Here is a 72089-nt window from a genome sequence, read left to right as displayed (position 1 = left end):
TCTTTATCTCCTTCAGTTCTGCTCTGATCTTAGTTATTTCTTGCTTTCTGCAAGCTTTTGAATGTGTTTGCTCTTACTTCTCTAATTATTTTACTTGTGATGTTAGGGTGTCAATTTTAGATCTTTCCTGCTTTCTCTTGTGGACATTTAGTGCTATAAATTTCCCTACACACTGCTTTAAATGTGTCCCAGAGATTCTGGTATGTTGTATCTTTGTTCTCATTGGTTTCAAAGAACATCTTTATTTCTGCTTTAATTTTGTTATGTACCCAGTAGTCATTCAGGAGCAGGTTGGTCAGTTTCCATGTAGTTGAGCGGTTTTGAGTGAGTTTCTTAATCCTGAGTTCTAGTTTGATTGCACTGTAATCTGAGAGAAAGTTTGTTATCATTTCTTTCATTTTACATTTGCTGAGGAGTGCTTTAATTCCAACTATGTGGTCAATTTTGGAATAAGTGTGATGTGGTGCTGCAAAGAATGTATATTCTGTTGATTTGGGGTGAATAGTTTTGTAGATATCTATTAGGTCCTCTTGGTATAGAGCTGAGTTCAATCCCTAGATATCCTTGTTAAGTTTCTGTCTCTTTGATCTGTCTAATGTTGACAGTGGAGTGTTAAAGTCTCCCGTTATTGTTGTGTGGGAGTCTAAGTCTCTTTGTAAGTCTCTAAGGACTTGCTTTATGAATCTGTGTGCTCCTGTATTGGGTGCATGTATATTTAGGATAATTAGCTCTTCTTGTTGAATTGATCACTTTACCATTATATAATGGCCTTCTTTGTCTGTTTTGATCTTTGATGGTTTAAAGTCTGTTTTATCAGAGACTAGGATTGCAACCCCTGTCTTCTTTTGTTTTCCATTTGCTTGGTAGATCTTCCTCCATCCCTTTATTTTAGCCTGTGTGTCTGTGCATGTGAGATCGGTCTCCTGAATACAGCACATGGATGGGTCTTGACTCTTTATCCAATTTGCCAGTCTGTCTCTTTTAATTGGAGCATTTAGCCCATTTACATATAAGGTTAATATTGTTATGCATGAATGTGATCTTGTCATTATGATGTTAGCTGGTTATTTTGCTCATTAGTTGATTCAGTTTCTCCCTAGCATGGATGGTCTTTACATTTTGGCATATTTTTGCATTGGCTAGTACCAGTTGTTCCTTTTCATGTTTAGTGCTTCCTTCAGGAACTCTTGTAATCAGGCCTGGTGGTGACAAAATATCTCAGCATTTGCTTGTCTGTAAAAGATTTTATTTCTCCTTCACTTATGTAACTCTGTTTGGCTGGATATGAAATTCTGGGTTGAAAATTCTTTTCTTTAAGAATGTTGAATATTGGCCGGGCGCGGTGGCTCAAGCCTGTAATCCCAGCACTTTGGGAGGCCGAGACAGGCGGATCACGAGGTCAGGAGATCGAGACCATCCTGGCTAACACGGTGAAACCCCGTCTCTACTAAAAATACAAAAACTAGCTGGGCAAGGTGGCGGGCGCCTGTAGTCCCAGCTACTCGGGAGGCTGAGGCAGGAGAATGGCATAAACCCGGGAGGCCGAGCTTGCAGTGAGCTGAGATCTGGCCACTGCACTCCAGTCCGGGCGACAGAGCGAGACTCCGCCTCAAAAAAAAAAAAAAAAAAAAAAAGAATGTTGAATATTGACCCTCCCTCTCTTCTGGCTTGTAGAGTTTCTGCCGAGATATCTGCTGTTAGTTTGATGGACTTCCCTTTGTGGTAACCTGACTTTTCTCTCTGGCTGCCCTTAACATTTTTTCCTTCATTTCAACTTTGGTGAATATGATAATTCTCTGTCTTGGAGTTGCTCTTCTCGAGCATCTTTGTGACGTTCTCTGTTTTTCCTGAAATTCTCCTGGATAATATCTCGCAGGGTGTTTTCCAACTTGATTCCATTCTCCCCATCACTTCAGGTACACCAGTCAGACGTAGATTTGGTCTTTTCATATAGTCCCGTATTTCTTGGAGGCTTTGTTTGTTTCTTTTCACTCTTTTTTCTTTAAACTTCCTCCTTGCTTCATTTCATTCATTTGATCTTCAATCACTGACACCCTTTCTTCCACTTGATCAAATTGGTTACTGAAGTTTGTGTCTTTGTCACATAGTTCTCTTGCCATGGTTTTCAGCTCTATCAGGTCATTTAAGGACTTCTCTACATTGGTTATTCTAGTTAGCCATTCATCTAATCTTTTTTCAGGGTTTTTAGCTTCTTTGCGATGGGTTCAAACTTCCTTCTTTAGCTCAGAGAAGTTTGATTGTGTGAGGCCTTCTTCTCTCAAGTTTTCAAAGTCATTCTCCGTCCAACTTTATTCTGCTGCTGGCGAGGAGCTGCGTTCCTTTGGAGGGGGAGAAGGGCTCTGATTTTTAGAATTTCTAGTCCTTTTGGTTGTTTTCTTGTTTTTTTGTTTACAGATATAGGCTTAAAGTGTTCTTTTATAGTTCGTAGTCCATTGTAATTGGAAGCCAGCTACAGTTCTTCATCAAAACATTTTAATTGAGTCATTCTACTAATTGAATAATTTTAATTATAGAGTAATATTTCTTACTTCAAAAAATAGTGATAATATATTATATAATTAATTTGAGATAAGAGTTCTAAAAAACAATAAATTTATCTTAATATTTTAGCTGTTCCAACAAACACACAAAAAATGGACAAATGGTATTACATCAAGTTACAAAGCTTTCTACAAAGCAAACAAAACAATCAACAAAGTGAAGAGATAAACCACAGAACGGGAGAAAATATTTGCAACCTACTCACTGACAACGGATTAATAACCAGATTGTATAAGGAGCTCAAACAACTCTATAGATAAAAACCTATTAATTCAATTTTTAAAATAAGTGAAAATTTTTGAATAGATACTTCTCAAAAATAAAATAATACAAATGGCAAAGAAACATATGAAAAAGTGTTCAACATCACTGATTATCAGAGAAATCCAAACTAAAGCTACAATGAGACATCACCTCACCACAGTTAAAATGACCTTTTTTTTTTTTTTTTTTTTTTTTTTGAGATGGAGTCTTGCTCTGTCGCCCAGGCTGGAGTGCAGTGGCGCGACCTTGGCTCACTGCAAGCTCCACCCCCCAGGTTCACGCCATTCTCCTGCCTCAGCCTCCCGTGTAGCTGGGACTAGAGGTGCCCGCCACCACGCCTGGCTAATTTTTTTCTTTTTTTTTCTTTTTGTATTTTTAGTAGAGACGGGGTTTCACCGTGTTAGCCAGGACGGTCTCAATCTTCTGACCTCATGATCTGCCCGCCTCGGCCTTCCAAAGTGCTGGGATTACAGGCATGAGCCACTGTGCCTGGGTAAAATGACTTTTATCCCAAAGACAGGCAATAACAAATACTGGCAAGAATGTAAAGCAAAGGAAATACTTGTATACTGTTGGTAGGAATGTAACTTATTACAACCACTATGGAAAACTATTTAGAAGTTCCTCAAATACTAAAAATAAAGCTACCTTATGATCCAACAATTCCACTGCTAGGTATATATCCGAAAGAAAGGAAAACACTGTATCAAATAATATCTGCACTCCCAAGTTGTTTCAGCACTGTACACAATAGCTAAGATTTGGAAGCAACCTAAGTGTCCATCAACAGATGAATGGATTTAAAAAATGTGATGCTTACACAAAATGGAGTACTATTGAGCCAAAATAGTTAAAACTGCAGTTACATTGGCATGAATCAAAGTGGAGACACCAACTGTACTTGTAGTCAATGCATTCTTCACTGCCTTACACTTAGAATAAAATTAAAAATTCTAGTTCGATTCCAGTTCAAATAAATGCCCTAAATGATAAACTAAAAATTGTTATTGTTAAAGGTATCTACCACTGATTTATACATTTTTAATATTTAGTGTGAAGAAATAGGGAGCATGCCTAAAGTACCTAATGCTGAGTACATATTATGATGATTGTCTCAGAGAAAGTAATTTGTGGACCATTTCGAGTGGCTGGGTGAACCAACCATTGTTTTTATGGAATGTAACTTTCACTTGATAAGTGAAAGAAAAATAACATGATTATTTAGACTTTGATATTTGGCAGCTAATTTTGAGAAAATGAACAATTGAGAGACTGACTCCTCAAAAAAAGCAAATAGCAGTCTTCATTTCCATTAATACAATGTGAGCTCTTGAGCAACAATAAAATTTTAGAAATCTTATATTCTCTACTGTGTGCTTGGCAATTTTAAATACTTGAAACTTTTTAAATGAGATAGGGAGTGAGATTAATGAACGGGAACTTTTCATATCTTGTACTGTGTTAAAATTTGAAAGATTTATATAACTCAGTGAACTAATATTTTGAAAATAATGCATGATATTATGAAATTATGCATTGGTAAATAATTCATTTGAAGTTCAAATCAAGCCAAGAAATTACAATGTAATGTAATGTAAAAGAGTACCAAAGAGTACCAAAGTTCACTGATAGGGTTTCCGATCCCATATTGCAAGTAATCTTTAAGAAATTATTACTTGTTAAATTTTGGTGAAAACCAAAGAATCATATTCACAATTACCTAGAAAGGTCATTTTAATTTTTTAAACTACATTAATAATTGAACAGATTTTATCCAAATACTCCAACTACAACAAAATATTGAATGAAGAAACAAATATGAGAATCTACATGACTTCACAGACATTTGCAAATGTCTAAAACGGTCCCATCCTTCTCATTGAATATTTTGTTTTGAAAAATGCAGATGTTTTTAATAAAAGCATATTGATTTTGCTATGATCATTATTCATAGTACCTAGTACATTTATTATTGTTATTCCCAAATTAATTTATTACTAAATATTTTAAAAATTTCTTTTTGATATCATTATGGTAGATATTGATAGACATAGCACACACAAACAAAAGATTTTGTGAGACCTCAGTAAGTTTTGGAGCATAAAAAATTGAATTAGATGGGAAGAAGAAAGTCAAATTTCTGTCCTGTAATACATCCCCTACCTCATCAAATTTACACATATCGTGTTTAAATTAAATCCCATAAGCCATTCTGGATGTTTGCTGGTTTTACGTAACATCAATTTTCTGCCCCTTTCACGTTCAATTATTTAACAACAAGGTATTTTTGAGTTCAAATTTTGTCGATAATTTTATATTATTACTATATTTGCTATTTTATACAGAACTAGTAATTGGTTTATAGTATCAATGAAAGAAAGATTTAAAAATAATCATTATTTTAGACCTCTTGAAATTAGACAGATCTATAGTATTATATCACAGGTTCTGATAACTATGGTAAAGAAAACAGTGAGGGAAGTTATATTCTATCCCTTAGGTGTTTGCTTACAATGAGGAGGTAATGATAGAGGACAACAGAGAGCATAAAATATTTATGTAGTGCCACTTGTTTTGCCCATTTGGGAAATCAATATTTTAACAGTCGTATTTTACAATACCCAGGATCATGAGTCTACCGTGCTAAGAATAAGAGAGTTTATAGAAGTGGAGACTGAAAACACAAAGTATATAAAACTTCTTAAAAGTGTGCATCCTGGAGCTATAAAGAGAGAGAAAACGTAGCACTAGCAGAAGCTAAACCAGTAATGTTCTTCTTGCTTTTTACCTCATATGCATTAAAATTCTCTTTTCCAAGTTTCTATGTTTTCTTTATGGTATTTGATATTCTTCCAACAATATTTTGTAAAATAATAATATGCTGTGTTAACTAGGCTGCTTTTAAAAGATCTCAATTGAAAAATAAATAGTCATGTTATACAAACAGCATTTTTTTTTTCAGAATAATATGGAGACCACTTTTTTGTTAAAAAACTGTGTTTAATGTAATTATTTGTAGTGTTGTTTTATGATGCCTTAGCTAGATAAAACTACCTAAAACACATATAAATGTACTTGATTACTGTAATAACTTATAGAATACATACAGGGAAAATACTCTCTGTCATATATGTGATTTAAGTAATTCATTATTATGAGGGGTTTTATTTTCTTTTATTATTCTTGAAAAGCAAAATCCACCATTTGTTCTACTTACCGAGGGTATTAGATTTTAAATGACATTTAAAGGTATGAAATATATATTATTAAAATATTTTAATAAAAATAAAGGTGTAGAAAGCTATAAGAATGAGTACAGGAATTTAGAATAATTAATAATTTAAAAGATAATTATATTGGCATATTATAAAGTTAGAAAATTGAAATAAATATAAAAAGCGTAAGAGTAAACTAATCCTCTCTCTATATATATAGTAAACCTAGCGTAAGCCAATCTACTCTGTATATACATATATATGTGTGTATATGCAAATGATATATACATATACATATATAGAGAAAGAGAGTGGAAGGAAGGAAGGAAGGAAGGAAGGAAGGAAGGAAGGAAGGAAGGAAGGAAGGAAGGAAGGAAGGAAGGAAAGGGAAGGGAAGGAGGGAGGGAGGAAGGAAGGAAAGAAATGGAGGAAAGGGAAGGGAAGGAGGGAGGGAGGAAGGAAGGAAAGAAATGGAGGCTATGGCAAATAAATCTGAATTTTATACAAAATCTAATATATAATTACATATCTCTTTATTCCATTTTTTGTATTAAAGATGATAGTTATGCAATACAATTTTCCCTTTTCACTATACATTTCTCTGAGTTTCAACAAATGTATAATTATGCTAACTGCCACTATAATCAAGATGTAAAACAACTCCATCAATCTCATCCACTCCATCCTAATATTCCTTTAATGCTTTGTATAACCCTTCCTCACACTGCCAGCTCCTGTCAACCAACAATCTGTTGCTAGTTCCTGTACTTTTGCCTTGTCCAGAATGTCATATAAATGATATCATGTACTGAAATCTAATCATATCCTTAGACCCTGTAATCTGAGTCTGTATATTTCAGGCAGCATAATTCATTTCAGATTTGTGCAGATTATTGTGTATATCAAGTAGCTTTTTTAAAATACTGAGTAATATTCAATTTTGTGGATATCCCAAACTTATTCTGCTATTTACCAGTTGAAACAACTTTGGTTTAGTTTCAATTTGTGAACAGCTACAAATAATGACACTATAAACATTTCTGTATAGGATTTTCCATAAACTGAAGTGTTTACTTGGCTAAAATCTGGTGAGTAAAGTGTTTCTGTTTGTTTGGTGATTTTATGTTTAATTGTATGGGACTACCAAACTATTTTCCAATGTAGCCGTATCATTTTACATCCCTTCAAGCATTGTTTGAGTGTTTCAGCTATTCTGCATCTTTTCTAACTTGAGATTGTCAGTTTTATTTTTTATTATTATTTTAACCACTTATGTATTTGTGTCGTATATCTTTTCATGTTTTCATTTCTATTTAACTGCTGATGAAAAACATTGAGCATCTTATTTGCTTTTCGCTATGTTTATGTCTTTTGGTCAAGTATCTGTTCAATTATTTTGCCAATTTTCAATTATTAGTAGTAAACCAGATGAAAAGGACACATACTAGGTGGCTTCATTTATATAAATTTCTAGAAAATGCAAACTAATTTATAGTGATAGAAGACAGTGCAGTAGTTGTCTGGTGATGGGAGAGCAGGGAACAGGGAGGGTTATTATGGGGAGATTATGAAGAGAAATGTGTAAACCTTCACGGATGATAGATATGTTTATGTATCAATTATGGTTATAATTTCACAGACATATATATGTTAAAAGTATCAAATTACACAATTTTTAATATATGAAGTTTATCATTTGACAATTATGCCACAATAAATATATTTAAAAATGAGGCATAAACAATAAATGAGTACATATGTTTTTACCCACCTGCCTTTAGACAATTCTTATTACAATGGGATAGGAGGACTATTAAAAATAAATCTGATAATATGCTCATTTGCTCAATACTTCAAGTAATTTCCTATCTTTGTCAATGTTTTTCAGGGGTGTAAAATTTCTTTCAGCATTGCTTCCCAATGTACTGATCCCTAGGAGAAGTTTTGGAAACAGGATACTGTTGTGGCAGTGATGACTGGAGATCTATTGTGCTTACTGGGATGCTATATGTTCTACAAAAAGTTCCACAAAATGATTTTTCTCATATTCTTCAAAACATTTGAATTTCCTGCTAGATATTTATCCAAAAGAGTTTTGAGCCTAAAACACTACTCCATTGTCCTGAGGATATTAAATATCTTTGCACAGTTTTAATAGAAAGTAAACAATTTAGGAATGTAAATCACATAAAAGTGTAGGACAGCTATATTTGTTGTATTTCTGCTTGTTAGTTTTTTTTTTCTTTTTTTACCATTTCAAAAAAAATTACATGACAGAAAGTAAAAGTAGACACCCTCATCAAGTCTGTGTTTATAGCTGTAACATGCACATTTACTCTACACAGAGGTGCAAACATCTGACTTGAGCATCACATGTTCTGGAGTAGTTGTGCCTGAGCTTTCACCTACTGAAACACTCAGATTTTATAAAGACTTTACATTAATGTTTTTTAATAGTGATGTCAGGTGTTACAGGTTGGGTTCTCAAGAAACATTCTCTCTGAGGTGGAGTTTAAGATTCAAGTCCTTTATTAGGTAATATCCTTCCAACGCAAATCTGTTGAAGGTAAGAGTAGGAGCAGGACTGAGCAGAGGGTGAGGTGGATCTGCAATGCAGACCAAAGAAAAAATAATTCAATGGTCTGAAAATTTTGGAGCCAGAATATTCCTTCCGAGTTAGATCTCATTAGGCCTAAATGTCCAGGCATTTGTCAGTCATTTGATGTGGACTGCCTCAGTAGTTTTATATCAAGAGTACTGCCTTAAATTCAGTTTATTGTGAAAATATTCAATGTCCTGGCTCTCAGCATTTTCCCATTACCATCACGGATAGTTCCAAGACTCAGGTTTGTCAACTTTGAATAAACTGCTTAATATACAGTTAAAAAAATCTTGGGGTGTTAATTATTAATGCATGACTACTTGACTAGTGGAAGACCTTGTGAGTGATGCCCTTTTCCAGGCAGTGACATGCATGTAGGGAGTGCTGTCACTGCGGCTATGTACTAGTGAGTAGGCAGCCAAATATCAGAAAATTGGATTACACTTGGAGGTAAGCTTTTGCCTCTGATTGAATGAGCAAGTTTCATTCCATAATGGAAATTTCTGAAGTTGGTCCCACTTAAGAACTTTGGACACCCATTGTAAAATGTTTATGAAAACTTAGGAGGTCATATGTTTTCCTTAGATGAGATGCTTTGTCTCAGCAATAGCTTAGCAGAAGGATTTTGTTGTTGTTGTTGTTGTTGAGAGAAAGTCCTTAAATTAAAACCTTAGAGGTTTGTGGAAACAAAACAAGAAGACAAAAATGATATTGTAGATAAAGGTTTCTGTCAACTGTGAAATTATCATAAATACCAATATAATTCCATGAAATCTAAGGCATAGAGGTGATCTAAAGCCTGGCTTTTTTATTGGAAGTAGGACACTTTCTAGCAGTTTAATTTGTTTTGTTTATAATTTTATTTTCTTTTAAGCTCCAGGGTATATGTGCAGGCTGTGCAGGTTTGTTACGTAGGAAAACGTGGGCCATGGTGGTTTGCTGCACCTATCAATCCATCACCTAGGTATTAAGACCTGCATGCATTAACTGTTTTTTCTGATGCTCTCCCACCTCCCTTCCCTTCCCTGAGAGGTCCCAGTGTGTGATTGTTTCCCTCCCTATGTCCATGTGTTCTCATTGTCCAGATTCCACTTACAAGTGAAGACATGAGGTGTTTGGTTTTCCATTCTTGTGTTAGTTTGCTGAGGATAGTGTCTTCCATCTTCTTTCATGTCCCTGCAAAGGACGTGATCTCATTCCTTTTTGTGGCTGCATAGTATTCCATGGTGTATAAGTACCACATTTTCTTTATCCAGTCTATCATTAATGGGCATTTGTGTTGATTGCATTTATTTGCTATTGTGAATAGTGCTGCAGTGAACATATGTGTGCGTATATCTTCATAATAGAATAATTTTTATTCCTTTGGGTATATACCCAGTAATGGAATTGGTAGGTCAAATGGTATTTCTGGTTCTAAATCTTTGAGGAATCACCACCCTGTCTTCCACAATGGTTGAAGTAATTTACGTTACCACCAAGAGTGTAAAAGCATTCCTATTTCTCTGCTACCTCACCAGCATCTGTTGTTTCTTGACTCTTTAATTTATATTCAGGGACTCTTCATTCAATCTTAGATGCTTTTTGATTACTTGGTATATGAATTTAGTAAATTATCCAGGTATAAAATATGCATCCTAGACATTCAAGGAAACCAGCTTCTTTAGAGTTAATATCTGCCAAGTCTATTGGCTTATTTCTCAGTAGGTGTTGAAGTTTTATGCCCAAATTGTGTAACCTTGGATTGTGTCTCACGTTTGAATAGGTAACACTTGGTAAGCATAAATATGATGTTGGTTCCTCTTCTGCTGAAAGTAAACGATGTAAAAATTTTACAAATGAAATATTTGGATACCAACAGTTCACAATGTGTAAAGATTTTTCCAACCTATTGATGATGTACTTTAAGATCATTAACATATACTTGTGAATGCCTGTCAAATGTGTATTGCACCCCTTTCTTGAGGAGATATACTGATATTTGTATTTTAGATGAGCATAGAAAAGAAGGCATTAGCAAAAGCAAAGGCTGTATTCAAATGCTAAGAGGAAGCAAAATATTCATTTACTGTAGATTCAACAATAGTCACGTCCTTGTTAAAGCTTTGGTAGCTTATAGTGCTGTGCCAAGTAGCAATCGCTTCTTGGTGCATAGAAAATGGTGCATAGTGTTCAACTTGTATAAATATTGTAAGAGAATACCATTTTTTTTTCTCTTAAATTAGTTCATTACATGACTATGGCAGCTGTAAGAAGTATGAAAGTTCTTGGTCATATATATTAGTTCTTTTTCGTGCTGCTGATAAAGACATACACAAGACTGAGAAATTTACAAAAGAAAAAGGTTTAATTGAACTTACAGTTCCACATGGCTGGGAAAGCCTCACAATTGTGGTGGAAGAAAAGGAGAAGCAAGTCTTATCTTACATGGATGGCAGCAGACAAAGAGAGAGATTGGGCAGTGAAACTCCCCCTTTTGATATCATCAGATCTCATGAGACTTATTCACTATCATGAAAATAGCACGGGAAAGACCTACCCTCATGATTCAATTACCTCCCATGTGGTCTTTCCCACAACACATAAGAATTCATATGAGATTTGGGTGGGGACACTGCTAAACCATATCACCATGCATTTGAATTATCATTCTAGAAAACACTAGCAAAGGTCATAGTGGATGTGCTCAAATACTATGTTCACATGCTTGTTTCTACAAAATATTCATATAGAATATATAGGATCGCCAAAGAAAAGCAAGCATAACCCATACAGATGATAATGATAATACTGATAATAATGACCAGTGTTATAACCATAACTACAATCTTGTAAGGTGCAGTACTTGGCTTAGGATTCAGTAGTTAGCCTCCCCTTATGGGAAATTGAGTTTCAAAATTAGTCTATGTCTCTGTTTTCTTTTGCCTCTGACCGTGAAAGAAAAAATATTTCTGCATTTTCACATTACTCTATTTCATTATACATGTTTCTACCAAATGGAAGTAGCCCAATCCATTTCTGACTTAATCTCGAGTTATCAGTACTTTTGATTTTCACCATCATTGTAAACGTTGTAGCTTCTAGCTTAGCTCAGACAAGTAATATGCATAAGTCACTGTTAGGATCCAAAATATATTGCAGAGAGGTACATAGTCATGAACCACTATTGTCATGCAGTATTAATGTAAAGTAGCACTTACTGGAGAAACTCAGAGGCCAAAAGAGCACCTGAACACATATGATCCTAAAGTTCTAAGTATTCTACAAAAAGATCAGCTGGGGGTGGACACAGCTGAAAAATTGTGGAAGAATTTCAGGAAAGAGATTTCACAATGTGATAATTTACTTGTTTGTAGAAGACTTGAAGGAGGGACAAGAAACATGTGTTACATGCTTTAAACCATATAACAATTGGAGCTTTTTGATCAAGGAGAAAGCTTTGTCAAGACCCTTCTCCTGGTATTATTCAAAAGCCTTATGTTGTTCTGCTCAGCTAATTTTGATTAAGCTCCCAAGCATAACCCTAGCACCATCCATATATGCTTTTCATTAAAATCATATTATTGAATTTATTAAACAGTGATCATAGTTATGCTTGCAAATTATCAACTGGAAGGAAATAAACTAAAGATAATTTGTAGAATTTCATTAAAAAATAGAACATATCTTAACAATAGACTGCATATCCCATGCCATCTACGTATTTACAGAAATACTATATTTATATGAACTTATATGAAAAGAAACAAGGATTACTGAAGTGTGCCACCACTCCTTCCATGCAGATAACTAGAAATAATAGACAATAAAATGTTTATACAGATGCTTACTTGTCTAGAAAATACTAAAGAACATCTTAAATGTTGCTGCATTTTAAAAAAAGGTAAAGGATGTGGATATGGGAGAAATATTTACTTTTCATAATACATTTTCTGTAATACAGACTTTTTAACTAGTTTAATCTACTGGGTCATTTTTTCATTAAAATAAAAAGAAACTATTATTTCCCAGAACTTGATTTCTAATATTATTCTCCAGTAAAAATAAGCAAAGTTCCATGAATAAGTAGCTGATTCTAGTGCTGAGGTATGAGAAATCGAAGAACACGGAGCATCTTGCCATGCCAGGAAATAAGGATGGACACAATGGTGGAGACATTTTAAAGAGATGTAGGATCCACCTTAAAGAAATTTCAGTGTCAAAAGCTGGAAAAATATAAGCAATAAAATAATTAATACAGTTGTTTTAAAATGCAAACTATAGAATAAATGCATATGATGTGGTTTGGCTCTGTGTCCCCACCCAAATCTCATCTTGTAGCTCCCATGATTCCCACGTGTTGTGGGAGGGACCCATTGGAAGATAATTGAATCATGGGGACAAGTCTTTCCCATGCTGTTCTTGTGATAGTGAATAAGTCTCATGAAATCTGATGGTTTTAAAAATGGGAGTTTCCCCGCACAAGCTCTCTCTCTTTACCTTCTGCCATCATGTAAGATATGACTTGCTCCTTCTTGTCTTCCACCATGATTGTGAGGCCTCTCCAGCCATATGGAACTGTAAATCCATTAAACTTCTCTCTTTGTAAACTTCCCATTCTCAAGTATGTCTTTATTATTAGTGTGAAAACAGACTAATAAAGCATATGAGTCCATATTAATACAAATAAATGACTAAACAGATAGAATGAGAAGACATAGGTAAATCCATGTAAAATAATTCCAAAAATTTATATAGATACTCTCTATTCATAGATGTGAAACTTAACTTTCTTTTCTTTAAGTGTGGGCTGCATAAAGTAATTTCCTTCCAAAAAATTAAGTATGTAAATGGCGAAAATGATAGTAACTTTACAGTGGAGAAATATGAGAGGCACAGTGCCATCCAGATGAAGGTTAATCTCTGTTGTAATAAGTGATATTAACAGTATGTTTCTTTGATGTGATGTAGTGTGATGAGAATGGTGTTTTACCTCTCTGATTTTCCTTCCCCTAAAAGGATAATTATTATCTAACGGTGAGGGGAAAAAATCTAAGCAAATCCAAATTTAAAGGCATTATATAAAATACCTTACCAGTACTTCTTAAAACTATCAAGGTCATCAAAAAAATAAATAAATAAATAAATAACTGAGAAATGTCATAGTAGAAGAGCATACACAGAGATGACAATGAAATGTATTGTTATGTCCTGGATGGAATTATTGGAACAAAAAATGACATTAACTGAAATCTAAGGAAATCCACATGATATATAGGATTTAGTTAATAATAATGTATCAATGTTTATTCATGACAAATGTATCATACTAATAACCTAAGATGTTAGTAATAAGAAGAACTCAGTGTGAGGTGTATTGGAATTCTCTGTACATACTTTGTAAATTGTATGTACTTTCTCTATATACACTTTGTAAATTTCCCTTTTTTAAAAAAAAAAGTTTATAAAAATAATATGACAGTATCTGTATGTAAATATTTCTTCTCAAACCTATAAGACACTAGAGCTTTTATTAATGGCCCTATATTTATTAAGAGATGGTTTCCTATTTTATTGATTGTTATTGTTATAATTGTGGAATGAATTATTTTGAAAACATTTTTTAAAGATATCTTTTTAAAAATCTAGGAAAATAACACATAAATCTGCAACAATGAGCATTGCTATAAAATTTTAAGAATGGATAAACCTTCTGAGTTGTTGGGTTCATTGTACCATCTGTTCCAACAATTTTTCAAAAAATCTGTTTTAATAGATTACTAAATATGTCTCCAAAGTTCATATCCCACAGACAATAAAGACCCTGGAGATTTCTAAGCATAAAAATAATTGTGTTACAGCTTTATTAATTTGAATCCAGAATGTGGCAATTAGCTCAGATCTGGTAAAATTAGTCTTATTATTCTCTTTATGTAGATGGCCAATAGTGTTCAGTTATTAATCTATTTTTTCACTGTTTAAAGTATCACTTTCTAATTTTTATATCATGCCTGCTGTGGATCTTCTATTTTCTGTACTAAGCAATAACATCCAAGTCACAATTCTGCTATCCAAATTTCATTTGAGAGAATATTTTAAGGAGAACCCTGCTATGAACTAAACACTGATGTCCCTTGAAATTCATATGTTGAAATCTTTATCCCCTGTGATGGCATTTGAAGGTGGGGACTTTGGGAGGTAATTAGGTCATAAGGACAAAATACTCATTAATAGGATAATGCCATTTTAAAGAGAGAGGAGAAAGATAATCTTTCTTCTCCTTACTCTATGAGGATACAGCAAGAAGTTGGCCATCTACAAACTGTAAAGAGAGCCCTCACCTGTAACTGAATCTGCTGGTATCTTGATCTTGAACTTTTCAGCCTCTAGAATTGTGAGAAATCTTTTCTGTTTTTTAATACACTCAGTCTATAGTGGTAGTTATAGCAGCCTGAACTAAAACAAAGCTCTGACACTAGTACTAAAACATGGGACATAGAGTTAAATCATGATCTGTTTCCCATTTGCATCTGTGTCTAACAAAGATTCTAGGTGATTATATCTAGAATAACTAAGGTCAGGTCTCTCTCAATGATATTGAGTACATTATGAATATTTACAAGAGATAAGACACATATATTCAAAACAGTGAATTACAGACCAGACTCAGAACTGTGTATAGAGATGGTTGAAATCAATTTGGAAAGAAGGACATCTTAACAATATTATGTCTCCGATTGACCAAGATGATTGGCTAACACCACTTCGTGTATACTTCATCTACTTACAAGAATCAAAATAGTGTGTACTTGCACTTTGAATCTATTATCAAAGAGGGAATGTGGGAGTTCAACAGAAAAGTGATAGGAAACATCAAAACTATAAAGGATTAAGAAACAGGCAGCACACTTGGCTAGGACTGGCTGGAAACCAGAAATAACTCCCCAATATGGGAAAGAGGTGCATGAGAATCTTCCTGTGGTCTAGTTTCCTACTAGGGAATCAAACAATCAAGGCCACAGGAGAGCTCCATTACCCACCCAAGCTTTGAATCTAACTTTGGCAGCAGCTGCGAGACTATGAGAAAGAACTGCTCCAGGGAAAGAACTCACATTGGTTCCCAGAACCTTTCTGAAACCTAAGCAGCCACAGCAAGATGCCATTTTATATTCTAGCTTCTAACAGGCTGTGTTCTGTCTTGAGAACCAGCAACATCAGTCCTAGGCATTATGAAAACTCATGCTGTTGATTGCACAACTGGGATATAAGCTGGGGGTGGGTTCTCAGAGCAAGGACTTGGAAATGACTGCGGATTGGGCTTTTACTGCTGCTGGTGGGAAAGGGGCATCTCCTCTGGAGATTGAAGAGGGATCAAGCTGCCATGAATTCTTGATCTTGAACTGGGTGGGCACTCTTAAGACCTGAGGTTGAGTTGTGAGCATGGTGCAGACTTATAGGTTTGACAGATACCCTGGATCTACTGCAATAGCCTGGACTGGGGAATGAGCTCCATTGGGATGGGCATGATAAGGACATGTGTCTCCAACTCATGAGCCAAGACTGTGGCCACTGGAGCTGGCTGCACCCTCCCCATGGCAGGACCTCAATGTGGCAGCTACTGCCCTTAACCCTAGCAATCAACCAGAGGCTTAAGGATCACTTTTCCCCCAGCTGCCTTGGCTGGTGCATGTGCTCCCCATTGTAGGGTCTGAGCTTAAGCCTACACAGTCCAGCTCTGCCTGGCTTCATTTCCACTTTAAGACAATACAGGGTTGATGGTCTGAAGGACTGGACATTCCAATCACCAACCAAGCACTCCTTCTAGGGCACTGAATTTGGACCTGTACATGTCACCACTTCCACCTCAGCTGTCTCCTACCTGCAACTGCTATACATATGCTGACCTAGGGGGCAGCCTGCACAGCCCACTGCAACCAGTACCAACAAAAGCACCCATTGCTTGGGATCCAGAAGAGAATGTTACCACTGCTGCTGCCATTGCTCATACTATACTAGCAACTCAGCAGCTCAAGAGAATACTCACACACTGGATATACTGCTACCATAACTGGCATCTGGGAGAGCCACCCAGAGTCCCAATAATCAGATGGCCTGGAAAAGTCAACATAGGTGCCTGTGTACACTGCCCCAGATTACAAGGATAGAAATGCCTAGCTCTCCAATGCCAGTGCTGAATCCTGAAAATAGGCTCATCTGGCATTGCAGTCTCTAGTACAACTCTTCCACAACCCCCACTATTAATTCTACTCTAACATGCCAAGGAAACCACAGATGGCACTGATGCTGTTTATAGCAAAGAAATAATACGGAGGCTTTACATGCATTCAGAAGCAAAGCCAGAGGGTCCTACCCAGCCAATACCATTGACACATCTTCAGAAATAGTACCCCTTGAGCAAAAGTAAACTCAGAAATAGGAAAAAGTGACTGTTACACTACATGTGTAGAAATCAATGTAAAGACACAACAAACATAAAAAAGCAGGACGTGTGTTCTCTAGCAACAGTTTTTAACCGAATGATAATTTTGTTAAATTCTCTAGCAATAGATTTTAACCAAAATGAAATTCTCAAAATCTCAGATTAAAAATTTTAAATATTATTTTAAAGAAGCTCAATAAGATGCAAGAGAAATCTGAATACCAATAGAAAGAACTAAAAAAAATCAATTCAAATTGTAAATAAGAAATTTACCAAGGAGCTAGTTTAGAGAGAACTAAAGGTTTAAAAAGTCTATTTAACAGCATAACAAATAAATAAATTTCCTAGACTATCGAGAGAGTTAGAGATCCATACACAGGAGGCTCATTAGTCCCTAAGAAAATACAAGGCTGAAAGGATTTGCCATGACACATTATAATCAGACTGTCTAAAGTCAAACAGCAAGTTATGAAATCAGCAAGAGAAATGTGTCCAGTTACCTGTAAGAGAAATACCATCAGACTAACACCAGACTTCTCAACAAAAACCTGACAGGTCCAAAAAGAATGGCATATATTCTAAGTAAATATATATATATGTGTGTGTGTGTGACATATATATATGATATATGTGACATATATATGTGACATATATATATGATATATATGACATATATATGTGACATATATATATGATATATATGACATATATATGTGACATATTTATGATATATATGACATATATATGTGACATATTTATGATATATATGACTATATATGTGACATATATATGAGATATATGACATATGTATGTGACATATATATGAGATATATGACATATATATATGTCACATATATATGAGATATATGACATATATATGTGACATATATATATGAGATATATGACATATATATATACACACACACATGAAGTGCCAAAAAATTGTTTTTAGCTAAGAATTATATACCCAGGTAAGAATATATTTAACTAAGAATTATTTAGGTAAGAATTAAATATCCAGCAAGATTAAACTTCATAAATGAAGAAGAAATAAAGTCCTTCCCAAACAAGCAAATGCTGAGGGAACTGACCACCACCAGACCTGTCCTACAAGAAATGCTTCAAGGTGTCCTAAAAGTGAAAGAAAATGAAAAAATGTAGTAAAAACAACAGAATTATAAATCTAACTGGTAAGACACTTACACAAAGGAGGAAAATAAAGGAATCAAATGGAACCACTACAGAATTCCATCAAACCACAATAAGAAACATTAAGTGAAAAAGAAACCAAGAATTTATAAAACAACTAAAAAAATTAACAATATGAAAGAAGCAAAACTTTCTATATCAATAATAATCTTGAAGGTAAATAGTTCGAATGTTCCACTTATAAGTTCTAGATTGGCTAAATGCATAAAAAAAGAAAAATCATGATCCAACTGTATGTTTCCTAAAAGAAACTCACTTTAGCAGTAAAGACACATATAGATTGAAAGCAAAGAGGTGAAAAAGATGGAAACAAAAATAGAAACAAAACTGAGCCACGTGTGGGAGTGATGAGGGGTGTGTGGACAAGTGAATTCAGGATTCAGCCACTTCACACAGCCAGGCACACTGGCTGCTGGAGCAGGGCAGGCAGCTCAATGTGCCAGCACAGGTGCCAGCTCCGTGGGAGGCTGTGGCTGGACCAAATGTACTACATGCAGTTTCAGCTACAGGCACCCGTATCTGGATGAAGGGGACATAGTGGCACCAGGAAGCCTGGAGATTCCAGGAACTGAAGAGCCCCAAGGAGGGGTCACAGCCCTGATTCCAGGAGCCTCTAGGTCTGGGTTCCCCCAAGGACCACAGACCTCTTCTCCTTCTCATCGCCTGCAATGTGGTGAGTGGGTGAGGCATGTTTGAGCCATCTTTGTGTTATAGCTCTTTCAGTCCTGACACTCAGTAGGTCACAAGTTCTTGTCTCACATCCAAGAAGAATAAGGTACACAGACAACAGGGGGTAAGCAAGGTGGAGAGGAGTTTCATTGAGCAACAGAACAGGTCTCAGGAGAAGTGAAGTGGGTAGCTCCTTTCCGTAGGCAGGTCATCCGGATGAGTGTCCAGCTCTCAGTGAAGACACCAGCAGCGGTAGCTTCTTTCCATAGGCAGGTCATCCTAATGTCTGTGTAAGTCTGGCTGAGACTGGTGTTTTTATGGACTCCAGAAGGGAGGAAGTGTGTGCTGATTGGTCCATGGGAAACCATGGGCAGTCCTGGAAAAAGCACCATAAGTTCCCACTCCAGGCAGTGGACTTCACCTGGAATTGACAGCCCCACCCCTATGCTTCAGGCTGTTCCTGGCTTGAAGGTGGAGCTTCACCAGAAACTTGCCCCTTTCCACCCAGGAGCCTGTCTACCTCCTGCCACCATCAACATGTGATTCATGGCACCCAGGCACTTCGTGCTAAGGGACATCTGCAGACCCCACTGGCCTCCGTTCCTGAGCTGGTTCGTGCCCAGCGTTTCAGACAGGTCTGAGGTGACAGGGGAGGTGGTGTGTCCGTGCTGCCCTGAACATGCACACACCCAGCCCGCTCACAACAGCACCTGGGCTCGGCGTCAATATTGGTCTGAAATTCAAGCAAGCACCAGGAGCGGGGAGAAACCAGGCAGTGGGAGTAGGCACTTCTGAGCCTGCAGGGGCAGTAAATACTTCCCAGGCCCCCGAGAGTACAGGGATGCATGGGTTTGCAGTCATGGTTGGGTGGCTGCAGCTGTGCCCAGGAGGATAGGGCTGCCACCTGTTTCTGACTCCCACCAGCTCTATGGAGTGTGCAGCCCCAGACAGGTCTCCCCCGCTGCAGCCAGCATCTTCACAGCAGCCGCTTCAGACATGCCACCACTGCCATCAATAGTATATATGCATAGATCAATGGGAAAAAGTAGAGAACCCAGAGACAGCCACATATTTACAGCCAAATTATCTTTGCCAAAGCTGACAAAATATACTGGGGAAAAGACACCCTTTCCAATAAGTGGTGTTGGGAAAATTGGATTCTTATATGCAGAAGAATAAAATTTGACCTCTACCTCTCATCGTATACAAAAATCAACTCAAGATCAATTAAATACTTAATTTTAAGACCAGAAAGCACAACAATTCAAGAAGAAAATATAGAGAAAACTCTTCTGGTAATGGTCTAAGCAAATACTTTATGACTAAGACTATAAAAGCTTAGGCAAAAAAAGCAGAAACAGATAAATGGGACTTAATTACACTAAAATGCTTCTGCATAGCAAAATAATCGACAGAGTGAAGAGACAATCTGTTGTATGAGGGGAAATATTTTCAAACTATTCATTTGATAAAGGACTAAGTAACCAGAATATACAAATCAAACAGCTCAACTATAAAAACAAGTCTATTAAAAAGTGGGCAAAGATATGAATAGACTTTTCTTAATGACATGCAGATGTCCAGCATGTATATAAAAGTTTCTTAACATTAGTAGTCATCAGGAAAATGCAAATCAATACCACAGAGGTACATTACCTTACACCAGTTAGAATGGTTACTGTTTAAAAAGACAAAAATAGCAGATGATGGTGAGAACACGGAGAAAATGTAACACTTATACACTGTTGGTGGGAATATAATTTAGTACAGTCTTTATAAAACAGTATATGGATATTTCTCAAAGAACTAAAAATAGAACTACAGTATGATTCCTCAATCTCACTATTGGGTATATACCCAAAGGGAAAGAAATGATTAGTTGAAAAACATACCTGCACTAGTATGTTTATCACAGCATTATTCACAACTGCAATGATATAGAATCAACCTAAGTGTCCATTACAGATGTTGGATAAAGAAAACGTGGTATATATGTACTATGGAACACTACTGAGCCAAAATAAATAAATAAATAAATTATGTCTTTTGCAGCAACATGAAAAGAACTGGAGGTCATTATCTTAAGCCAAACAACCCAGGCACAGAAAGACAGATATCACATATCCTCTCTTATAATTACGTGATTAAAATGTGTTCACGTGAATGTACAGAGTGAAATGATAGCTAACAGAAACTCAGAAGAACGGGGAGTGGGAGAGGGGAGGATGAATATAAGTCAGTATGTTATTTGGGTTATGGATACACTAAAAGCACTGACTTGACCACTACCCAACTTATGCATGAAACAAAATTGCACATGTATCCCATACAGTTATACAAATAAAACAATTAAAAGTTTGGATTAATTCATTAGGGTTTGAATTCTTTTTCTGTGACTGCTAAAATAATTTACCACATGATTGCTGGCAAAAAAAAAAAAAAAAAAAAAAAAAAAAAAAAAAAAAAAAAATCCCAGAAATGTATTCTCTCACAGCTCTGAAGGTTAGAAGTCTGAAATCAAGATTGTAGCATGTCTCTGCTCCCTCCAAACATTCTAGGAAAAAATTCTTCCTTCCCTCTTCCAGGTTCTGGTAGCCCCAGGTGTCCCTTTTTCATGTGATGGCATAAATCAAATCTCAGCTTCTATTTAATAACTTTAATATGTCCCACCTGATAACTGTGTAAAATTCTTCGCATACATTGTTGTATCATATTGGTAGTATTTAACTGAGAATTTCACATTTATGTTCATGAGAGATCTTGGTCTGTAGTTGTTTTTCTTGTAATATTTTTGTTTGGTCTTGGTGTTAGGAAAATACAGGCCTCATGGAATACATTAGGGCATTTCACCCCAATTTTATCTTCTGAAACAGATCATAGAGAATTAAAGTAGTTTCTTCTTTAAATGTTTAGTAGGGTTTGTAAGTAAAATCATATGGACCTGGTATTTTGTTCTGTTTTATTTTTGTAAGGTAATTATTAATCAGTTTCCTTAATAAATACATTGCTACTCACATTTATATATTTCTTATAGTATAAATTTTGAGGTTTGTGCTTTCTAAAAAATTTGTTTATTTAAGCCAAGTTATCTAATTTCTGGGCACAAAGTTGTTCACAGGATTATATTATCTTTTTAGTAGCCACTAAATCCTTAGTAAAAGCCCATATTAGCACTTTGTTTTTCTTTTCTCTATATACATCTTTTATTTGCTACCCTGGTAAAGATTTATCCATTTTGTTGATCTTTCTCAAAAGAAAACACATCTTTTGTTTTTATTCACTTGCTCTACTGATTTTCTGTTTTCAATTACATTGACTTCTAGTCTAACCTTTATTATCTCCTTTCTCCTTCTTTAGGTTCATTTTTTTCTTAATGTGCTACCTTAGATTGTTGATTTTTATAACTTTCTTCTTTTCTAATATATACTCAATGATACAAATTTTCCTTCAAGCAATACTGTCACTGTATCTAATAAATTTTGGAAAGTCTTGTTTTCATTTTCATTTAGTTCCAATGCTAAAATTTCCCTGGAGGTTTTTTTTTTTTAATACTGTATTATGTGGAAGTGTGTGTTTAATCTTCAAATATTTGAAGATTTGCCAGCTATCATATTCTTGATTTCTAGTTTAATTGCATTGTGTTTGAGAACACACTTTGTCCCTTTGTAATTTTCTATTCTTTTACATTTGTTAAGGTGTATTTTTATGACCCAGAATGTGGTCTATTTTCATGAATGATCCATGTCAGCTTAAAAAAATTATAATTTTTGTTATTGGATGAAGTGTTCTATAAATATCCTTTAGACATCCTTTGTTATTGGGGGTGCTCTTCACTTCCTCTCTAACCTTACTGATTTTCTGCTCACTGGATCTATCAATTACTAACAGAGAGATGTTAACGTCTTCAACTTTAATTGTGAATTTGCCTATTCCTTTTTACAGTTTTCATCACTTTTGGCCTCATGTATTTTGACACTGTTGTTAGGTGCATGCATGTTAAAGACTGTCATGCATTCTTAGAAAATTAACCTTTTTATTAATGCTCCTATTTATCTGTGATAATTTTCCTTGCCCTGAATTCTACTTTTTCTGCAATTATGCAGCTACTCCAGTGTTTTAGACACAAGTGTTAGTATAATATTTTTTCCTTCACCTTTTAACTTTAATCTGTCTATGTCTATATTTAAGATAGGTTTCTTGTATATGGCATATAATTGTTTATTGGCTTTTGTTTGTTTGTTTGTTTCCATTCTGACAGTTTCTGACTCTGGTGTATTTGAGTCACTGTCTACTGTCTCTCCTTTTACTGCCTTCTTTATTCTTACTAGAGCGTTTTAAAGTGTTTTCATTTTCTTTCCTTTCATAGAACATAATTTATATTTAGAAATATTTACACTGTTCAATCAATTGTGTCCTGAAAAGAAAATACAAGATAAAAGAAATAAATAAACATGTTTAAGTATTGTCCTAGAGTTTTCAATATACATTTACAACTACTCTAAGTTAACTATTACATTATAACCTACTGATTTACAGGTAGCACTGGTGTAACATTACTGTCATTCATTTTATTTATCTATATGATATAATTACCTAAAATATTGATAGTCTTATTACTTTGAACAAATATTACTCTATTAGATGCACTAGGAGTAATAAAAATAAAATACTTCACCTTACATTCTTTTGTCCTTTCTCCATATTTTCTCTTTACATAGATTCAAGTTTCTGACCTATATCACTTTTCTGGTCTCTGAAGTACTTCTTTTTAACGTTTCTTGCATGACCTGTCTACTGGCAATAAACTCCTTCAGATGTTTCCTTCATTCTTGAAGAATCTTTCTTTCTTTCTTTTTTTTTTTTTTTTTGTAGAAGTCTGATGCAACTTTTCATCCGTGTTCCTCCATCTGTAAGGTGTTTGTTTTTAAAATTTTCACTTTGTCTTTGTTTCAGTTTGCATATGATGTGCCTTGCTGTAAATTTTTGGTATTTATCCTGCTTGGTGTTTTCTAAACTAGCTTGGAATTGTGGTAATATCTCCAGTTTCATTTCTAATTGAGCTTATTTTGGTCTTTTCTCTTATGCTCCTGGTTAATCTCACTAATGATCTATCAATTTTGTTTATCTTTTCAGAGAGCCAGCTTTTTGTTTATCTTTTTTACTTTTTTTCAATTTCACTTAGTTCTCTGATCTTTGTTGTTTCATTTCTTCTGTGATTTTGGGGGGAGGGAACAGGTTTGTTCTTGCTTTTCTAGTTCCTTGTTAAATTGTTAATTTACAATATTTCTACTTTTTTTGACATAGGCATTTAATGCTATAACCTTCCCTCTTAGCACTGTTTCTACTGCATTCCACATGGTTGGTAGGTTGTGTTTTCATTTTGACTTGTTTCAAAAAGGTGTTCGCAGTAGGCTTGAATGATCTTTTGTATTTCTGTGGTATTAAGCCTCTGCTAGTGGTAATATGTATTAGTGGTAATATGCCTGTATTAGTCAGGATTCTCTAGAGGAACAGGACTAACAGAATATACGTGTTTGTAAAAGGGAGTTGATTAAGGAGAATTGACTCACACAATCGCAAGGTAAAGTCCCGCAACAGACCCTCTGCAAGTTGAGGAGTAAGAAAGTCAACACTCCCAAAACCTCAAAAGTAGGAAAGCCAAAAATGCAGCCTTCTATCTGTGGCCAGAGGCTTGAGATTTCCTTGCAAACAACTGGTGTAAGTCTAAGAGTCCAAAAGCTGAAGAACATGGAGTCTGATGTTCAAGGGCAGGAAGCATCCAGCATGGGAGAAAGATGAAGGCCAGAAGACTCAGCAAGTCTGCTTTATTCTAGCTGTATTGGCAGTTGATTACATGGTATCCACCCACACTGAGGGTAGTTGTGGAACTGGCAGTTCACTGACTAAAATGTTAATCTCCTTTTGCAACACCCTCACAGACATACCCAGGAACAACACTTTTCAACCTTCAATCCAATCAAGTTGACACTCAATATTAACCATTTCCTGGAGTTTTCATATAGTAGAATGCTTTGCAGAAGTGGTACACATCACTTCCACTCACATTTCATTGCCACACCTTGTCACATGGTTTCCCCCAAACATAAGAAAGCCAGAATTATAGTCTGTCTTATTTCCAGAAATCAGAGAGTTAGAAATATTTGCTTATGTCACTTACAACCAAAAAGTAAAACAATGGTAGAGAATCCAATGACAGACAAGCATTTTCATTTCCACCATAACAACTCTGCATTTGATGATCTAAAATCATGGCACGTAAACAAAAATCCTTCTAATATTAGTGGACAAATATTGGAAGTTGATACTGTCAGCTGGAATTTTGGGTCCTTATGCCAAAATGACAATAAGGAAGTAAAAGGAGTTATTGACTTGCCCCAATCAAGCTGATATCTGTTTTTGGGGATGGAAAATGTATAAGTAGAAACCAGTTATATTTCCATATGAAAATAGGACCTCCAAAATTAGGTCAGAAGTTGGCAAACGTTTCCTGTAAAGGGCCAAATGGTGAATATTTAGACATTGTGAGGTATAAGTCTTGGCACCAGCTACTTAACTTTGCCATTGGTAGTGATAAAGAAGCCATTGACAATAATGGGCATGCCTGTATTCCAATAAAATTTTAATTAAACAACAGACGGAAATTCTGATTTCCCCATCTACTGTGGTTTGCTAACTCCTGTCATATATCTTTGAGGTATGAAGATTTACAAATATGTTTTTGTGGGAATATTTTGCAATTTTATAACCTAAATGAGGGATGAGCTATAATAGTTATTAATTTTTCTATCTTGTACTTTTTTCCCTGTTTTTATTTTCCTTTCTCTACTTCCTCAACTTCTTATAATTGGCTTTATTTTTGCTTCCACACTGAAGACACATTCACTCCATTTGCTAAGACATTTGTAGCTGACATTGATGGTGCTTAAGCTCCTCTAGTACCTCCATTCAATGTGGGTTAGTGATTAGTCACCCTTCTAGACTTGTTTACTTCCATCTGTCAGACCTTAATTTCTTCTAAAAGGAAAAATACATTGTGATATTTTAATATCAACTCAAACATCATTGATGTAGCAACTGAAATTGCTCAAATACCTGTAGTGGCCTAGTCTAATGCTCTCTTTTATGAGTTGAACAAAAGAGAAGCATGTACTTACAGTGGGGTCCATATTTATCTACAAATAGTGGGCTTCTATAGGGAATTGTGGTTTATTTGATTACATACTTGACTAAATCAAGACACAAATTATCTTTCTTATATCTGAGACCTCTTAGTCCAGAGTACTATGGGCATTATAGGGACAGTTGACTCACTGCTGTGATTTTAAAATACCATAATATCTTCCATTTTAAACAGTCTGTTTAGTAATTTGTAAATACAAAGCTTTAAAAGAGTTCTGCTTCTCTCTTTCTTCCCAAATTGGCATCTGTATTAAGGGAAAGTTTACATGCTTCCACTTCTAAGAGATGGTGCCCTTGGAGCCAAGTATTCATCCTTTTTTTCTCCTCTGGGGCATTGGTAGTATCTGTGATAATATGTCATGTTAAATACCAGGTTCCCTGCCAGCTTCTGCTGATCAGCTCTGGCCGACACTGCAGGTTTTTGTGATTCAGTTACATCTTCTATTGTATGTATGACTTATGCCATCCTACCCCACAGCCTGCATTCTGGGGTCACCTTACCCCTTATCTCAGTGAGGGATCGTCATAACAACGGGTCAATTGCCACTTTCTGTGTCTCTCTCAAGGAGCACACAGAAAAAAGGGAAAACCTCTCCTTTCTAAATTACAGGAGCTTGGGGAAATTTGAGGCATAATTCCTAGTAGCAAATTCCTCTGTTGAGCCTGCTCCAGATTGACAGAGAGACATTCTAAAAGGTCTTCTCACAGAATCCCAAATGGGGAAGACAGGGCAAATATCTATTATATTTGTTTGCTGTGGCCGCCATAACAAAGTTCCACAGACTGGATGGCTTAAATAACAGAAATGATTTTCTCACGGTTCTGGAGGCTGGAAGTCCACCATCAAGGTGTCAGCCATGTTAGTTGCCCGGGCGACCTCTCTCCTTGACTTGCAAACAACTGCTCTCTTAGTGTCTCTCATATGGTCGTCCCTTTGTGCATGCATCCACCTGGTGTCTCTTTGTATGTCCAAATTTCCTGTTGTTACAAGGCTATCAATAAGACCGAATTAGAACCTACACTAAGGACTTTATTTAAACATAATTACCTATTCAACGGCCCATGTCTATATACAGTCACATTCTGAGGTACCGGGAGTTAGGGCTTCAACATGTGAGTTTGGAAGAAACACAATTTAGCCCTTAACATTGGTCTATCTGTCTGTCTATCTATCTATCTATCTATCTATCTATCTATCTATCTATCTATCTATCTCTCATCATTTCTGTTCTCTTAACCCCAATAGCAGGCATTTTGATCTAAAAAGGGCCTTATATATTTTTATTTTCCTTTCTCCATTTTTTCACCTCTCTCATTCTAGGAACCACTAAATTTTTAAAAATTCCCCTCTTCCCTCTTGATTCCCAGTGCCATACCCTTCTCTTTCCACTTACCTGGAAATATGGAAATAGGGGAATGTAAAATATGCACTGATAATATTATTATGATTACATATCTGTACTTCTTGAGATAACAGATTAGATATAAAGATATAAAAAGCAAGTTTCATATTTATAAAATATTTCTGATGAATTAAAACTTTTGAAATAGTGTACAAATTGGAAAAATAATATATTAACAATCTATAAAACATAGTAAATGCAGATACAAATTGGAAATAAGCAATGCATATTTTCTAAACATTTTTGCTTTAAATACCTTTAAAGTTCCAAGAATTATGTGTTTCATAATATTAAAAGGATTATAGGCCATATCAAATAATTCTACAAATCTCAAGAGGAATTACACATTTTCCCCTTGAGTAAATAAATGTTCATTTTAATCTCCCGTGTATGGTTTCTTATAACATTCTACATGGCTACCTCACATCTCACAGGTATTTTTAAACATAAAGTGTATTGTACATCGAGGTTTTCAGTAATTACATTTGCCTCAAACACTGAATTGCATTTTGTGAGAAATATACAAGAAGGATTAAAACTAACAAAGAAGATTTTAAAAATACAAAGCTATCAGATCTAACTCTACCTCAGAAATTTTCATCTTTATTGTTAAGTATTGTGCAAATGCCTTAAACTGAGTTTAACTTAATAAGAAAAATAGTCTCATCCTGTCAAGAATAAAATTCAACTCCAATGATAGTAGATTCACTTAAATTAGAATAATTTTTAATACAAGCTTAGAGAAAATAAAGTTTCCAGTAAGGGTAAATGTTTGAGTTCAGGCTAATACTAAAACTAACCAAGAAGCTTTACCCAACAAGGCAAATAACAGTAGTCATATTTCAGTGACAATCTCTCTATAAAATGATTCTGATATTATTTTACCAAACATTCCTGGGTTTTGCATATCACCTTAAATGAACCTAAATGTTTTAAAAGGATACAAAATCACAAAGAGAAGCATAAAGATTTTCTGCCTGTTCCTAAAGTAGAGAATTGTTAATAATAGGAAACGAAACATTTATCATTATTTGATAGAAGATTGTAGAGCTTTAAAAATCTTATAAACAACCAAGGAAAAATAATTTGCATTAAAGCTTATCATATGCAACTCTTGCTAAGGTAAAGGTGGACATAGATGACAAAAAGATAATGAGATAGATGGATACATGATAGAGCATAGGTAGTTTAATAGGCAATTAAAAAGCTAGGTAGAGAGACAGACAGATGGTTGAATACATGAGTATATAAGAGAAGAAGAAGCTGAAGTAATACACTCTGAGAATGTTTTCGAAACATGTATACTCCTAAATACGTATATAAATCTGTTATGAACAAGAAGAAACAACTCAATGGTGGTGAAGAGTCAATACTGAAAAGTGGAAGTATTAGACTGAGTGTGTAAGGGTTGGAATTGGTCACAATATTATTTACAGAGACCTTCTTGAGATTTCAGTTTTTCTAAATATATCTCTTCTCCAGTAATTATTCTACACTAATGTGTGGGATATTTATTTAAAAACAATCATTTTACCCTGGATGTGTCATTTCTTTTTCACTGAACTATCAATAGTTTCCTTAATCCAACAGCACTTCCTTGTTAGTGAAATGATAGGTGTGATATTTTCTGATGTAATATCTATGTCTATAAAATGGCTAGAAAGTAATGCCCACCTTTCCTTTGAGGCTGTTACATACATTGTCAGTAGCTTGCATATACTCTCCAGGCTTCCTGAAATATTGATTGGAGTAATGGGCTTTTATTGATGTGTCATTTTTCCACAAGACAAATTAGAGGTCTCAAGAGCCAAACTGAATGAGCTTTGGCAGCTACTAATGGGAGGGGCCTTATGGCAGATAGATAAACCTAGAGGAGGCTGGAGGTCTTCCAAACAATATTACTAAATCATCAACTTTGGCAATCAGTTGGCATCTTCAAAACCATATCCTGGGAAGTTTCCTGGTTGCTGCCTTTTCCACTTTCAAGCTAAGTCTAACAATTCATATTTCTGCCTTTCTCCTCCTCATCCTGCCTTTACTCATAATTCTGTATGTCCAGCCTGAGTTTACTGTTCTCCTCTTCCCCTCTTAAACAAATGTACTTTATCTTCTCAAATATGTTATTTCAACTTAAAATTGCTTGACCAGCATTCAGTGACTGTCTAACAAGACCATACCCCTCCCTTGATAGAGATCTTTTGGCCCTGCACCAATACTTTCTAAGTCTGGAATCTATAAAGACATTCCAGGCATTTGGACCTCCTATTTTCTGTCTCACCAGGGAACAGAAAGCACTAAAATACGTTTTTATGTGAGATATTTCTCTGCACTGACTTGTGAAAAAATGATGTTTTTACTCTTTTCTCCATATTTATTATCTGCCTAGAAACTGAGAGCATTGATATCTTTTATTCCCCGAAGCTGTCTGCTAAATATCAACTGAACATTGTGTGTGTATGTGTGTCGGGGGGCTATGGGGGTGTGGGTTTGTGCTATTTATATATTTGCACATATGTATGTATGTGCATGCACACATATGTGTGTGCATGGAGAAAGTGAAGGAGCAGCAGGGTAAGTTATTCTTGTAACTGTAAATCCTAACACTTGATCCCCAACTCAGCCTCTAGCCACTACTGAATTTCAGATCAAATTAATAACATTACTTTTCACTGCTTCCTTCTTAATCTCTCTTAATAGCCCAGAAATAAACTTGTTAAATATTAAAAGGTTGAACTTCTCTACTGGGGGCAAGACAGAAGAGAAAGGAGAGAAATTCTGAGCATAATAGTAAAGTCAAAGTTAATGATTCTATGATTTCACAAAGGTTAAAACCTACATTCTCCATGTAACAGTGCCTCAGAACATTCTCCAGTCCTCGTCAATCCTGACTTACTACCCACTTCCCCCAACCCCAAATGTACTAAAAACTGGTTCATATCAGGGTCTACTTAATGGAGAAATCTTTTTATATTAAATAATTGGGAAGTTATTTAGTCTATCAACTTATAAAAAAAGTTGTATTGGTGGTAGGTAGATATAATGTCACAATATATTAATAGAATATTTATTTAATTTCAGTGTTGATCCTGCTTTCCTGTGTTGTGGAAGGTTCATTTTTAACACAATTTTGTTCACACATTTTGTCTGTGTCCTAGAATAAATATTAGTGTTTCTGTCTTTTTGGTTTGCTAAAAGTGCTAGCTCTGCAATCACCAGTGTCCTAAGACCAATATTTTACTGAACTTCGGGAGCCATTTTATGTGGTTATCACCATGTGCTGCTCTTTAAAAAAAGAAAAAGCCATGCCAACATTTGTATAGCATGCAGAGACCTAAAGAACCCTATGTGGTGCTTTTTATTCTGACTGATTTTGGGTATATAACAGCTTTCTGATGAATAAAAACCAAGCAAGTAATTTTGCTTTACCAAATAGCTCTCAATGAAAATGATCATTCTATTTTCTTATAGGAAAAGAAAGGAGGTCCCAGGGGATTTTTTTTTTTTTCCAGTTATGTCTGTCTATTCACTTAATCTCTTACCAAATAAGCTTGTAGAAATCTAAGAACTGATTCTGCCCATTCCCAGTACACACATTTTATTTAAACATATCAATAAGCCACTCATCTAGGAAAAAACAAAGTGAACATAATATATAAATATATATATATATATATATATATATAAATATGTGTGTCTATATGATCTTCGCCTATATTCATATGATCTTATTTTAAAAAATAGAAACAGGTACAAATTCAACTTTATACATTTAAACTTTCACTCAACCAAATATGAACATTTTTGTATTTCTCATTGGAATCTCTGTTAAAATATAGCTTTCACGATGGGGTTACATTAAAATGTATTAAACTAATTTGCTATTTTTGAACATGTATGCTATTTCTAATTCTCATAATCAAAACAAAACTTAGTGAATATTGTTTCATATAAAGGCATTAGTAGTTCCTAAGAAAATAATATAGAAGGGAAAATTTTGCGTGTGGGCCATTTTATATTTTTTGGCACAATCACTAATGCTAGTATTATCATGCTTGATTGTCTTTTCAAAGGAGAAATGTAAAATGATTGATTTTTTGAATTATTCTAAGTATAAAGTGAAATATATTTTAGCATGATTAATTGCTATGTATTTTTAGCCTTTCAAATTGTGTGTACTCATTAACTTTTACAAGTTTCAGTTGGAACATTCATTGTTTTTAGACAACTTTAAAACGGGTTTATGGTCTGTTAGATATGTGACAAATAGTGTCCCTCATATTCTTTTGCTTTTTATGTTTATGCTAGATTTTGTATCACGTTGCAAATGTCACATTTTGATTTCTACCAACTATTTTCTGATATTATGTTTTTATTTACATCCAATTTTGAGAACCTCTTTGTGTCCACGAACAGATATTCGTGTATTCTAATTTATATTTTCTGTAGTTTAATTTAGCTTTTCTTTCTTTTATTTTTGATGTTTGCTCATTTAATGTCTGAAATGTACATTAGTGTAGGACGTAAGGTAGGCATCAAAATGTGAATAGTTAATCTGTATACTTTGGGAAGTTGTTCCAGTTTTTTAAGTTTTTCTAGTTATCTGATAGTTTAAAGGCCTCTTCATTAATTCCTATCAATATATGTTTACTTGACTTTTTTTCAACCAAATCAATGTGTTTACTTCCTTTATAAGACTCTTTTGAATTAAATATTTACATTATTTTTATATGAATTTGGTATATATTATCTTTATATTCATGGACTTTTTTGGGCATTGTCAAAATTTTATATACCTCGGCAAAATTTATATGAGTTTTAGAACTTTTCAGTTTTTGTTTTTCAACATTACCCACATTTTTTATTCCAGAATGGAATCTGAAACTTATGTTCTTTCTTCCTGTTTTACTATAGATATTTAAAATGAACCACATGCTGTTTTAATATGTGTGTATTTAGAGAAATAATTACTAGAGTGAAGCAAATTAACATATTCACCTCACATAGTTACTTTTGTGTGTCTGTAGTAAGAGCATGTAAACTCTACTCTCTTGGCAAATTTCTAGTTTAAAATTATTAACTATAGTCCTCATACCATATATTGGATCTCTAGATGTATTCATCTTACATAATTGTACCCTTTGACCTACATCTCCACATTTCCCCTCCCTTCGTGCTGCTGGTAGCCACAGTTGTGCTCTTTGTTTCTATATACCCAGCTTTTTAAAGATTGCACATATAAATGGAGTATGCAGTACTTTTCTTTGCCTGCCTCATTTCTCTTAGCGTAATACCCTCCAGGTTTATTTATATTATCGCAAATGGCAGGATAGCTGTCTTTTTAAAGGCTAAATATATACCTGTGTATTGTATATATAAATTTTTATCACATATTATATATATAAATATATATACCTACATATGTATGCATGTATACAAGTGCCACAATTTCTTTATTCATTTATCTATCCACTGACATCTAAGATTTTTTCATGTCTTGGCTATTGTGAATAATGCCACAATGAACATAGGAGTGCAGATATCCTCGTGTGGTGCATATATTTTTGAGGGTATATTCTTTATTTGCAATTATTGTCATTATGTGAAGACATTTAAAAATGTTATCTATCCACATTTTCCTGTAATAAACCTGACTTGATCACATTTTAAAAATATAATTTTGACTTCTTTTTTATTTTATTTTATTTTATTTTATTTTGAGATATAGTTTCTACCTGCAGCTGGTTGCATGTGACCTCTTGCTCTCCAGTGTGGCCCCAAGTATAAACTGGGAAAGGGATATAACGCAGCTATTGGGTGATAGGAGGGTCTGGGATATTTGCTCATATGACTTACTTATGCCTTCCTTCTTGTCCTACTAAGGTTTAATCCAGATACACCTTTCCTGCTTATTATGGTAAAATGCTGGGCCTGATACAATTTATGATTTATTAGGTCTTACAGAACTGGACTTATAATGGACATTTTTCTATACACTGTCACTTAGAGCACTACGAGCAAACATTCTGTCTCTGCGAGGGCTGTTTCTTAAAAGGAATAGAATTTCTTGGTGCAGATAGATGACCTTGTTTCCAACTCTAAAAAGAAATGTTGTGATACTCTAATTGGGATTTGCTCTAAGTTCCATATTGTAGAATTTTCTGCTTTAGATGACTCACTAAAGTATTTGCTGAATTGTATGATCCAACCCATACTGCTACCTTCACTACAGCTTGGATCTTTGAAAAAGCCCTTTCCCAATCTGAGGACCACTCAGACCTTCCTTATTATTTGCTGTATCATCTAGAGCAGGATTAATATGGCAAGGAATCCAGAGCACAATAATATGTCTTTCAGTTTGAAGAGGAAGTCACAGCACACTCTTGGCCACTGGTCTCCTAAAAAAGGGTTAGGTTTGCAAATATTCATAGGATTTATCTGGAGCACATTTGTCTTACCAAGACAATCTTTTGCTTATCCTATCCAATTAGCATGATTCCACAGGTGTAATTAATCATTATAATGTTAGTGGGATGTTCAGGTTGTTCATGTCTCTTTTGACTATGTTATAACAGACGGTGAGCAAGTTAACAGAGCCCTGACACAAAACTGTAAGTAAATATTGTTGCCTGTCCCAAGTGTATATGAACTTTTCCTGATGCTTTTTCTAATTTAAATAGAAATCAGTCAAGAAATCCATGGCCAAATACCGCGTACCTAGGTATTGTCAATGTACACAAGCAATGATATCATGCCTGGCATAGCCTCTCCTATCAGGGTGCTCCTTTGTTGCACTCATGTAACAATCACTCTCTGTGGCTTCAGAGGTCAGACAAGGTAACTAAACAGAGATATAACAGAGACCATGTGCCACCCCCACAGATTTTCATACTTTAGTTGTAGTGTGGACTGAACTGTGTCCCCTCAAATTTATATGTTGAAGTCCTTTTAGTAGCAGAGAATGTGATTTTATTATTTGAAAAAGGTATGCAAAGTAAAATAAGATTCTAGGGTAGGTCCTAATACAATACGAATGTTGTCCTTATGGGAAGAAGAGATCTAAACAGATATGTGAGTGCACAGATAAAAGATCATTTGAGGACAGAGAGAGAAGATGGCCATCTGTAGATCAAGGAGAGAGGCCTCAGAAGAAATCAAACCAGCTAATACATTGATGTTGGAGTTTTAACTTCACAACTGCGAGAAAATAAAGTTCTGTTGTTTAAGCAATCCAGCCTGTGGTGCCTGTGGTATTTTGTTATGGTAGCTCTAATGAACTAACATAAGTCGTGATACTAGTCTCTACCATAATCCATATCCATTAAATCTTATATATGAGTTATCATTTTGACTGGGGAAAGGAAGTCATTTCTGTTTGGTATTCCTCAGGGAGATAACTCTTATCCCAGAGGCCAATAAACTAATGTGGAGTTTAAGCAAATTGTCAACTAAGTCAACTCCAATTAAACATTTGGAGACTGAAGAAATAAACGCTGAGTGGTTTTTTAGACCCACTGGGTTGAATATGAGCCAGGTTCATATGGCAAGGATTACATTTATTACCTTGCCCTTATCAGCTCTGTCTCTACCAGTAGGCCCAGGATGATGCTTTGGGGCTCTAGCTATTGATGTCAACTTAGACTCTATGTATAATAATATGAAATATCTGAATATGCCACCTTACTAGAGGTGTCTTCTACTCAGGAACACAGCCACTTCTTCAGTTCATGATTTCTGGGTCTGGAAATAAGCTTCAGCCTGAGAACCGAATGAGGGAGTATAGCTTTTTGTTTGGGTGCCTACCATTATTCTTTTGTTCTCTTTCTGGTTGAATGTGTTTGGTAGACTGTTGTTGGCTACATGCCTGTTTTGTTCTTAGAAACTCCATCCATGCTCTTTGAACCATTTCTCAATTCCCTGTGGATCAAACTTACCTATCTTTATGGTGTGACCTGGTTTCTGGTGTCAAGCTCTCATTGCCAGGCTCCTTAGTGGCCTTGTCTTTCCTTGAGTTTTAACAATTCCCACTTATGTAAATACCTTTCCTGTTGGTTCTGGTTTTCAGAAAATTGCTACTATTGAACTTCTTAATGGTGCCAGTGCCCCATCACTGGTGCATTCCTGAAGGCCTTAGTGAATTGTGCATTCATTGAGCCTTCTTGTGGAACATAATCCTTCGGTGGTGTTTCTGGATTTATATAATATTCCTATTTTAGCATTCCCAATTCCCTTAGCCTCTTTATTCTTGTGGTGTCACTCACCTTGGATTTTTTTTTTTTTTTTTTTTTTTTTCCTAGCCTTCTCAGAGCCTCTCTACTGGTAAGTTTGTCCATCCACTGGATTACTTGCCAGGTATCTCAAAAAATGCCCCCATGTCAGTGAATTACTGTTTAATCTACATTTTCCCCTTCTTAATATGGTGTCCTCAAAATCCAATCAATTCATACACTCTGGTTACCTACTGAAACACACTGTTTCACTCTTGTAGTTCTGTTAGTGAATAATGTCCTTCCTCCATCATCAAGTCCAGCATATACTCAGTAATGTTATGTTGGGATTTGATCCTAGCTATTGGCCTTGATGTCAGGAGAGGAAGTGGGCAAATCTTATTTGGGGGACACCTGTTGACTTAACAGAGAGAAGTTTCTGCAGTATCTACCAACACTGGGTATGTTTGTGTTGCTACTAAGGAAGAATATGTCAGTTCTACAAGCTCTGAAGGCGTTTTCCCCTCTCATGTTTCAAGAGCACAGGAATTTCCAACCACAGCCCTGATTTTAACATGACAGACCTGCTTTGACTGAGTATTTACAATTTACATGTAAATATATCTGCAACTCTGTGACTCGAACTATCGATTCTTCAGCTTGTTGGGCCATTGTCTGTTCTTTTACAGTGAATAAAGGGTCCAATATTTAGCTTATAACAATTAGTGGGCTGGGCACAGCGGCTCACACCTGTAATCCCAGCACTATGGGAGGCAGAGAGGGGTGGATCACCTGAGGTCAGGAGTTTGAGACCTGCCTGACAAATATGATGAAACTAGGTCTCTACCAAAAATACAAAAATTCGCCGGGAGTGGCAGCAGGCACCTGTAGTCCCAGCTACTCGAGAGACTGAGACAGGAGAATCGCTTGAACCCAGAAGGCAGAGGTTGCAGTGAGCCGATATCATGCCACTGCACTCCAGCCTGGGCAACAGAGCAAGACTCCGTCACAAACAAACAAACAAACAAACAAACCCTGGTTTTTGAAGCTGGTTCTGGTTCTGAAAACCAGAACCATGTTCCACAGAAACAGTGTTCCACAACAGACATCAAATTGACATAATAATAATGAGTCAGCTCCACTGCTTTTGTAATAATCACTGTTCGCCCCCTATTTTTCAAATGCCTGAAATATTGCACCCCAAGTGGCAGTTTCCCAAGCCAGATGTTTTCTCAAGTCACCCACGGACATGTGAATTCTTTAGCAATGTGGTCACCACCTTTTTCCAGAAAGTATCAGTCACCACATACTACTCAGAATGGCATTTCCTTGGGTAGCAGGTGTGAGTGAATGAGCCAGTCCCAGATTCCTATCCTGTAATCTATTTTCTTGGATCTTCCAAAAAGAAGGAAACAAAGATAGGAATACATGTAATATATATATATATATATATATATATATATATATATATATATATATATATATATATATATTATGTGTGTGTGTATATACATACATATATGTACACACACACATATATATATACACACACACACACATAAATGACTATAAAGAATAACCAGCAAATAAACAAAGAAGCAGGGAGAGCCATCCAACACTGTAAATGTTCCACCAGTGAAGGAGATGGGAAAGGAAGGAGGGTTGGATGGGAAGAAACACAGACTGCAACACAATTCCAAAGCAGGTTCAGCCAGGCTGAAAGGGAGCCATTGGGCCCAAATCTCCAATTGGTAACATCTCATGTCTCACAAGAAGGAAACTTTATTAGGACCAGGGTTGCTTCTAGCCATTGCCAGGGAGAAGCCTTTGGAAAGTGGGACCGCAGTGTGAAAGTGATGATGGATTCAGAAAGGCAGAAGCTGGGACCATCAATCGGTAGTCGCAGGAGATCTGAGAGGCATATTTTCATGGCTTTCCAAGGTTCTGACTAATGTTCAATAGAAAATTGTCTAAATTGGAGTGTCCTCCATTCTCCCAGAGTCTTTTATTCTTTTTTGATTAAAGACATTTTAGAGAAGCCCTGCTAAGTTTTTTTTTCTACCTACATCCTACTTTCTCTTGAAGAAAAGTTGGGGGTTCCTCTTGATGATGTTCTTTAATGTAAACTTAAATAGGAAAAAAATCCTAGAAGCTTAGGATAGGAACAGCAGCCTTTTCTGACTTTCACGTTTATACGGATATGGGTTTTTATTTTATTTTGTTTGATCATTTAATTCTGGTTTTGCAAACGGAGTTAGAAGACCTGCTCACATCGTCATCTTCCTCAGATGTTCCCCTGCTCCATGGTGAATCCACCGGTTCATTCAATCAATGTGTCTAACTGGAGCACGGTTCCTGTCCTCACTCAAATCCTTCTCAGTTCAAAGGAATGAGGTCTCTGAACTATGAAGATGATTTATTTTAGGTAAGGTATCTGCTTGTCAATAAACAAAAGAATTGAGTAGATACATGCAATAGAAATTAACACTGTTTTTCAGAAAGATAACATAAAAGCATGGATTTGACTAAACCCAGTCAAGTTAACCTTCCATGTTTTACACAATTAAGTGTTTCTGAAAGATTACTTGTGCATGTATTGATTAATTCATTTATTTTGGGCATTATCATTTTAGAAAGTTAATACAATCAAATTTAATCCTTGGGGTATTTTTTTTCAAAGAGTATATTGTAGGTCTCTGTATTAAAAAGGGCCAAAGAACAGGGAGAAGCCACCATTGGAATTGAAATAGTTGCATAGAGGTTGATAATTTTTTAAGTGTTCTTGCATATTTTGTAATAATAATTAGCATAAAATATATTAACATGCAATCATTGGCAAATATTTTTAAATAGGACAATTTTTATTGAAATAGATCTATAGATTGGTACTCTCCCCATTTTCTAATCTAATGTGTTAATGGTAAATTTTTAGGTTTTTATGAAACAAGTGAAGTGAGAAATTAAAAAGATAAAATAAGTATTACAAACCACAAATTTAAGAAATTGATGTACTGTTTTATTTTAATACAGATTTTTTAAAAAATATTTTTGTTGTCTCCAACATTTTCTAGTTTTTTTAAACCACAGTTTATCAACTTTTAAAAGTTATTTATTATTTACTAAGCATTAAACAGCATTTTCATGTAAATACACACACACACACACACACACACACACACACACAGTGATTTTGGCACAAGGTACCAGAATATTATGTAATAATTAAATCATCTAGTACCTTTCTTATTTTTATTTGGTATAAGTGAATTGAGAATAACCTTGATGGACTCTTAGTAGACACTCCTCTGAACTCATGGTAACTAAAAGTGCCAAGATCTTTTAATAAATAACCTAATAGCCATTAATATTCCAAAGGCCTGCTCATTAGTAAATATTTTACCCTGGGAATGGAGAAAAAAGGTTGAAATTCAGCAAGTTGCTTAATTAAAAGATGATTAAAGAAGCTTTCTACTGTACATGCAATTTCCACATTTTCCTATTTATTTATTTATTTATTTTGGAGAAATAGTCTCTCACTTCATTGCCCAGACTGGAGTGCAGTGGGGCGATCTCGGATCACTGCAGCCTCCACTTCCCAGGTTCAAGCAATTCTCATGCCTCAGCCAACTGAGTGGCTGGGATTGCAGGTACACACCACCAAGCCTGGCTAACTTTTGTATTTTTAGTAGCGACGGGGTTTTACCATGTTGGCCAGGCTGGTCTTGAGGTCTTGACCTCAAGTGATCAGCCGGTCTCAGCCTCCCAAAGTGGTGAGTTACCATGTCCTGCTTCCACATTTTCAAGGTTTTATTTTTGTAGTTTATTTGCAAACAATATTACAATGTGCTGTATAAAAATATTAGGTAAGAAAAATATATGGCAATGCCCAGAAATACTTAGACGAACCATTCACTTTCAAAAGTTTGATATTAAAATTGCTAGACACTTTAAGCTACATAATTATATTTATGTGTTTAACAATTTTATAATTATTTCTAATGTCAGGTGAGATAAAGAAACAAATTATATAAACAATACTTTTAAAGGTAATATTTCATAATAGTTCACATGCATTCAGTACTGATTTGAAATTTAGGATACCTTAATTGATGAAAATAATCATCTGCCTAGAAAACAATTATAATCAACATAAAACATTAAAAGAGTATTTGAATTTTACATATATTATTCTAAAATTAGTTTTGTATTAATTGAGAATACTGTTCTGTTTATCATTTCTATTTCTCTATGTTTTGTCTCACCTACCTCTGTGTCAAACAACCCCACCATTATAACTCCAGTTGAGATATCTCAATTATGACAGTTATTTTTTAATCTGGAAAACTAGCAAATATAATATCTTACCAGAAGAGAACCCTTTTTTGGCTCTGTTTAGATATTTTGACCTAGATAATCTAATTCTTGATTTCAAACATTTATTACTGGGTTGTTTTCATACTCTATGGACTTCCTCAAATAACATAGATAAATGAGAAGTTCAAGTTGTCTAACACAGCAAATCAATTTTTCAGTAGATTTCTTATATCCAAAAAAAGCTCATAAATTCCTAAAGAACTGTTTCATTGGAATTTGACCTTTGTTTTTAAATGTTATTTATATTCATTAAATTTCTCCCTATTACTAATTCAGTTTCCAAAGTACTTATGATCATAATTTTGCTTAGTATTCCCTTGTAGGAAAACATATTAATAATTAAAAGACTAAGTTCAAGTCTTTTATGGGTTAATGTACACATGAAAATAATTTTTAAATACATCAAGGCTTTAGTGATCATGAGCAATATAATTCTAAAATGAACGGAAAAATACTGGCAAATAAACTTCATTAACTATTTTTATCACAACTTTGTTGCCTTTATTGCTGCTACTTCAGTTCTAAAATGAGGATGTTCAATGCACTGGGATTCAGAAAAACTATTAAAATTATTCTGTGTGATACCAATGTGCCCTTTTCTGGACCCGTGTTACTGACTCCACTTGAAAATTGCCAAGAATCTTAGGACAGTTGCTTTGATTTTATTACTATGCTATTGAAGATGCTTAACCAGTGCATTTAGCTTTCCCCTTACACTATCTTCTTTGTGGACTAACAAGTTATTAACGGTGGGGACGGAGAGCTGTTTGTCTTGTAAAATTATTTCCAAAAGCATCCCTAAAAGCATCTTTTCTTCTTTAAGGGATATTGGTATCTCTCTCTCTCTCAAGAATGTACTAGTGAAAAACATTTTTTTGTTTTTTTTTCACGAAGTGTTCAAACACCTAACATCTGAAATTCACATATAGGAGGCAGTAAAAGTTTAACATTGAAAAACCATATAAGCCCCAAATTTGTCATTTTATGATTTTGAAGTGCTGCATGTTATTGAATTAAGAGTGCTTCCACATAGAGAGGCAAAAGCCCCATAGAGAAAATATTTGTAGTTATGTCCTCTGTCAAAGACATCTTTAAGCTGTTTTCTTAAAGGCACATTTTCTGGGCAAGATAACTGTTCTTTACAATGCAGCAGATTACTCATTCACTCGGATATTAAGAGTGGATTATATAAGTTTTTCTAAACTTGAATACAGCGTGTTTGTAAGAGAATAAGTAGCTGCCAAGTATGTTACATAGGAAATAAACCTCTGTAGACTTATTGCTGAGGACATAAGGGTAAGTGATCAACTAATGCCCAAAATATTTGTTTGCACATTGTTCTCCCTCAGTATAACCCTTGGAGTTAACCATCAAGCACCTGCTCCCTACACAAAGCTTTGCCCTCCATTTGTCATCCCACTTTCCAGTGTGACTGGATGGCAGGAGCTAAGGATTCCTGTCCACCTGAAGCCTGTTGTACCTTCTGCATGGAATTTATATCTCAGAGCTCTCCTCCTCTTCTTCCTCCATAGTTCATTTCCCCGACGCTACAGAAAGGTGACTTTACTACTAGTGTGTTCACCATTAAGCCCTAATGTTAAGCATGAGGCTTCTGTGGTTAGACTCAGTGGCTATGGATGGAGCTTGGATGTGAGGGCTGAGATGTTCCTTGTAGTGAAGAGTTATAGAGGAATAAAAGGGGAAATGCTGGGTGCCTACATTTTTTAATCTTGACTTCGGCTTGCAAACGCAGATATTATGTGTGGGCCTAATCTTCCTTACCAAGTCTGTGTACTTCTTGAAGGACAAAAAAATAAAAAATGCTTAATTATCTTTATTTTCCAAAGCCTGACATTTAAAACAACTATTCAGTAGGATTTGTGCAACATGAACTAACAAATTTATTGTCCCTGGGCAAGATTCCACCAGTAGACATTTTGTGTTGGGTCTGCAGTATTTCATAGTATTTAAATTTTATTTGGAATACATTTGTAAAATTGGGGAAATTTTGCATAGTAATCTTGCTTGTCTGAAAAAAAAAACTCTTAAAAACACTCATCCACTTTCCCAAAAGTCATCATCAAAGAGAAATTTCTCTCCAGTTACAAAAATCTTGTGCGGTTAGTCCTGTTTGTCATAGTCCAGAGATTCTGTTGTTAAATCTTACAATCATTTCAATGGTGCAATTTCCTGTCTGGGTCCTATAGGAATTTAAATGTTATATCTGCAAAAAACCTGTAGAAATTAATGAGAAATTAAAACATAGAAAATATAAGTATGGTGTTTACATTCTGACCATCTCTGAGTAGTGGTTAAAACAAAACTCTCTTGTGAAGGATTGAGTTTCACAAATGAACTGGTACTAACTCTATCTATGAAGTATAATCTAGTGCTTACATTTTATGACAAATTATCCATAGACTCATTATTATTAAACAACTCTTGAATGTTAAATATCCCTATTTGAGATTCCTAATCAGAAAATTTATGAAAGAGATACTTTTGATTATCATCTGCTTTGTATCTGAAATCAAGTCCCTCTAATTCAAATTATCCTAGTTCTCAAAAGCCCTGTTAAAGCTTCATGCCTCAAAATGCTATGGTGACCCAAATATATTTTTCTTTTCAAAATGTAGGTTTATCCCATTGGACTAAAACATTTTACTGTTAATGCCTTTCTTTTCAGCACCAAATGATAGGTAATTTATGAAAGAAAAAAATGGTAGGTAACTTATTATGTATGGATTTATATTTTGATATGATTTTGCTGTGTCTCCATTCCAATCTCAACTGAACTGTGTCTCCCAGAATTCCCACGTGTTGTGGGAGGGAGCTAGGGGGATGTAATTGAATCATGGGGGCGTGCTTTCTTTCCCGTGCTGTTCTTGTGATAGTAAATAAGTCTCATGAGACCTGATGGGTTTATCAGGGGTTTCCTCTTTTGCCTCTTCCTCATTTTCTCTTGCCGTAACCATGTAAGAAGTGCCTTTACCTCCCGCCATGATTCTGAGGACTTCCCCAGGCATGTGGAACTGTAAGTCCAAGTAAGCCTCTTTTTCTTCCCAGTCTCAGGTATAACTTTATCAGCAGAATGAAAACAGACTAATACACATTTCATGTTTCTTTTTTCATGGTAACTTTGAAAGATATGTGATGTCTCTTATCACAAATGAAATAGGCTATTTTTGTGTTACATATTTTATTTCAATAAGTAGTTTTTAAATAATTCTATAAAATACGTAATAATTTCCTATTGATGACATTTGTATTATAGCTGTGAATACCAGAAAGAAAAGGAAATAATACATAGGGGAAATATTTTAAAATAAATAATACAATGTTTTGTGTGTGATAAAAAGATAGAAACAAGGAGGGTGTCTCATTTTAAAACTAGAGTTAAAACCACTTGTCCACTATGAACTCTTTCTCCAAATTCCCTTCTCAATGTTACCAAATAAATCTTTTAAATATACTACTGGATTTAAGAAAGAAAACATTATATTCTAGTTGTATTACAATGAGAGATGACAAGTGAAATACAGTATAAGCTCTGTATCAAAACAAAATTCATGTAGATATTTTGTAAAATCTACCCTCTCTATTCTAAATGGTTGCATTCCAAACTAGTAGATTAATAAGCTACTTGTTGGTTGTTGCTGCTTATATTCATAAAACTCTTTTCTGTACCCTAGATAGAAAATTAACTTAGTGAGAAGAACCCTAACAATCTCAACCTCACTGCCCTTCCCCCGATTATATATTTTCCTTGTCTCTCCAACCCTAACATTACTCTCCTGCCTGGACAGCTGTAAAATAGACCTGGGCTAACAACAAATTTTCTTAGTTAGGAGCTTCATACTGCATTGAAGCCACAGTCTGTCAGTGGGTCTCCCAAAAGAAATGAGCATGTTATTGATCTGGTTTTTCTTCATGTTATCTTTCAAGTCTTGATTTGACTTCACTTCCAGTGAATCAGTTAAAAGCTTACTGCTGAGGCATGAGAATTCAGTGACAGCTTTCAGGGCTGTATCCCTTATGAAGATATTTGGCTGTGTGTAAGAAACAGTGTAGTAGTCAGTCCTTAGCATACAGCTGACACCTTAAAATGATCCATAATCTGTTACAGGACTATTCATGTGAAAGATTCTACATGGACCTTACAGTCTATTGGGATGTCAGTATCAGTATTGTACTCTGTACATAGGTATCTAACTATAAGTTGTCTTGTGATTTACAGTACAAGGTCTAGAAAATGACAATTTCAGAGAGCAAATCTATTATAAAAATTAGGTTAAAACAAGTGGCACAACCATGTGCAGATGTGCCGTTTCCAAAGAGATGGTTTATAAACATGTGTGACTGAGAAGACTTGGTGAAATACTCTCTCTAATCAGTTACCGTCAATCAAATTTGAAATATGGAGGGAAGTGTAATCTAATTATAGTCTGTGAGTATGAATAAAGATGTGTGAATATACTGTTATATCCACAAATGATATGGTGAAATAAATAAAATTTATTTTCATGTTCTTTCCTAGGAATAACTCTTGGAGTTAAAGCATTTTTAGAGGCTAGCTATTTAAACCCAACAGAATACTCTGAATTAGTTCATGTAGCAGAAGTGTAGAAATTCATGTTATATAGCTTAAGAGGTGTTGGGTGTATACCATAGGCAATGTAGTCTTTGGTATTATTTGATGAAGGGAGTGACTAGGGCTGCTACTAAGTCTACTAGGTGGCTGAGGTTCCAGCAAAATTACTTTTGGAAGTCCCTATCTATATAAACAATTTGACTCACAAAACCGGTTTTACAAAATTATTTAGACCACGTGAGATAGTGAGTTATCAATGAAGATTAAGCATAGTGGGTAGAAAAGAGGCTCTTATGTATTTATCACCCAGTGAGTACACATAGTCTTCATAGTGCCCTTGCATCATCTTTTCTCTATTATTAATGGTGCCATTACTGGCTAATTTTATATCTCTGGCCAAGAAATAAAAGTAGCAATGTTGTTACCACTCCCAAGTTTCCTTAGAACCTGCCAGTATTCAATGGTGCAGATCTTCTTGACTCTGAAGATCCTTGATACAATGAACTTAATGCTGTATACATCATTATTCATTGTTCTGGGTAGAACTGTGTTCCCTTCCCCACAAAAGATATATCCCAGTACTAACTCCTCATATCCATAACGTTTCAGGATCCTTGGGGTGCCCCTTTTCTGGCTAGAAATCTATGTGGCCAGCGGTACCTTTGCCCAAGTTTGGATTGGGTTCCCTGGGTTCATTCTGCCAGCTTGGCCTGATAGTCTGTGCTCAGCTCATGCTACCAACCTGGATCTTACACTTGCCAAGAGCAGGTCAGGTATGGAGTGGTGAGGGGTATGTGAGTGTGCGAGCGTGGAGTCCAGCCATTGTACACAATCAGTCATCCCAGCTGCTGCAGCAGGGTGGGCAGCTCCAGGTGCTGACATGTGTGCTGGTTCTCAGTGAGGCTGCGGCTGGACCAGATGCACCATAAGCAGCTTCCCTGTCTGCCACCAGGGAACGCAGTGCTGCCTGGAAGCTTGGGGTCTCCAGAAGTTCAGGATCCCAAAGAGGGAGTCACAGCCCTGGCTTGGGGAGATCCCAGGTCTGGGCTTCCCAAAGGGCTTCAGTTCTTCTCTCCTTCTCTTTACTCACAAGGTGGTGGGCAAAGGACATGTTTCGGTCTTGTTTGTGTTACAGCTCTTTCATCCCTGCCATTGGGCAGGTCCCAAGTTCTTGTCCTCCATCTAAGAAAAATGAGACGTGTGGACCAGTGGAGGGTGAACAAGGCAAAGAGGAGCTTTATTGAGTGACAGAATAGCTCAGAGGAGGCACTGGAGTAGACAATTCCTCTCTGCAGCTGGTTGTCCCAACGTCTACAGCTCTCAGCAGAGAGGAGGCCCTGGGGTGGGTAGCTGGTCATCCCAACGTCTGCTCTACTCTGACTGATTCCAGGGATTTTGTGGGCCTTAGCAGGGAGGAAGTGCATGTTGATTGGTCCATGGACAACCATGGCCAGGCCCAGAAAAGGCACCATGAGTTCCCACTCCAGTCAGTGGGTCTGACAGCTCAGCCGTCAGCATTTAAGCCCACCCTGGCCTGAAGGTGGGGCCTCACAGGGGACCACTCTCTTCCACTCAAGAGCCTGTCTGCCTCCTGCTGCCATTCCTGGCACCCAGGCTGTACGTTCCAAGGGGCACCTGCAGGCCAGTACCAAGCTGCCCTCAGCCCCCTGCCAGCTTCCCTCCTATGCTCACTGGGACCCAAAGTCCAGAGGGGGCTGAGCTGGCAGAAGAATGATGTATCCGCACTCCCCTGAGAGCATGCACACCCAGCTGGGCTGTGACAGTGCCCAGGCTCAGCCTCGACTTTGCTCTGAAATCAGAGTAGGCACCAACAGCAGGGAAAATCCAGGCACTTGGAACAGACATTTCTAAACCTGCCAGGGCAAGGGGGGCCTTCCCGGGTCCCCTAGAGTGCTAGAGTGCAGGGATGCCTGTGTCCACAGTCACAGTTTGGGCAGCTGAAGCTGTTGTGGCAGGGAGGGTGGGGCTGGGGTGCTCTTGACTGCTTTGTGAAGCAGTAGGCCCAAGTGCGCAGTCTCAGTTTGGGTGGCTACAGCTGTACCCGGGAGGGCGGGTCTCTTGCCTGCTTCTGCCCCCTGCCAAGAGCACAGGAAGGCTCAAGTCTTCAGCTACAAATTGGGTGGCTGCAGCTGCATCTGAGAGGGTGGGACTCCTGCCTGCTTCATGGAGCAGGAGGCAGGATCCGCAGCCACGACTTGGGCAGCTGCAGCTGCACCCAGGAGCTCCTGCCCCACCAACTTGGAAAGATCAGGACTCCCACTTGTCCCTGGCTCCTGCTGGCTCCACGGAGAGTGCAGCCCCAGCCACACCTCCATGCTGCAGTGGCATGATGGCAGCGGCCACTACAGATGGCCCTTATTGGGTCTCATTTGAGACCTTATTTGTAAATAGTCTTTGCAAATACAATCAAATTAAGATGTGATCACATTGGATTAGAGTGAGCCCTAATGCAATGACCCACATCCTTGTAAGAAGAGGGAAAGTTGGACACAGACACAGAAGAGAAGAATGACATGTGAAGAAAGGGGCAGAGATTGTAGTGATGCATCTACAATCCAAGTGACACCAAAGATTGCCAGTGACCACCAGAAGCTAGAGAGAGGAACTGAACTCACTCTCCCTTCAAGTCTCCAGAAGGAACCAACCTGACTGACATTTTAATTTCAAACTTTTGGCCTCCAGAAGTGTGAGATAATAAATTTCTGTTGAAATAAGCCATGTAGTTTGTGATAATTTGTTATAGTAGCACTATAAAACTAATACACATATGACGCTGCAACATCTCAAGTGTCACCCATGAATATTGGCTTTTAATGATTTTCTCAAGACTAGCACTATGATTTAATGATGATGACCACAGATATAAATCTTGCCCATAGTACCCAGGAAACTTTGAATGATAATTCTCTTTTTTTGGTCATACTAAATTTACCATTTAGCATTGTGTAGTATAAATGTAGAACAACACCTCGCCCAGCCACATCATCTCTTGAACACTTTAGACTATAATCACTGAATTGCTACAATGTAATCTTTTTTCAATAACAACAGCACCCCTGCCTGTCTTTAGTGAGGAGGATAGGCAAACAGCCTGCAGGTGAAGCATGAAGAGGAGTCCAACTTGTGCAAGGAATACCAGTCCTTCTTTGGGTCTGGCTTCAGACTGACCCATGAGAGCACAGTATCACAACTGGAGATAATTGACGATATCAATTGGAAAGACCTTTTGATGTTGCAGAGCAACAATCTTAAAAGCCCTTTCAGGAGATACATGTGTTCACCCCTGGGTGGGTTGTAAACCACACGGCACAGAATCTGCAGAAGACATGGAGTGAATACTATAAGCTCCAGCAATGCAAACTGCGCAAGATAAGGGACCTGTTTATCCACAGGTGCTGTAGACTAAAAGTGGTCCATACCATTGGCAAAGAGAGGGCAAGAGCTAAGCAAGGACCACACACATGGCTCAAGCCCAAGGGTGAAAGAAATCTATTTATTTTGGGGCTTGTATCATTCCAGACACAAGAGGATTCACTCCAAATAGCACACCACACTCAGGCATGGGACTAAGGTAGGAAATCCACTTACCACTTCCCCTAAACAGACCTAAGAGAGATCCTGAAGCAATTTTGTATGAAATGTTTTATTGTGAATATTAGCTAGCCTATATTTACCTTTTTTCTCATGCTAACACGTAAGATACAGCTCAAGGGTCTAAGAATAAACTGTACTCTCAACCTCAAGGGTGAAAGTTTTTGGTCTCAGTATAAATAGTCCCAAGAAACTGGATCTGTCATGTATAACAGTCAATTGTATAAAAGCACTGTTCTTCTTTTCTTTGCCAAATGTAAACAAGGCCCAGGTTGTTACTGGTGCTAGAACCTTGAAGAAAACTTATGCTGATTAAGATGTTGACAATTGGGGAAGCAGAACAGAAAGATGGAAAGTACTTGCGTTTTAAATGATGAAGTTGGACTTCTGAGTCAATCAATAGGAAGTCTGAACCAACTCTGGATTTCCAGCTTCTCATTTATTCCAACTGAGTAGGGTTTGAGTAGTACAAATATATCCTAATTGATAGCAGCATGAAGAGAATTTGGAGAAGGGTATCATTCGGGACAAGGAGACCAGTTAAAAGTCTATTGTTTGAATTAATGGTTTGGATTATAGTAATGAAACTATGCTATTGGAGAAATTAAACCTAATATGTCATAAAAACAGCAAAAATATGGTACCTGCTATTTATAGAGCATTTATACTGTGTAGGTCACTGTGTCCAACACTTTCCATATTTTTCCTTAATTATTACTTGCTGAAATACTGCCTCACAGACATTTTATCTCATTTTATAGATTAGGAATCTAAGGCCTACTGAGTTTAAGTAAATTGCAAAAAACGTGTACCTAATAACTGGGAGAGCTCACATTTAATCTTAAGTCTGTTTGGTTTTAAAGACCCTGATCTATTCATCATGGAATTTTTTGAAGAATGACATAGTGAAAACTCACAGATTAGTTTTGAAAATATGGCTAATTAGATCAAATATTTCAAATAAAATATTTTGTATTTTTATTCTCATATTTTTATTGCCAGTCTCATAATCTATAGCAAACACATCTACTTAGCACCACTTGAAAGCAAGAGCATAAACTTATTTGTCCATTTGTTTCTTCATATTTCTACTCCAATCCTGTTGGGTTAAAAAACAGACAATGAAAATATCTTTCGCCTTCCAAATAAAACTGAATGTTCCAAATAAAACTGCTTACTAAAAGTACATAGGTCTTGAATTATGAAGAAATTAAGGGGTGAAGCAACTGAGCTACAGATCACCTAACATGTTTTTTTCCTTTTCAGTCTCGCTTGGGCTTTTGTGAAATGCTGCTGCTCCTGCTGCTACTGTGTTTGTGTCTGTGTGTGTGTGTGTGTGTGTGCGTGTGTGTGTGTAAGAGAGAGAAAGAAACAGATTGATTTACCTAAAGAGTTATCTATTGCAGCAGAGAGCATCTATCATTGCACTAAACAGGCTAGACACACTGGCTTCTTGACGTTCCTGCATTGGTTGCTAAATCACAATATATTCTGAGCCTTGCAGTCCATTCACACTACTCTTTCCACACAAATTGACGGCATTGTCTTCCATGTCCTGGGACATGAGACTCAAGGATTAAAGATGTGACTTTGACTCCGAGACTGTAATTCACACCCTGCACCCCTACTTCCTCCAAATTCAGAAAGAACTGTTTGCCCTGTTCTCTGTAAAATATGGCACATATATTCCTGTAGAAATATAACCCACTCAGCAAGCACCCTGTTTTCTGTTTTTATCTAGAGCAAGAGTTGGCAAATATTTTGTAAAGATCCAGATGTTAAATATGTTAGGCTTTATGGACCAGATGTTCTCTGTCATGACTATTCAACTCTGCCATTGTGGTGTGAAGGCAGCTATAGATAATATAAACTGATGTGGTTGTGTTCTAATAAAACTTTATTTACAAAAACAGGTGGCTGATGAAATTGCCCCATGGGCTACTAACTAACTGATTTGGTGCATCACTATTCATCTTCTTTTGCCACAAATATATTCCGTTTTAAATTATCCTGAAATAAAATTATAATATAAAAATACAGGAAATACAATTATCCTGAACATATATACATGTAATTTTTCTATTGCCTAACTTTTCAAACTGACTTTCAATCCCTTACTATTTTTAGCATAATCCCTCTATCCCTTCCCTATATACACACAGACACACACAAAAACACACCTTAAGCTCACGTTGATTTCTTTCTCAACCCAGTCTAGTTGCACCACCACCCAACAATAACATAAGGCTCATTTTATGCCTCTATGTCCTTCTTTCTATAGTTTCTATTGTTTGAAATGCTTGTCTGGAGTTTCCTTTCCCAAATGCTGCTCATATTTCAAAAACTAAATGGATAGAACTAGGACAAACATGAAAATTGATAGTTTTCTTGAGTACCCTAATCCTTAATGAGATTTATCTCAACTAAATCTTATGGCATTTATGTTTTGTGGCAAGTTATTTATTTATTTATTTGTGTGTGTGTGTGTGTGTGTGTGTGTGTCTGGGAATTCAGAAGTGAATAAAAAGTATGAAGTCCTCACCTATGTGGTGTTTACATTTTGGTGGGGAGACAATCCTTTGAGCATTTCTTTCCATATGATCTTTTGCTTTTATTAAATAACGTTGTGCCGCACAGCGTTCCTTCTCACTAAGATTATAATGTACCAGAGAGTTTCCTGATAGGTGAAAATGTGGAATTTCCTGAAGGGAGGCATGCCTGTAGAGGATCTGGGAGTCCCATGCTCATTCCCACACAGCCTTGCCCTGTGCATCTCTTTTTCTGTATCAAACACCGTTCCCCACTAAAAGGAACAAGGGCTCCATGGAGAAATGGCGGATTCTAGGACTGGGGAAGTGCAAGTACAAGATAACTTGGAACATCATGAGTGCCAGAGAATTAGGAAGTGTGCAAAGAATGTATGGATTTTTTCAAGGCAGAAAAGCCAACATTAATGAGTTTCCAGTAGCCAAATATGGGAGAATTTGAGCATCAAAAAAACTAATAATAGTAACAAATTACGATTCATTCAATAGCATGAGAATCCAGAAGTCCATCCATCTAAGTGAATGAATTAATGAATTATATGATAATGGCAAATTCTTCCACACTGTGGAATGCCAGCTAACAGCTGTAGAAGGATTTAGTACATTTAGACATCACTATTTGGCAGTCACTATAGTATTAATTCCAGCAACACTAAGGTGTGCTAAAATGAGTGGGTGAAAGGGTTGAATAGAAGGGTTTTAAATGGTTTCAAAGTATCTCCCACCTAAACATGTTTACAGAAAAGGAAAAAAAATTACAGAAAAGGAAACATACCTTGATGTATCATCTTTATAAAGTGGACATAGTCATTACCATCAGTCGTGGAATGGAGAAATATCAGTTGCCACCCAGAGATGGCAAGGGAAAGGACATAGCATATTTGATATGCATTCCCTAGGTCTAATCATGAAGAAATATTGAACAAATCCAAATTGAGGATGTTTTACAAAATGACTGGATTATGTAGAGGTGCCTAAAAATCTCAGCCAGCCATTGCAGTTCTTCAGTGGGATCTCTGGCTGGGTCTAGGAACCAAACTGACACAGACCAGATTAACAAGTAAAAAAGCATTTTACATGGAGATCCTCACGAGAGAGGGAAAACCTGAAGTAATAGCCAAAGCAGAAAGGTTTTGTTCTTTTAAAACAAAGAATGATAACTTTTGTGAAGAAATGATAAAACAGGAGAGACTGGACTAGTTGTTGTGAATTCTAGGGAAGTAATTAGGAGATACACAGAGGTGTATAAAGTCAAGTAGAAGATAAGGGTTTATTTAGTACTTTATTTATTAAAATCCATTGCAGCATCACTTCTCAGTCAGTGGCAATACAGGTTGTGTTCTTGTGTTGGTGTGGGAAGGCGGCATTCTCACAGGAGTTCTAATGGCTTGCCGTAGGTAAGAAAGGGAAGTTCAGATAAGTCTCTCTGATACTGATGCTTCTCAAGTGCTTTCAGCTTGAAATAACCCATATGCTAGGTTGGGGTAATTGGGGGTGTTCATCCTTAACTCCTCCTGCAATAATCTTCAAAAATACTAAAGTACTTAAAAATCAAAGAAAGATCAAGGGACTGACTGAGATGGAAAGTGACTGAAGAGACAAGATGCCCAGGTACAATGTATAATCCTGAACTGGAATGTTTCCCCCAAAGCCTGTTCCTGGGACAGTTGGTGAAATGTGAGTAGAGATTTTAGCTAAAGGATATACAGGAGTTCTATGGACTATTCTTGCAAGTTTTCTAAAAGTTAAAGCTGTTTTACATTAAAATCTTAAAATAGTAGGAGGATTGAGCTACCTGTTTCAGTGAAGAAGAGTCTTCTGCTTCCTTCATTAAGAGGTTTGGAGGGTCCTCCCATACATTCCTGCCATTGGACAATATGTAAAAAGTAATTCTTTTCAGACACTGTGAAATAGCACAGTCTAAAAGGGAAAAAAGGATCCACCAATGTTACTATTGTTATATCCTCGCATAAAATGAATCTATGTGAAAGAGATCTGCACCGCATGTTCACTGCAGCACTATTCACAATAGCCAAGATATGAAATCTACGTATGTGCCCACCCAAGGATGCATCCCTGAAGAAAATGTGGTACGCATACACAGGGAATACAATTCAGCCATAAAAAGAGTTGGCAACATTGTGGATAAACCTGAGGGACATTATGTTAAAGGAAATAAGCCAGGCACAGGAGGAAAAATACCCACGTGATCTCACTCATAAATGGAATCTAAAACAGATGATCCCATAAAAATAGAGTAGAAGAGTTGTTAGTGGGAGCCGAGATGGGAGGGAGGTGGGGGAAAGATTTGTCAGTGGGTACAAAATTACAAGTAGACAGAAGAAATAAGTTCTGGTGTTCTAGTACACATTAGGGAAACTATGGTTAACACTGTTTTATATTTCAAAATAGCTAGAGGAGAGGATTTTATATGTTCTTACCACAAATAAATGCTAAATATATGAAGTGGTTAATATGCATGCTACCCAGATTTTATCATTATACAATATATACATGTATTGAAACATCACACTGAACCCCATAAATATGTACAATTACTTTGTCAACTAAAAACAATATAAATATTTTTTAAAACTATTATAATATACATAAAGATAGAGACCTATATTATGTTTTGCACACATCTTACAAAATAACCAATAGTCAAGTGTGTTTGTTTTTTGCCATCTTTCAAAAGTAAAGTTCTGAATTAAATTAAAAGGTCAAGTTTTGTTTTAAATTACCTTCATTTTTTAAATGTAATATATTATAATGCATTACATTTTCCCAGTTTTATTTTATTTTATTAATAAGAGCAGTGAATCTTGTAACTGCAAATTACTTTTTACATATCCCAACAAGTTAGAGTTTCACATAAGAGTAAAGAAAATTTTCACAGATTGAGTGAATGGAAAGAAGAGAGAAAAGATATTTGGACTCATCTCTGCTTTAACTTTTGGTTTTCTGATTTCTTAAAAAAGTCTTTTCTTGATGAAACTATTGTTAATTCAAAAAGAGACAGAAAGATGTAGAATAATAAGAGAAAAGCACTTTTTTCTTCCTTTCCTGTTTACATGCATATGACAAAACTACTTAAGGAGAAAATATGCAACCATAGGTCTAATGTGGGTCACTTACAAAATGATCCACTACTTTTTCTTTAACCCACAGTTGTCTAACTGTCACATTAGTTTTTTTAAAAAATTTCTAAGTCAAGTGGCAAAATGTGTCAGAAATACCTACAGATCAACTAGGGCACAACTCTGGGCTCTGAGTCACCTGAATTAAACTTTGTTACCAAGGTACCAAGGTACATCTCTCACTCTGTCTTATAATTATTTTCACGTATGTCTACTTCCTAATTTGCCTTCACTATAACGATGATGGCATGAGTCCAATATTTAATTAAGACCTATCTCCTTTTAACTAATGGTTAAATTTGATACTTTATTGCTGTATCCTAACAGGGCTGAGATTATGTGAAGGTTTTGGCTGAGATCCAGTCATCACAGCTGTTCTTACATAATCACTGCTTTGAGAAAACTGTTTTCTCCACCTCTAAATATGCTATTTTCAAATGTAATTTTGTGATGAGAACTTCTCTTATTCTCTTTTACACAAAAATTCATTCCCTTTGAGGAAATCTTTAACATAGGCTACTGACTGTTTTTCACAACTATTACTCATCTGTGATATCATTATAAAGTAAATCACCAGAAACTGTCTAATCTCAAGTGTCAAAGGAAAAGTTGTACTTTATTGTTAGAACGTTAAGGTGGAGAAGTTTCTAGAACAAAGAAACAACATGAATATAAAATATATTGAAATAAACATGTTAATTTCATGTCTCTATTGTTTTATTTTCACTCTCAAAGAAGAAACACAAACATGGGAATAGAAAGCACATGTGTTATTCTGAACGTTTTTTCTTTTAAAAATGAATAGTCTGCACTTCTTTATATGTTAAAAAGAAAGTGCCTCTTTTTATTCATAATGTGCTTCAACTGACTGCATTTTCTAATTCTGGATATTATGAACATTCAGAAACACTACACACAGAGTTGTATTCTATAGTCCTGGAGTGGAGGTGTGAAAAATAAAGATTTTCTTTTGGAGTGGCACTTAAAAACACTGAAATAAACACTGGGTGAAAGTTTGACATATACCTAGTTTAAATATAACTTCATTGGGCGTAAGTTAGGTTTCATAATAGATTAAAAATACGTATATAATTATGATTGGCTTTTATAGTACTGTGATTATGTAAACTCTAAACTCCAAAAAAAAAAAAAGATATATGTGATACAATTTTGTATTCTGGCCCTGCTAAGTTCACCTCTGTATGATGAACCAAACTGCTTATAAAAGGATACTGTCATGGAAGAATTGCAATTATGACACTAGCACCAAAATTTCTCGTTTCATTCATTATATCTCATTTTGTCTTGGACCACACTAATGAGTCTTGATTAACTCTGTCTCTTATTCTGCCTAGGCAGCCCTACTTGGCATATCAATTGTCTTCTCTGCAGTTTTTCAATTTTCAAGTTTGTTCCCTCAAATTTGAATGATGTCTAATTATACTAGTCCTGGCTGTCCACTGGCTGCTAAACTGAGATTAAAAACCCTTTTATAGAGGATCACAGCAGCTGTCACAGCACTCCATATCACAACTCAACAAGTGTGTACTGCTGAGGTGTAATATTATTGATCATATAGAGATCTAGTATTAACATACCATTAACAGTGAACTTGGAGGGTGCAAAAATTCATTTAATTGCTTCAAATAAGTGTACTGTAAATGACAATACCACTCTGCCCTGGCTTCCATGTAAAACTTTTCTTCTCTACTAATTCAATTTATGTATATCACTTCAACCAGTATGCCAATTCTGGTACTCTTTATAGTTGGCTATCTATAAATGATAGTATGTTTAGGAATGTTAAAGAATATCTTTTTTTCCTTATTTGTTATATAAAAATCTAAACATAAAGGGTTTTGAACAAGGGTGGTTCACACGTGTGAGATCTGTACAGTTGTCAGTGGCCCCACACTCAAAAGTACTTGTGCTTGGTTTAATGCTCTGCTGTCTTTGTCTTGAAATTCTTAATAATGTTTAGACAATTCATTTTTTCACTGGTCTTAAATTACGTAGCCAGTCTTCTTTTTTTTTTTTTTTTTTGAGACAGAGTCTCGCTCTGTCACCCAGGCTGGAGTGCAGTGGCACAATCTTGACTCAAGCCAGTCTTCTTTTGACATTTGGCAAAAGTGATTAAAAAATCTGATCATAGGTGATTTGGGATATTAATTTGGGAGACAGGAAATCTCAGGATAAAGGGGAAACATTAATTCGATAAGTATTTATAAAAGTCCCACTCTTTGGCAGGCACTGCTCTAGATACTGGAGATATGGTAGAAGGGAAAGGCAAAATTCATTTATCATGGAGCTTATGTTTTAGAGAGAAGATAGAGAAGTAAATTTAGAGACTACAATAAAATATGCCAGATGACAAAAACTGTAGAGAAAAATACAGAATTATGAGACAGACAGACAGACAGACACACACACACACACACACACACACACACACACACAGGTCAGGGCAGAAGAGAGAGAGAAAGAAAGGAGAGGAGAGACTGCCCACCAGGACAGAGATGGGATAGGACTGTAGCATCAGTCTTCCTCTGCTGAAGTAATCTTTGCCTTCGGACAAACTCACTCCTCTCCCCGACCTTTTAATATGAAAAGAGATGCTTACTTTGTCCTGTGGGTGGAAAAAAATTGAATTGGTGTGAGATTTTATTAAGAAGATGTTAAAATTTATAGTTAGTGAAAATATTTCTCTTGCCCAGAGCAAATTCTTTACTGTGGCAAATAGTGAGAATGGGCACCAAGGAGGGGGGCAGGGGACATAGCTAATGCACTCCTCTTATTTATTTTTTCCTTTTATTTTTGATTGACACATAATGACTGTGCATATTTATGGAATACAGATTGATATTTCCACATGTGTATATAATTATAATGATCAAATGAGGGTAATTAGCATATTCATTACCTCAAACATGTATTGCTTTGTGGACATTCAAAATTCTCTCTTCTAGACTTTTTAAAATATTTAATAAACTATGGGTAATCATATTCATCCTATAATGCTGTAAAACACAATAACTCATTCTGTTCATCTAGCTGTAGCTTTATATCTGTTAACCAATATTTCCTAATCTTTCCTACCCTCTCCCCTTCCTAGCTTCTAATACTTACAGTTCTACTTTCTACTTTCATGAGTTCAAATTTTTAAAATTTAGCTTTCACATATGTGTGCAAACATGTGATATTTATCTTTCTGTTCATGACTTATTTCCCTAAATATACTCCAGATCTATCCATATTGCTGCAGATGACAGGATTCATTCATTATATGTATATATAACACATTTTTTATCCATCTCTCTGTTGATGGACATTTTAGTTGATTCCATATCTTAGTCAGTTGTGAATGGTGCTGTAATAAACATGGTAATGCAGGTATATCTTTGATATACTGATTTCCTTGCCTTTGGATAAATACCTAGTAGTAGACTTGCTGGGTCTTGTGATGGTTCTATTTTAGTTTTCTGAGAAATCTTCATGATTTATCCATAATGACTGTGCTAATTTATATTCCCATCAACATTGCACAAGAGTTCCCTTTTCTCCACATCCTCCACAGCATGTTATTTTTTGTCTTCTTGATAATAGCCATTCTAACTTTTTGATAAGTCATTCTAACCAATCCAGTTAGAATATATTGTTATCTCATTGTGATTTTTATTAGCATTTTGGTGATGATTAATAATGTTCAGCATTTTTTCATATAACTGTTGACCATTTGCATATCTTCTTTTGAGAAATAGCTCTTCATTTCCTTTACCCACTTTTTAATTACATTATTCAGTTTTGTTTCATTTTTGTTTTGTTTCTTGCTGTTGAGTTTTTGGTAGGTGTTACATATAAGTCTCTTGTTAAATGAGTAGTTCGCAATTTTTTTTTCCTCATTCTACAGGTTGTCTTTTCATTTCGTTGATTGCTTTCTTTTCTGTGAAGAGCGTTTTAGTTTAATTTAATCCTATTTGTCAGAATTTGGGGGAATTACCTGTGCTTTTGAAGTATTAGCCATAAAATCTTTGCCTAAACCAATGTCCTGAGCATTTCCCCTATGTTTCCTTTCAGTAATTTTATAGTTTCATGTTTAAGTCCTTAATCCATTTTGAGTTGATTTTTATACTTGATGAGAGATAAGCATCTAGCTTTATTCTTCTGCATGTGGATGTCCACTTTTCCAAGGACCATTTATTGAAGAGGGTCCCATTTTCTCAGTGTATATTCTTAGCATCTTTGTCAAAAATCATTTGGTCATAAGTATAACTTTGGTGAATTTACTTCTGAGGCAATTTTCTTATTTCTGCCAGCTAAATTGTTTTTGTCTTAAGAAAACACACCTAGAGAGTTGATGGGTCTTGGTGTTTGTAACAGGTACCTGACACCTTTCCAAATAAATTTGAAGATTTAGAAGAGCATGTGAGGGTCATATGCCTAAGATAATCAATTCCCATATTATTTGCCATTTCCAAAAATAATATGTAATAGAACGTAGCCTTAAAGTGTTATGTATTCTACATTTCAAATGTTACCTCTTTTAAGAATATATTTTTATTTGCACAGAGGCAATGTGTGTGTGTGTGTGTGTGTGAACTTAATGTACAAGTCATGAATTTGGGCCATGATGAAAGAATGCGGTTGTCATGAGCAATAACCTATTTACAATGCCTTCTAATGATCATAGCATCTTTCTAATGATAAGCTAAAGTTCCTCCAAATGCATTATAAATGGAATTTCAAGCATTCTTACAATGTATGCAAATAATGTATGACCACTATGCTTTAAGAGCTTATCATATAGACTCTGGGAAGTGAATTAAATTTAATATAATTATTAGTAAATGAGTAGGTTAGTTGCTAAATCTGTGGGTCTTCAAAAGGTTGAACTGCTTTATTTTTATAATAAACTTCATTAAGTTTATTTAGCTTAGGATCCTTAAAGTTTATAAACATAATTTAATTTTATAAAAGTATATATCACCAATCAGTGACTAAATTCTGTAAGGTTAAAAAATCCATTCATATAAGCAGCAGCAGCAGCAAAAATAGTTATCTTTACTTAAACACTAACAGTCTTCATTAAACACTGTTGTTTTTGGCTGGACATGTTGCCACTCTCATAATGTATTAACCAGACACAATCACTGCTGTGTATTACCACAGTTGTTTTATGTAGATTATATGCCCTCATTTCTGCAGTCAATCTTCTATATATTTCCTGGATCACATTCGGTTTCTTGTTTTACCTTGTGATAAAAAATATACTTAATTTTTATTTTTCAATCTCTACTTTTCTTTTAAATTTTTTGAATATCTTTTCAACAAGATTTTGAAGCAAAGTACATTAATTTGTAGTATTATTTATTCTGGATAGTTTATATTCCTGTTAGCCAAGTAGTTTCCAAGATGTGCCATTCCTAACATCTGTTCCAATAACTGAGGGGGAATTTTTAATGGCTAATGATGCATGTGTGTTAGTATCTCTTTAAGATATTTTGTCACGTTGATAGGCTCGGTGGTGCTAATATAATCATCTAGCTATTGGAATTTAGTTTTAAAATCTAAGAGTAATAGAAATAAATCTGCAAAAGCTGGAAGAAATATTTTGGGTTTTAATTGAATTGCACACATCATGTTAAATTATCTTGACATATCTTTTTATTATTTCTTTTGATTCCAGTTGTAGAATACAACAGATGAACACTGGGGCTATTTCCTAGGATCAGTAGTAGTATTAATGCCTTTGTAGCCCATATATCATTTTCACAGTGTCTGAGTAACTTCTATAAGTCTACATACTACTTCATGTGGAAAAATTAGAACATATTGCATATGTTGCTTACACTGAAGTCTTCAAACTTCCCAACAACCTGAACTAATGAAAATGTTGTGCAGGTCGATTATTACCTTTGTAAATGTAGAGTACTTTTTGTTAAAATTCAGAAGCATCCAGTGAGTAATGAATATTACAAAGTAAAGCAAATTAACAAATTCAAATCACTAGTAACACCAATTTAAAGCTAGAAATATGAAAGTTAAAATAATGTTATTTTATTTGTTCTTACTCTAAGTGTCCATAGTCTTATAACTAAGTTGATAAACAAAAACATCAAGCAAGTACGGCGAGTGGAGAGAAAAATGATAAATTAACTGGGTGTGGTGGCTCACGCCTGTAATCCCAACACACTGGGAGGCCAAGGTGGGAGGATCACCTGAGGTCGGGAATTTGAGACCAGCCTGACCAACATGGAGAAACCCTGTCTCTACTAAAACTACATAAATTAGCTGGGCATGGTGTCAGGAGCCTGTAATCCCCACTACCCGGTAGGCTGAGGCAGGAGAATCAGTTGAACCCAGGAGGTGGAGGTTACGGTGAGCCAAGTTCGCGCCATTGCACTCCAACCTGGGCAACAAGAGCAAAACTCACAGTCAAAAAAAAAAAAAAAAAAAAGAAAAAGAAAAAGAAAAATGATAAATTGTTTTCAACATTAATAAAACCATTGAAAACACAACTGTTCTGCCCAGGTATATCATGAATCAGTTATGAATAATTTATATACTTCACTCGTATTTAAAAGATCAGTTTTCTCATGTGGTGACACCCATGGCTAACTGGCCTTCCCCGTAACTCTCACTTTGAGTGTGACTCTCATACAGTGAAGAAAAGAAGTGCTTCTGGCTGTGACTCTGTCCCTAAAAATAAATGGCTGTAGCTTTTCATCAAACTTCAGAGGCTGTTCAGAACACGGTTGTGATAAATAGTATACTTGTTTTTGCTCAAATTGCTTTAGTACACTATAAATGCACATTAAAAGATGTATCACTCTACCTCAAAACAAACAAATAAACAAATTACAATAACAACAACCACAACAATAACATGTATAGGGTCAAAATATCCAGAACAGAATAACTGATAACAAGGCTGAGTGTTATTGTGCCATGTTCTACTGTCTACTCAATGCCATGCACTGTCTTGAGGGTGGGAATATAATGGTAAGCAGACATGTCTTCCACCATCTGCACCATACTTATCACACAGAGTGGAAGTATATCTTACAGTCAGAGGGAAATGCATACTTTAAAATTTAAATATGACAACAAAACATGAGACTCTTAAGGGATGGAAAATAAATTCAGTGATAGTTACTGGATTATGGAGGGAAAATTATACCAGCTTAAGAGACAAAGTTGGAAAGGTAAACAGGAACCAAACCATGATGGGACATGTAAGTCAGGTTTCAGAGTATAGACTTTCTTCTTAAAGGAAAGGGAAGCCATTGAAAAGTTGCAAACAGAGAAGTGCTATAATCAGACGTCTGTCTCCCACAGAAGGCAACTGGGTAAATACCAATATCATTCACTTAAAGAGAGATCAGGCTGGAAGTGGTGGCTCACACCAGTAATCCCAGCACTTTGGGAGGCTGAGGCAGCAAGATCATTTGAGGCCAATAGTTTGAGACAAGTCTGGGTAACACAGTGAGGCCTCATCTCTACAAAAATATAAAACCAAAAGAGGGATCACTGGAAAAGAGATAGGTTTGAGAGATAATGCCTTTACATGATCAAACATTGAATATAATATGTCTATGACTCAAGCGTACATGTCCAATAGGCAATTCAACCTATATCTTTAGCAAGCAAGATAGTTGTGTGGTGTGAAATATAGTTTTGTAGCTTTATAGAAGTAAAATTATACTTTAAGATGGAGTAAGGGAGCAAAAGAAACAAATGCTACTAAAATGTCGCTTGTATGCAAAGAGAAAAGGAAAAAAATATATTCAGGTGATTTAGGGTGAATTTGTTCAATGATTTTAGATATTCCAGGCTCAGAGAAATTATGGGGGCAGAAAACTGATAACAACAACTTAAGGAGAAAAAGGAGAGATGACTTATTAGTGTATTTCCAAAAAGCTAGCTTTTTTGTGGAAGAGAGAAAGAACCAAGTGTAATGATGGGTGAATTAATAAAAGCTTCTTTGGCTGAACAAGTTTTAATGTTCAAATACTGATGGGCATCCGCCAGGATATGTGTTTTTCTTTATTTTCCTCCTTCTTCGTCTAAATAAAACAACCTTGAGGGAACCCGAAAGGACAGTGTAAGTTTTGGGGTGTGTATGTGTTAGAAAAATTGTTGAGTTTTTGTTCTAATTTAGTTTGGTCTAGAAAAAAGAGAAACTTTGATCTGGTGTAAAGGGTATTTTCCAAAGAAAAGTGAAGCAGTTTCCTAATTTCAGGTCACTTTAAGGAGAAGTAAAGGACAATTAACTTTACTTTGAGATTCTTAATGTCAGGACAACCGGACCTCTGACAATTTTTGCTGTCCAACATTATGGAACATCCCTTCCTCTGTTGTTATATTGTACCTGATCTCTCAATCTGTACTAGAGAAATTTAATAAAGTCATTCCAGTTACTCAAATCTTTCTAATTATGCCTCTGCCACCCCCTGAGATAAAACCTTGTGGATCCCAGAAAAGGCTGTCCTGCTAATGTTGGGACAGAAAGAGAGAAAATGTTGAAAGAGAGAAGACTGGGGAAGCAATGTCATGTCATTCTAAGTCAGAATTTGGAAATTGTAAGTCTCATGATTTGGGTATCTGCCCCTTCTTCCAATTTCATGTTATATAATAAAATATAAAAATTTTAGGTTTAAAGCATATTAATATAAAGAGTAAATGTCTTCTTTAAAGAAAGATCAGAAAGGCTGATCATTCACTCTCTTCCTCGGGAAAGGTATTGGGCTTCTGATTTACATGAATAAAAAATATTGGCCTAAATAGTTAAATATATGTAACCAATTTGATTCAAAGAATTAAGATTCCATAACCAGCAAAAAAACCTTAGTCTGTAGCCTATTAAAAATGTTTGGAAATGTAAATTGAAGATGACAACATGGAACAGTCCTGTTGATACAACTCTTTTTAATTATAAAATTATGCAAAACCATATAAAATTTAAGAATTTTATAGAAAGTATTAAGATTTGCTAAGGAAAGAAATTTTGAGTGAGTTGATGTTCTAACAGGCATTGACAATTATTTTCTTATTATTATAAGGAGGCAGGTAGTAAATATTTTAGGCTTTGCAGGGCAGATGGTCTCTGCGTAACCACTCAGTTCTGCTACAGTAGCTTGAAAGCAGGCAGACATAAAAGAACGAGAGTGGACATGTCCTAATAAAACTTTATTACAAACAGGCCAAATGCTGGATTTGGCCCAAGGGTCATAGGTTGTGACTCCTACACTACCTGCTAAAATACATGTGATGAATATTCTCCCTAAATAAAAGTTATATGAAACAACATTTTTCATTTGTATATGTCAGCATCATTGGTTTTTGTGGGAACTCCAGCTGTCATAAACCCACTGTGAGACAAATGATCAAGAAGGACTTCCTGTGTGGAGACAGTGCCATTGGCAGTGATACAGCATCTGCAATCTGGAGTAGGAAGCCTACATGGAACTCCTTTCCATTTATTTTTTACTATTTGTCTCTGCAATTTGAGACTGATTCTTCATTGCACCATAACTGTTCATCTTGGGGTTTTTTTGAGACAGAGCCTCACTTTGTAGCCAGGCTGGTGTGCAGTGGCACAATCTTGGCTCACTGCAACCTCTGCCTCCTGAATTCAAGCAATTCTCCTGCCTCAGCCTCCCAAGTAGCTGGGATTACAGGTGCATGCCGCCACACTCGCCTAATTTTTGTATTTTCAGTAGAGATGGGGTTTCACCATGTTGGCCAGGATGATCTTGATCTCTTGACCTTTTGATCCGCCTCCCTTGGCCTCCCAAAGTGCTGGTATTACCCGTGTGAGCCACTGCACCCGGACAGCTGTTCATCTTCATATGGCCAAAACCCATACAGATTTGCCAGCAAAATTGCTACCAAGGCCTAATTTCTGTCTGTTCTAAAACCCTGGGTCTAGGACTTTTCCTTTCCTTTTGTTCACCAAGATACTCAGTTCTTTCTCTCATAATGGCCTTCTCGTCTGCATTTCCGTGCCATGGTCTTAGCTCCACCTTTTCTTGAGTCTTCTCAAAAACAACAGAAATACTTCCTGGCCAGTTTTCATATCTCAAGTCATGCATCTGTTCAATCATTTTTCATACTTCTGTAAACCACAAATAAAATCCTAAGCCTCCCAATCAACTGAAAGTACCCCCTCTCTGACAAGGGCATTCCAAAGTAAACCTGAAAATCTAGTTCAGACCATGATGGAAAGATAGGGTTGGACATGCCTCATTATACCCTCCTCTCTTTGGAATTCAAGCACAGCTAACCAGACTTATTAAAGCAGAGATCTTTAGACTGAGAAAATAGACTTTGTGTAGCAAAAGATACTAAATTCCAGCCTGACTCTAGTGTAACATCACATGACAGATAACAGGCACTGGAAGAAATTAAAATATTTTACCCAAAAATATATTTCTTTGACATATTTTGAAATGGCCCTGTAAAGAGTGGAAAATATATATATATATAGATAGATAGATAGATAGATAGATAGATAGATAGATAGATAGATAGAGCGAGAGAGAGAGAATCCCCTTTCCTTTCCAGGTCTTTTTCGTGATCCAAGAGAGAATTAACTGAGTCTGCATCTTTTTAGGTTTGATAAGAGCTCTGAAGCCTGCCACCTGGAGGTTTTATCTGCAGGATAAAACCTTGGTCTCCACAACCCCTTACCTTAATCTGGAAATTCCTTTCTATTGGTTCCAAGTCTTTAGATAATAACTCTTTCAAGCAATTGCCAATCAGAAAATCTCTGAATCCACCTATGACTTGGAAGTCGCCACTTTGAGTTGTTGCACCTTTCTGTACCAAACCATTATACATCTTACATGTATTGACTGATGATTTATATCTCACTAAAATGTATAAAACCAAACAGTAGCCTGACCATCTTGGGCACATGTTCCCAGGATCTCCTGGGGCTGTGTCACAGGATATTGGTCATTCATATTTGGCTTGGAATAAGTCTCTGCAAATATTTCACAGAATTTGACTCTTTGCATTGACATTTCTACCTGACCTGTGATTCCAAAAGGTCATCCTGATTGCAACTAGGAAAACCAGTTGCTTAGCATGGACACACACCAACTCTTAGTGCAGCAGACACAGGGACTGTGTGCAGGTTTACATATGCAGAATAAACTGGAAACCAACTATTACCTGTCTCAAACCATTGTGAGTTAGACTCATCCAGAATTTGTAAAGTTCAAAGACAGAGCAGCCCCTTCAGTTATGGTAACTACTGTGTCCTGACCACCAGTTTCTGAAGGAACACAGTCACTCAGGTATACAGAGTCTCCCACTATTGAATAACAGGATGGTATAAAAGGATTCAATCCAGAGATATAGCTATGGAGGGGAAAGGTGGAGATTAAATAGTCACATTTAGGAATAAACCTACTAACTCAGCCAGGTAGTGTAAATAGTACAGCTGGGTAGAATTACCAGCTGATGATTGCATTTGAAATATACAGATAGTAAAATATATTCTTGCTGGTTACTCCCAGACAAAATTTTATACCTGCCTCATATAATGTCAGGATGTCTCAAAATCTAAATTAAATTAACACACTTGCTATGAAAAAAAAAAAGAACTTAATATGTATATTTTCCTTCCTTTCTATTTAGCCTAATTTTGGTACTTCGTTGAGATATTTCTTCCGTATATGTAAGGATTAGAATTTCCATTGCATTGGAAGAAAACAAGATAAAATAACTGTATACTGTTTTTCTCATTTTTCAGTTGCAGTTACATAAGTTTTTCACAGACTGGTAGCTTGCTGAGGGTCTTCACTTGACTATAGACTTTTAGAAATCTGGTTACTTAAGAAAAAATGATTCAGTTCTTACTGTGTGTTCACAGCCACAATAGGTACTGAGGATTCCTACACAAGTAAGAAAGAAACTTCACCCTCAAATGCTCACAGAGAGACAGTTCTAATATGATCTGAGAATAGCTACAATAAAGTGATGGACAGGATGTTATGGGAACTCTGAAGGACTTCACTCAACTAACAGAGACTATATAATATTAATTTTCAGGTAACTACTTATAGGCAAATACCTTAATTACAAGAATCAAATATCCGGCCGGGCGCGGTGGCTCAAGCCTGTAATCCCAGCACTTTGGGAGGCCGAGACGGGCGGATCACGAGGTCAGGAGATGAGACCATCCTGGCTAACATGGTGAAACCTCGTCTCTACTAAAAAATACAAAAAACTAGCCGGGCGTGGTGGCCGGCGCCTGTAGTCCCAGCTACTCGGGAGGCTGAGTCAGGAGAATGGCGTGAACCCGGGAGGCGGAGCTTGCAGTGAGCTGAGATCCGGCCACTGCACTCCAGCCTGGGTGACAGTGAGACTCCATCTCAAAAAAAAAAAAAAAAGAATCAAATATCCTACTAAAGCAGAATACTAATATTTTTACTATTTTTTTCCATTAATTGCTACAGCTACCCCTGACCATACTATCAGGGAGTCCAATATTTCCTCCTTGAATTTTCCAAAGGCTATGTGAGAAATTTATAGTCCAAAATGTTATGTTTCCACTTTTAAACTAAATGTTAAGAATAATAGGATAAGTTCATTATTATCTATTGGTTCTACCTGTGAATATGTTGTGTCATAGTTCAGATATATGTAAATGGGTAGTGCTAATTTATATTTTATTAATTATTTTATGTTAACATGCAGAAAATTTCTAGTGGAACTGGTTCTGGAGTTTATCACCTCACATGCCCAGAATTACTGAACTGTTTTCTACTCCCAAGTATCTACCTCTAAATATTTGGTAGCTTTTTCTTTTAAAACTTCATAAAACAAATGGTCTGATTATATTCCTTTTTCTAAATACAAAAACACTCATTTAAAATTATCGTTCTTAAGCTACGTAAGATGTTTTCAAAGTGTCCTATATTATTTCTCTTCTATAAAAAACATGTTCTCAGTGAACATGAGCTGGACTCATTGTGCTGAAGATATTGTGACCGAAACTTAAATTTAAAAATCTCCACATACACAAATCATCGGAAGTATGCCATTCAGCTATCTGATTATCGAGCATTCATTAGGCAACAAAAGCCATCAATGTATGAATTGTTACTTATTACTCTTCTTTATGAGACTCCAGGATACTACAAAGGCTACCTCCTCCCCCAGTACGGAAACTCTAGCTACTTTTTGCTGCAGCCTGACACTCACACTTGCTGCCCCCCAAATCATAGATTTAGTGACAGAAATGAGTCAGGTACACTTTCAACACTGTCATACTCAAACAATTAACTTATTAATATGCTACAGTGGCTATTTGCAGCAGAGTTGTGTTGTCATAGCTAAAATACTGGACTCAAAGCTGAAGTATCAATACTCCAGTTTTCTAGTTAAGATATCATTTTCCTTTGCAGAAAGCTTGTTGCTCTCCTGCTCCCATTCTTATTCCTCAACTCAACAGTGTCTAATCAGAAATCTAATGCTTAAGATTTATGACACAATTAAGATTATTATTATTATTTTTACCTTCCCTTTCTCAAAAGAAATCATACAGTTTGGAGGCTATAAACAGGGTGTGTTTTAGTTTTGAGTGAGTTAGTTATTGTATTATAGAAGACCATACAATGTCTGACAAAAAGCGAGAGCTCAATAAATAAATCTACCAGCTTTGGAGATGGTAATCAAAGGTGGCTGGGAGAAAGAGCAACACACTCTTTTACTCTCCTTCAATGCTGTTAGAAAACTATAGCACAAGCTCCCTATAGAAGATGGTATAAGCTAAACGACTGTCTTTATTGCTAGAGCAAAATCCAAATTTAGATAATCTCAGGTTAAGGCTTTTACCCAAGCAAAAAGTTTTGCAAGCTTCTCCTTCATTGTGAATTCATTCTCCTTCATTGATTCTATACTCTTCTTTCCAGAATTAATTCTACTTCCACCTGAACTCCCCAAGTGGGATTAATGATTAAACATTTTTAATGGATGGTCCCTAAATGAAGTATAAATGAATTACCCAGAATATTGATAGATAGCTGAAACATATATAGATGCAATGGTTAATCATGTATTCTCATTAGAAAACTATGCAGGAACCAGAATAATACCTCTGTCCACAAGACCTAGACATTTTCATCCCATATGAGAACATTTGGTTTTGTCTTCAACCTAGAGCACCAGTTCATCAGTCTTTAAGTGAGTATCTTTTCAAAAGCTTGATTGACTGAAGATTGGGTTTTCACACTATAGCACCCTCTCCTTGAGAGAAGGGAGTAACACATAGCAAGTTGAAGCTGGAGAAAGTAACATGAAGAAATAGAAGAAATACAACATGAATTAAGGTAGTTATAGTTAAGATATTATTTTCCTTTGCAGAAAGCTTGCCGCTCTCCTGCCCCCATTCTCACTCCTCAACTCAACAGTGTCTAATTAAAATCGAATGCTTAAGATTTACAAAATTAGGATTATTATTTATCTCTTCAGATAGAAGTACAACATGAATTCATGTGGGCATTTCTAAAACATGGCATGATTCTACTTAATTATATTTTAGTTTAGGGTATTAATCACCAACTTTATATTGACTACTATGAATTTTGTGCCGTACAACAGACTATAGATATGATGAAAAATGTCTTACCTTTCCCTTAGAGAAGCTTAAACCCAAAAAGGGAGAAAAATCCAAAGTAGACTGTGCTATTGCCCGTGACGATGTAAGGGTGTTAAAGAGTACAGGAAAGAACTCCTGTTTTCTCAAAGAGAGTTTGCTAATGAATGGAAGACCGTAAGATCGCCTCTAATTAAATAGGACAATCCTCCTTCACCAAAATGAGAATAGAAGATGCCAAAGAATGGCTGGGGATGCTAGTCTTGCAAAAACCTCATAAAATATATGAGAAATTGAGAAAATGGAACTTCTTTTCTAACACTTGTGGCCTAAAATTATCAAATTAGAGTGAAATGAGTCTGATGGTAGAACAAGGTGCCTTATATCCCCTTTTGTATGAAAAAAAAAAAAATGTATTTGCCAGGATTCTCCGGACAAGTAAAGCCAATTTTATTGATTGATAGGTAGGTAGATAGATAGATAGATAGATAGATAGATAGATAGATAGATAGATAGATGGATGAGAGGCAGGCGGAGGCACAGAGAAAGAGAGACAGAGAAAGAGATTTATTATAAAAGATTGGCTCCTGTGATTATGGTGTCTGGGAAATCCCATGATCTGACGTCTGCAACCTGTTTCCAGTATTGCCAAGGATGTAGTTCAAGGCCTAAGAGCTGACAGCGTTGATTCCAGTCTAGAAAAAAAAGACCTGAGAATCAGGAGCACAGAGAGGAGGAGAAGGTCAGTGGCCCAGTTCAAACACAGAGAGTGAATTATACCTTTCTCAAGCTTTTAGTTCTATTGAGACTGTCTATAGATTGGGTAATGCCCACCCACATTGAAGAGAGCTGCCTATTTACTCAGTCTACTAACTCAAATAAGAATTTATTTCAGAAATATTCTTATAGGCACACCCGGAAATAATGTCTAATCATATGTCTGGGCATCCCCTGTTCCAGTCAAGTTGACACATACAATTAACCATCATGATGTGTCCACAGGAACTCACATGGGAGCCTTCCAGCTAGAGTGAGGAAAGCTATGCTAAAGACAGAACTGACACTGGAATGGTGGTAATGGAACAGAGAGAGAGTCCCAATAAACATCACTGCCTGGGTACTGTATTAACTCTAAGCATTTCAATCGTAAGAGTCAATATGACTTTATTGTTTCAGGCAATTGAGTATATTATTTTTTCATTTAAACCATAGATATGACAATGCTTTTTAACTGATTTTCAAAGTGATAGAAACAAATCTCCTTAAAGATGTTCTGACATAATTTTTATGTCAAAATATATCAGAATTTTTCCATTAAGTGTTGTATCAGACTACATATTTGTATTATATATGTAAATAGTCCCTAGATAAATGATTGCATGCTATTATTGATGGAAAGCATACACAGTGAGTCCTGTTCACTTATTTCACTTCTATCATTGTATTCTCTTTTCTTCACATTGAAACATCACTTATATTGGCCACTGGCAGAGTCTATCTGCCTAACTAGATGGGCCAGAAATCTAATCTGGTGTGACAAATGAAAGAGACACATAATTGGCTATAAAATGCTAGGGTGGAACTGTTATCAATTTTAAGCAATTGACGTTCTCAAAACAACATTATACACAGCACAAGTGATTACAATTACTATTGGGAGTCATTCAATGTTTCTGTAATCTTCTAGTGGGTTATAAAAATTAACAGAAACTTTTGGTAACCAGCATTTTACTTGCATATGATGATGATCTGGGTTTAGCTCTTTTGATGGAAGGTGGTCCTGTCCATATAGCTATTGCTGTCTTTTTGTAGAAAGTATCTATCCCTAAACATAATATGACTGTTTTCCTTTAAGTATAAAAGCCTGTAACTTTAACTTGTGTCAAAGTTGCTCACTGAATTACCTGGCAGGTGAGGATACTCGTTTTGTTGCTCTCACCTTCTGCTGTCTCTACTAACTTCACGGTCTAGTGAAACTTTTAAAACCCACCAGTATTATTATTCAGATTTTCTATTGCTCACACAGTTTTTACTCACCCTAATTTACTAAAAAACTGAAACTTTTGAGTTTTGAAGGAAACTGAAATTGCATAGCTGAAAGTTGAGAGAAACTCTAGGCCATATACAGAGTTATGTCCCAATAGCTTCCTGGCTTGCATCTTAGGGAATTGATGAAATTTAGTCCAAACTTGGAAATGTCATTCTTAGCAAGAGATTATGCTCTACTACTGTTTATTCCTGGCCTTGCGTTCTCCCAGTGTATCACATGTGTCCTTCCTATAGCTTCTCTGAAAATTGGCTCACTCTCCATTTCACTTATTTTAGCAGGTTCTGTATTATTTGGCAGACATAAAGACACAAATGAGACAGTACTCCATGTGCCCACGTACACCATGTGCTTACAATTACACTCTTCAGCATGGATGGATTTGTAAAAAAAAAAAAAAAAAAAAAACAAACTTAAAGACAATTTTCTAGGCAACTGTGAAGTTGCAACATTTAAAAAATTCCAAGAAGCATTCTTCTTCGTTATGTTTCCAAATATAAAATGTTATGACAGGATAATAATAAATTTCCATAGTTATGTAAAATTCTTAATGTGGCAATGATCAGTTAATTTGAAATGCCCTAACAGAATGAAAATTCTAATAATAACAGTAAGACATCTTAACATGCTTCCAGTTTTTGCCAGGCACTGTGTTCACCATATCAGATGAGTTAAATTCTGATACTTTCAACAAATTCTACACAGTTGGAGTCATTATCCACTTTTTAAGGTTGAGGAGTTTGAGACTCACATAAGTCATTTGCCCAGGGCCACACATTGGTAAGACAAAGGGCTGGGACATAAATTCTGTTTTATTTGTCTTTAAAACTTATGCCTTTTCAGCTATAGCACCAACTTCTGCTTCAAAGTGTCAGTACGATTAGAATTTTTTGTCACAAAATAAATTATGAGTGAGAAATAGATACATTATGGAACACACACTTTGGTTTGTTTAAATGGACTGGTGAGAATGTCAGGACTCAAAAGAAAGCAATAGACAGATTCTACATATTTATTATACTCTAACAAGATCTTAGTTCTGGGCTGACCGTCCAAGATACTGCCCAACAATTACATAATAGTTCTTCTCCAGGAAATAAACTAGAGCCATGATATTTGTCATGTATAGAAAGATAGTATCATTGTTTACCTTTTCTAATTATTATTTTAACAAAAATATAGTCATAAAGTTAGTTCCTATTCTATTGTCTTATGATTAGAAATATCATAATAATGTTGGCTCTACATAATAAAAAAAAATTCCAAATGCCTCAAGATTGTCTGTGGGGATTCAGTTTAAACTATTTAACTGGCAGATGTATTCTGGACAGAAATTTAGTGTTGGTATCAAAGGGCTTCAAAATAAAATTAGTTCACCATTCTTGTATAGCAGAGCTTAATCAGTCTGACAAGTTTAAGAAGACTTT

This window comes from Rhinopithecus roxellana, chromosome 2, assembly GCF_007565055.1.
Source record: "Rhinopithecus roxellana isolate Shanxi Qingling chromosome 2, ASM756505v1, whole genome shotgun sequence".
Lineage (NCBI taxonomy): Eukaryota > Metazoa > Chordata > Mammalia > Primates > Cercopithecidae > Rhinopithecus > Rhinopithecus roxellana.
The sequence above is the reverse complement of the archived record's forward strand: the minus strand, read 5'-3'. Positions refer to the sequence as shown.